The following is a 58,820-nucleotide window of genomic DNA, read 5'->3' as shown; positions in this document are numbered from 1 at the left end:
TACATTCCCAAGCTCAAGAGTAGCAATTTATCTTTTCCTTTTCTCATTCCCTCGTTATCTCGTGACCATCGTGTTGTACCTCTGTCGACATTTCCTTTATTGCTTACAGTATTTATCCTTCGACATATGCCAGGTTGATTAGCTCGACTCCATATTAATCCTACTTAAGAAATCTACTGACTTGATCATTTATAGCTACCCAGTCATCATTTCATGTTCTATAATCAAGAGCAAGATCCATATCAAGGGCATCACCTGTTGATTCACCATAGACACAGGGCGAAGGCGCATTCTTCAATTACAAAGCTCAATGACCACCATCCAGTGACGATGTGCGAGGATGGGTATACGCCTCTTGTCCAACCCCTCCGAAAGGTAAGCCCGGAATTGTCTAAGATTAACAAAATCATTTTTACAGCATATACAAGGGAAACGATTTAACACAAGGGGAATGATCAACTCTCAAGAAACTTCAAGCCCCATAGCAATGAGCACCAGAAACAGGGTTACCAACAATCAATGGATTACAACAATTAACTCTCAATCCACGACAAGAGCTATGGAAGAAGGCAAATGGAGAAATGCATACAATGCAAAACAGTGGAAAATGGCGCAGAGAGAGAGAGAGAGAGAGAGAGAGAGTCAATCCGCGAAAGAGCTGTGGAAGAGGCCAAATGAGAAACGGATACAATGGAAAACAGTGGAAAATGGCAGGGAGAGAGAGAGAGAGAGAGAGGTTCCCCCTTCTCACCGACAAAGACATATTCTGAGAGGGAAATGGAAGCCTTACTTCTCATCAGACCCTCATGTAGTGTGGAACACGGCTGCTGCGCAGGCGACTTCAGCGGCTGCTGCTGGTGAAACGAGAGACTGAAAGGAACGGAGATGATGAATGCCGTAGCGAGCAAGTCATGTATACCATTTCCCCTCTGGAAGAGAAGGCTGGTGTTAAGTTTTTCTAACACAAGACTTTTTTTTCCTTGATCAATTTCATCAAAAGTAATGAATCTGGAATTGAAGAACAAGTGTCAGTGACCTTACAATGAATGACAGACAGTGCAATTAGAATACGAGCACATTTGGATCCGTCAATAGTCGTATGGACTTTATTTTGAATATTGTTGTGTTCGGATCCATATTGATTTGATTTAAATCTCTGTCCTTTAGCATTTGGATTTGGATCTCATTATTATTTGATATTTACATTGAATTTGGACCTATATAAACCTGCTTATCTTATTTGTATTGGATCAATCATATTATGCTAGTTATTGATCTGTGGGATCCAAATCATTCTAGTACATTGCTCTCAATATTTGCTTGAGGTTCTCTTGAACATGGCAAGCACCTCTATAGCTCATGTAGAATAAGAGTTGCGAATTTGACAAGTGAATAACAAGTTTGTAAAATGTATGTGCATTGGGTATGCGGAATGATCAAAATAATCTAAATTGTTTTATGAAATTATGTGAATGCTTGACACTTGAGATGTGGAGTTTTTTGAACTCAACAGTGAATATGGTGATCTTGTTGCGGATCAATTTAAGCTGGAAAATAAGCTTTGGTTATTCAGATTAACAATTTGGCAAATAACCAACTGCAGGAGATTTTGTGGATGAGCTAGGCAAATAACCAACTGAGCCTAACTCTCTACTTCTCAAACCTTGGTAGATCATAAAGTTTAAAATAAATTTGTTGTAGGGACTATCTTCTCATGCCAAGAAGTGATTAATTCGCATGTGATGACCTGGATATTGACAATGGTGAGTTAACAGACACCTTTTTGTCATTGATTTATGTAAAAAAACTTGCTTTCGAGTTATTATTTCAAAGAAGAACAAAATTGCACGTGGGTTGATTTTGGCTTTTGGTTGAATTGGAGATCTTCAAAGAAACCAAGATAAAGAATTAGTCATTATTTGTATGTTTTTACTAAGTACAGCAGTCACTTATGTAAAGCTTGTTAAGTAATTTAAGCATGCGATTAGGACATTCCGTTGTTACTCATGATACGGTGGGAGAAGAAGCTGGCAAGTAAAAAACACATACATGGAGATGCTACTGCATGTGATGGTGAAGGGGCAGAATTTCCATAAGGAAGAGGAGGTGAAGGGTTGGAGATTGATCTCAGAGAAGAGAGCACTGCATTCTGAGTTATGCGAGTCCCGTTGCACAGGCAGTTTGAGACCACCATGGATCGGTAGATTTCCACAATGTCCTTGGAGGAGAATGAAGAAAGGTTGCAGTATCTAAGAGATGAATTCTCATGGCAGTTGCTTGTTACTATGGCGTTGAAATCAAGTGGGGGCTGTTGGTCTATATCATCTAAAAGATGAGAGCAAAACAGGGGTAGAAAGTATAGTGCATAACAGAAGAAGGAGAATTGAAGAATTTGCATTCATGGGGTGTGTATGTTTGTGTGTGAGAGAGAGAGAAAGAAAGAGAGGGAGAGAGAGAGAGGGAGAGAAAGACACGTTGCTGACGAGTCCAAAGAACTTGAAAGTTCAGTAAGTGGTGGTTTCAAACTGTTTCCATATGGAAACAAGTAGAATTGCGGTCCATAAGTATGTCAATAGATCTGATTTGGATTGGATATCCGATCGAACCATTTTGAAAAAATAGATATGGAAAAAAACTTTAATATGTGATTAAGACTTGGGATCCGAATGTAAGAAATGACCTCTGATCGGATTCAGATGTGTATATATATATATATCTTATCAGATTCAGATCAGATTAGCTTTAAAGAAATACCCAATATTGAACGCCCTTATGTTTTGAAAATTGGACGGATTTGGTTCAAAATTCAGACTTGGATTCAGATGTGAATGTAAAGATTAGATTCAAATTGTGAAATCAGATCTCATATTTAGTTTCAGATATGACTTCATTTCATTTCTATTTGAATCGAATTCAAATTCAAAAATTCAAATTCAAACATGTGAATATCTGAAAAAGTGAATATGGTTAAGATGATTTAGATCCAATACGTTGGCATCCTTAGGGATCCATCTACGAATGTAAATGGGTCAGCTTTAATTGGATGTCATGTTAAAAACAGACCATTATTTTCACATAGGGATCGTGAAGATAGAAGCCGGGCAGGCCTTGGATCGGATTTTTATGTGATAAGACAGATGTAAGTTGGAGTTGGCTTGGATTTGTATCATTCTTTAACTGGAGCTGGTTTGGTCTCTTGATCAAAATCCCATTAAAATGTGTTTTTCACATGTAGATGGCCTGCTTTTTCCACTCTTTATCATATCCTTTCTTCTCACACTATTTGGTTATATGAAACGCTTTTTGGGTACAATTTTGTGAGAGTTGAATATTTTTCTTTGGATTCACACTTGGATTTGGAGCAAGCAGATAGCAACTTGGATTTGGTTTCAGATATAGAAAGATCATATTCGATCAACCCAATTTGCGCTCTTAGAAAGTGTTTGATAAAAAAAAATCGCTGTCTTCTTCGTCCACACGTTTAAAGGATCTTCATCTAGTTTGCTGGCATATGTTGTAAATATTGGTTTCAGCACTGTATCATGATATGACATATCAACCGATGCACATCACTGTCCACTGACGTGTCACAATGTTTTATTTTATGAATTAAAAGATATCTTAAAATAAATGAAATTGAACTTGGAAATGGAATGTAAAAGTCTCTAGAATAAAGTTTAATTGTAAGGTAACAAATCGATGAATGTCGGCGATGTGCACCTTCTTTCAAATATAAAAGACCTCAAAATCAGCACTCTTAGCTTTTCAATAAAAAAAAGTCGTTTAAAAATTCATTCTTTATACTGAACTCGAACGCTTAGTTTGCTGGATTTTGACTCATCTTTTTAAGAACTTTAATTATGCGTTAAAAAGATTAAGAACTAAAACAACAAGTCATTTAAACCCCTCAAAAAATTTCAATTAATATTTTAATAAATGAAGGCTTTACATCTAGATCATACCATACAACACTTCAAATGTGTCTCTGTACTTGAGATTATCATTGAACTATTTTCAACTTACTGAATGAAGGCTTTGCATCTCATTTACATCATTACATACATAAGGTTACGACCCTGCAAGTGTAATTACATCTCGTTCACATTATTACATACGTGTGATTACAATTCTTCAAATGTGTGTGTACATATAAATATTAGTTAGTCTCATTTGAACGATCCATAGTTCGATGGTTGAAGGTTAAATACATGTTTTAAAGGCAATGTAACGAGGGTACAAGAGCTCTTTTGCAATATAACCCAATGGTAGGGCATTCATTTGTAAAAACCCAAAGAAAAAAAGAAAAATCAACCACATAAAGCATCTAGATAAATTTGAAGATTTTTTTTTTTTGTTTAGTTTGGCACCATTTCTTTTGACCCCGCAAGCCAAATGTAAAACCAGATTTTGGCTTTTACCGGAGCATAAATAATACTCTACTTAATCCCCAAAAAAGAAAAAAGTACAACAGGTTTCAGATTTTGAAGAGAAGTCAGGGTTGGTGATCAGTAATGAGAAGACTTTATTAGATTCCTTCTGTTTTGTAAGGATTCTATAATTCAAACATGAGTAGTTGAACAAAAGGAAGGTTTACCATCAGGTTTATATCTTAGTTTACCTTTATATATGCTGTGGGTACTTTTTTTTAATATGCATGTACATCTGTATGAGATTAAATTATATCAAAACACAGTAAAATGCCATAACATTGACTGCTTCCAAAGCCTAACCTTTGACTTGGAGCTTTGCGTATATTCTTGTTACACCTTGGAATTTCTTTTCTTAGTCGGTGTTTGTTTGCAGAAGAAACGACTGAGCATTCATTTTTCGTCTCTGTAACAGCCAAAGCAATCTGGTGAGAAGTCATGGAGTTTCCTCCGAAACTTTATCCAAGATAATCTTTACCGCCTTTGATGAAATCCTCTACTGTTACTTCCGCGGTGGGGTATCAGCTCTAACAGTAAAGTTTACTGTGCATTGGGGTATCAGCCAAATCAGATTGCTGAATATTGCACGTACAATTGTCATATTATTAAAAAGATACGCCATCATAGGAAAAGCAACAACTTCCCTTGGCCCCAGGGTTGAGGATTACTTCAAAACCTTGGTGGGCCTATGGTATACCTTTTAACTCGAGTGTTGTAGATCAGACTGCCCAATATTGCACATATAATCTGTCATATTGTTAAAAGATAAGCCATCACAATCAATTCGCGAGAAGGAAAACCTTCAACTTTCTGTGGCCCCAGTGTTGAAGATTACTTCAAAACCTTGGTGGGCTTATGATGGTATACCTTTTAACTCGAGTGTTGTGCATGTCATCTCATGCATAGAAGAATCAAACTGACAACCAAGCTCAACCACCCCTCATAATAACTTCTTTAAATGCTATGACTAGAATATATATTTGTTATTCTGTTAGTGAATTAACAAATTGGTAGAGATCTACCTAACCTCCTTGCCTATTTAAAAACAAACAAAAGTTTTTGCATTTGGTAAATTTTAAGTTCAAAGGAAAATGAAAATCTCTCTCTCTCTCTCTCTCTCTAGAGTGGGCATAACTCTAGTAGGTCAAAGTGAGACCCAATGTTTTCCATTCTCTATCTGTGTCTCTAGGGTGGACAGTGGAAGGCGTGCCCACTTAAGGCGATATTTTCTACTGAAGAATCATATAAGTTAAGGCGGACAAGTGGATAGCTAGGGAAAAATTTTCCGCCGGGGGGTTGTCTCTGATCCGACAAACACGGCTACAACCGTCATGGCTTAAGATCCAAAAAAAAAACGAAAAGGTCCATCCTGCAAGAGTTTGACTGTTTCTTTGATACGACGCACCATGACAAGTCCCCCACCAACATTCTCCTCTTTCTATTTCAAGGGGCGCCATTAGTACCACCAACCGAAAATTTCAAGAGATATAGTTGGATTCCCTGAGAGCGGACTTTTTTTTCCCTTGGAAGAATTTGCCAGTGCTTGGGCTCACGATGTACCAACTTTTGAAAAATAGAAATTTCAGGGATATCGTATGTGTTTGCTTGGCCACTTCCCAATCATTTGTCATGAAAATGTCTGCCAATCACTTAGTCAGGCCAAAAAATTTAGTTGGAAGAACACCAATTCAATAACTTTAATGTTTTGCATCTACACATATAAACAATCAAATATGTCGAATTATTAACGTGCAAAAATAAAGATGTTGGCAGTTGGGAACATATGCCAAAGTCCTTTTCAATCGACCGATCTCAGTGTTTAGCTTTGGATTTTTGCCATTGATCCACAAATTAGACACCTTTTTTTTTTCATGAACCCAACGGATCTTGTCCCGTTACTTTCATGGACTTTGGATCGGGTCAAGCGTGAGCCGAACATATATCCATTCCATTTGCAACTTCCGCCTGGATCTAATAACGATCCGACTCGCAGAACTAGAAGTCTGCAAGACCTCGGATCTGAAGCCTGCCTCCGGGTTCGATTGCAATGGACTGTCAGGCCGATCCGAAGCAACCCATACGCTCGAGTGGATCCGTCCAAGACCCGTGACCTGCGTCAGACGCTGACGTCCTTTTCGTCGACGCCCAAGTGCGGGCCCCACTCTTCCGTCGTGGAGCCTTTACAAAATCGCAAGCTTTTCTTACTGTGGTCCCCACCTTATCTAAGGCTATCCCGAACCCAGTGCGCCCGAATCGGATAAGTTTAGAACCGTATCGTCTCAAACCGGAGCGGAGGGAGGCTGCCGACCAATCGGCGGCAATCAGATGGCGATATTTTGAGGATATCGCCGAAACCATTTATTCGCGATGTCGTGGCCCATGGGTCTGATCGCAATGTCTCTACGATATCCTGTCAGCGTATTTTTTTAATGTAAATTTATAGTTTATTTTGACTTTTCTTAACGTCTTTGTCCACAAAAAAAACGTAGTTACGCTCTTATAAAAATGGGCCGAATCTATTGCAAATCGACCGATTTCATGGATCATAAAGAAGTGCCACTTGTTATAAATTATTTATTATTTACTAGTTTTTCATGCTTTTACATTATTTTATGCATTTTATCATTTGTTTCTAAAACGAATATAATAATACTTGTTCTAATTGATAATCAATCACCAACTCGGCAGCTTGCTCGATTCGATTCAATTTTTTAATTTCACGATACTTTTTCTCTTTAAAAAAATATTCCTAAACTTTTTTCATGGCGTCGAACTTCTCAGTCCTTTATTAGTTAACATTATTTAGTTTAACAAATTCACTTCAGTGGTATGGCATTTAACACACAACGGTAAAACAACATAACAAACAATCTCCTCAGTTTGTTGTTGAAATTTGACTTGGCATTTATTTTGGAATAAATGCGCCTTTCTCGACCTCTAATTTCTTCGGCACGAATGGTGTTCAGAAAGAGCCCGATCTTTTACATAATTTAATTTCGAAAAAGTGTTTCCCATTTCTTACAACTTCGGAAAATGACTTTCCAGATTGCATTAAATTGAGAGCTTCTCATCACTAATAAAATATTACATCCCAACGGCTACATTTGTGGCACATGATTGAGATGCAATAATGTTCTAGTTTCAAAATTTACCCAAAGGGTATTTTTATATTTTACAAAAAAAGCATGTTCCGATTTGATTTATCATATTTTTGTCATTTATAGGACGCTAACATGCCACGTCCTATTAGATCCCTAGCAGAAAGATCTATTCTGTATTTACTATATATTTGCTAAAAGGAAATTAACAATTAAAAATAAGTTTTTAAATTTTTTATCATTTAAAACCACGCTCTTCTTAACAATTGAAAAAATATTTTTTTTTATAAGAAAAAGAGAAAGTTTGAACGCTTATTTGATAGTGGAAAATAGCCAAAATGCCCTTTACTTCCCAACTGCTCCTTTGAGAACTTTTGAATGAAAGCCGACAGCTTATAAGAAAAGAAAAATGATTTTTTTGTCCAGAACGATATCCTATCGGGACCCACCCTTTTCACTTTGGTCTCGGATACAAACCCGGACCGATCCGAGTCTCTCTCGAGTCAAGATCACAAGGGAACGATGGACCGGATTATGGCCAACGGTGCCGCGCCACGTTTTAAATTCCTAAAGTGCAAGCATTTCGTGTGCATCGTGACTTTATTAGCTATTTACACGCGCAAGTCTCTATCTTAGAACTATTCGCAAATTTGTCCCTATTAGTACTTAACCATTTCAAATTAGTTTTTTAGGATAAATTTTGTTAGTGAAAACAATTTTTTGGTATAAAGCGATAATATGCATATGGAAGAATAAATATGTTAACATGCGAGGTTGGTCATTTAGGTTGAATTTGGAACAAATTTCATTTGAATTTCGTTTTCATTTCAACCGCGTCGTCATCGTCTCCGCCATCGTTACCCCGCACCATCAGGGGAGCTCTTGGTGTATAAATATCCGATCTACCTCGCCCTTCGCCCCGTTGTGCGGATCGGCGGAGGAGGAGGAAGTGGTGGTGGTGGTACTCGTGGTGGCGACGACGACGACGACGACGACGCGGGGCGCGTGGCTGTTGGCATCTTCCTTTTCCTTCTTCTTCGTTTCCTTTGCGCTTTTCTCCTTTCCCCCTTCTTATAGGGCCCCTTTTCCTTGATTCCGTAAGACAAAGCTCTTTTTTCCCCCCTTTCTTTGCCGCTCTCAGGGATACAGGCCCGATCGGTCGCCGGAGAAACATGTGAGTTTTTGTTCTCTGTTTCTCACTCTCTTCGCAGCGTGCTTTCCTTTTTTTCTGTTCCTTTTCCTGAGCTTTTTTTGTCTAATCTATCTCGGATTGTGCGTTTTGTGGCTTCATTTTGTGGGTTTTGTGGGTCTGAATCTCGTCTAACGGAAGGTACTGGCTCTCTGCTTGAGCTGATCGCGTTTTTGTTTTCTGCGGGTTTTCGTGTGTTCTTCCTCCGTCTCTGTCGTACTCTGTGGATTATAGTTCGATTTGTGTTAGTAGTGCGGGGTTCTGCACATTTTTCAAACGTAGACATTTTCTGGATCTGCCTTATTTTTATGTTATCCAATTTTCTTTTCCTGGAGTTTTCTTCTCTCCGTATTTTTTTTCCCTTTTCTTACTGGGATTTTGTTCGGACTCTCTCTCTCTTTCTCTCTCTCTCTACCTACCTACCTACTACCTCGTGGATTGTCTAGATACCTTGGAGGACGAATTTTAGTGCGGACATGCCAGCTTGGGGCCGATAATCTGGTTCTTGTTTCGAGATCATATCACATAGTATGACTTCTGCGTTATTATTGAGGATTGGTGCTTCTCTTGGCGGTAGAATTTGCTGGACATCTCACTGCTTCTAATTTCCGTGCTTGGATAGATGAAATGGAGTTGGAACTAAGCCCGGATACAGAAGTGGGTGGAGAGGACATCATGGGCATTTGTGTTAGCCCCTGTTCCTGATTTATCAGTATCATCTTCCTATTTAAGCAAGAAATATTATACCACAAATATCTTTAATGCTTTTGCAGATTGTTTCCCGCCATTTGATGCCCCTTTCCTTTTGTGGTACCGTTCTTTCTTCGAAATGTTGTGTATAGTTCTTGACCAGAATTGCGTCTCCACTAGAGCGACTTCCATCTCTTTCAGTATCAGAGAACCTTGCTAGCATTTGACTTTGTTCTCTCTCTATTTTGACATGCAGAACAGAGGCCTTTTAACCTAAGGTGTATACAAAACCGAAGGCTGCAGAGATGGAGGTATTTGGCAAAATGGTTGCCGAGCCAACCAATGTTATTTTTCTGTCGAGTATTCTCAACCGTGAAGATGGTCAACAAAGTCACAAGTGTGATGTGCACTGTCAAAACGAACGTGTGTGTGGAAACATTTATCGGTGCAAACTAACAGGGATTACCCATATCTGTGATAAAAATTGTAATCAGAGAATTTTGTATGACAACCACAGCTCTCTTTGCAGAGTGAGTGGGCAGGTTTTCCCTCTTACACCGGCGGAACAGCAGGCTGTTAGGGGAGTCCGGAGGAAGCTCGAAGCAGAGAACTCTGAGGGATGTGCTTTTAAGCGCAGGCGTGATGTGCGTCTGCATCCTTCACCTTTTGAGAGGTCATTCTCTGCGGTTGCTCCAATTTGCAGCCAAAATGGGGATGGCATGGATATGAGCTAGTGACATAACGTTTTTCTTTTGGGTTGTTCGAGGTTTTGGGTACTGTGTAGAAGAACTTAAGGCGCCTCTTGAACTTGATAAGGTGGCGAAATTGTTATTATATATGATCTTAGGAGAGACGATCTCTTTCTTTCTTAGTCTTTTTAACTTCTGCTGAACCATTAGCAATGTAACTGTTGACAATCATATAATCTCGGGAATAAGCTGATTCTATTATATGGTTGTGTTTATTGTGGTGAAGTTTCAGGTTTTAATTTGCTTGGGTTATGTGTTATTTGGATCAGGATTGTTATTCTTTGACATCGTTCACTTTTTCTCTAACATCATCGGACTTGGAATACAATCTCTGCTTTATATATGTCGGGTTGTTGATTAAAGTTGAAGTGTGGAGTGGAACAAGAACACATTCAGTTGTTTATTTGATCGATGGGTTGTACTGTATTTACATATACTGTGCCTGGTTGTCTTTCAAACTGGGGTTGCAGGTTTTAACAACACAGGTGAAGCTTGATAAATATGATACGCCCGGTAGTGCTTTTGCCTCCCCTTTCTCTGAGATAGAGAATTTTGGGTTGCTATCATTGTTTTCTAGACCATTGTTCATGCTGCAATTGTTTTCTGAACTTGCATATTATTTTGCAGGAGTTTCAGACGTGTGCAAGACAGGAGAGTTTGAAAAATGATATTGTTATTTATTCTTTATTTTGATTATTGTTCTTCTATCATTTTATTTTACTCTGTGAGCCTGATTTTGTTTTTTCTTCTTCTGCAGAGAAGAGTGTTGCGGCTTTTCTGATTCTTACCATGTGCTGATGATAACTGTGCTTTCTTCAAGTTGGTGAAGATTGGTGATACCCTTCTTGGCAGGCACAGGACGCGCATTCACCTACCATTCGCATATTTTCCACGCCTGGTTGACTCCCTGCTTGCTGCTTTCTCAAGTCTTTGCTTAATGGACGAGACATTTTACGAGTGGCGGTTGACTCAAACACCTGTTCTTGTCAATGGCGTTTCGATTTTGTTGTACACGCCAATTCTCTTAAAAGATTTCTCTCTGTCAACTGGGGAATTCTTTCCCTTTTCATGTGGTACGCATGTGATGTTAATAATGCAGATTTTGCAGTTCCATGAATGCTATTACCCTTTCTTCTTTGTCCTTCTCTTTTTCTTTTTCCGTTTACGTTTTAACTGCTAAAATGATAAAGAAATCTACCACCTTGCTATTTTTCATGGTAGTGGAGGGTCCAGTCATCGACCTGTCCAAATGTCTGAGTTGGTTTGTCTAAAGGCCTCTAGCCCAGGTCAATTTTATTTTCAGATATTCTAAAGTTTTACCAGCTTATAATTTTCAAACCTGGTCCCCGGTCGTTTACCTAAGTGGGGTCCATGCAAACTTTACATAGTAATGGTCGATGAAGGATCATAAGCAACCAACATAGAGTTATACCACTGAAGGTTCTTCAGCCAAGACTCCATCCAGTTCCTACTTTCAAGAATCACCATCAAAGTGGAAATCCGCAGGATTGGGGAAATCCGCAGGATTGGGTTGAATCTGACTGAAAATGAAGAAGACAAGGAAGCCTGTTCAGTATGGAACACAGGGATAACCACTGCAGAGCCAAAACTCTAGTGGAGAACTTTGACCACTATGTTGTTTCTCTGACATCACCCTCAACCGCTCCCATCTACGGGATGGTCTAGAAGCTAAAGAGAAAAAATTCCTATAACCTGCGCCACAAATACGAGCCAATGTCGAAAATCTTCGAACATTGTACGTTTCTTGAATAGCCATCAGGCCAAAAGGACTAAGGAGAAGAGTTTGAAGATCAACAGGAGAAAAATCTCGTTCATCAACATTGACCATCACTTCACCATAAAGAGATTCTAGATCACAGAAGGAATCAGAAGAGAAGAGAAAAAGAGATTCTAGGTCACAGAAATCAGAAGAAAAAAGAACGTAGTACACAATAAAAAAAAAAAAGGAGTAGGGATAGGATATGGCCATGCATCCCGGTCGCTTCTTCAAGTCCCCGGTCAGGCCTTACGCAATGACAAAATGTTGGATGTGGTATGGCCATGGAAAAGGAGAAGCCACTTACTGTGGGAATATGTTCTTTCTTTTTACCTAAAAAAAGGTGTTTTTGTAATTTTGAAGGGTAATTTTTTAGATTTCACTTTTACCCTTACAAGTTACAAGTAGGCCTCTTCACTTTTACCCTTACAAGTAGGCCTCTTGGGGTCGGGCCGGGCCGGGCCGGGCCGGGCCTGTTTAGATTAAAAAATTATTTTTTAATTATTTTGTTTTAATAATATATATTTATTATTAATAAATATATTTGATATTTAAAAAATATTTTATAATTAAAAATTTATTTTTTCATTTTAAATGGGTTGGGCTCCAGCCGAGACCCAGGCTCACGGGCTGGCTTACAAGGGAGGAATATTGCATGTCAAGTATATGAGTATTTTGGTGATTTCTAGCTCATAATAACAGGGATTGCAAATAACCAGCTTAGATCAGAGTATTTTCAGGTGCGGTAGAAAATTTTCTCCTGTCAACCATCCTCTTATCAAATTTATGGGAAAGAAAAGTTTATTTACCCGCTTTTTTTTAAAATCGTATTGGTAAAAGGAGGCTCCTTTTTGTGAAATATTGGGGTTTTGATTCATTTCTTATTACTTAATTAGATTGATAACGAGTTGTTGAATTATTTTATACAGAAAGCTAACATGAGAAAGTAGATATTGATTTCTTGCCAGCATGAGGAACTCATTTTTTATTTTTTCCTAACAGATAAAAAAGTGGAGCCGAATGATTTGAACGTACGTAAACTTTTAACGTATATTATAACTCAAAACAAAAGTGTTTTGTACAGTGTTACAAGTGCTATCAAAGTTGGCCGATTGGAAACTAATCATTGGCAAACCCATTTAATTCAGTGGCCGATTCAAAAATGTCAACTTTTCTGTCATTAGCCAGTAGGGGTAGGTTATAAGCCAGGGTTGACTTCTCCAAACTTAAAAAGAACCTTGATATTGTGTAGGTAAGGCTGCACACGTCGACGTTGAGCATGAGCTTAGCCAGCTGGTATTTGACTGACTCAAAAAACTAGAACTCGAGCTCGGTTCAAACTTGTCTCGAGCTCCTTATAGCAAACTCAAGCTCGACTACAGAAAATCGAGATTGAATTCGACTAGTTTAACCCATTTAACTTGTTTAGTGTTAGCTCGTGTAAGCATTAACTCATGTGACTTGTGAAAATAATATATATTGAGGCAAAAAAGTCATTAAAAATAATGATAACATTGATATCAATAAGTAGGCTCATCAATTTGCCATTACAAAAACAAAAATGAAAAATATTGAAGTTTCTTGCAAAGGGACAAAGTGTATCGATTCTCACTTTATCGATTCTTAAGGTCGATGGTAAACTTACCTCTTACTTACATCATTTGTTATGTTTTCTAGCATGACACCGAATTAAGATGATCTCTACATGGTGCATGCAAAATGAATTAATCTTAATCTTAAAGTGATTATGAAGTTAGGATGAAAAATGCAAGGATGGATACTGATAAACATTTGCTGAAGAAGATTTAGGGTTCAATGATGGCCTCTAAATGGGCAAGAGATGGCTTGTTCAACAATGTAATAGCTTGATCAATCTTCCCAAACTTTTCGAGGACAACTAAAACTTTCAAATACGTTGTCTAGTTTGAGGCAGGATGAGAATATAAGGCATTATGCAAAGTAATTAAAGTTACAAAACAAGATTTTCACTACAAAAGGGAGGTTATTATTATTAAAAATAACATTGTGGTCTACAAGGGAATGACATCTATGTAGGTAAAGAAGTCAAGAAAAATAATAATGGCATTGTTATCAACAAGGAGGGTCGTCAATTTGACACTGCAAAAAAAAAAGATTAGTTGAAAGTATCTCTTGGACTTTTCAAATGTCTTTAAGTTTGATTATGCGAAATATTTAACATTATCAAATAGGACCTTCCCAACAAAAGGAAAGTCATTATTGTTAACGATCATATTATGATCCACAAGGAAATTATATCCATGAAGGTAAAGACACTAAATAAAATAATAATAGTGTTGTTATTAACAAGGGGGCGTTGACTTGGGATTTGCAAAGAAAAAAAAAGTGAAATCTCTAGAGATTATGATAAACAAAGAGTATAAATATCAAATTTCATCCCATCGATCTTTAAGGTCGATGGTGGCCTTCCATGGTGAAAAACTACATTAAATCTCCTGCTTTTGTTATTCTTTAAGCAACATTCATGTGTACAGTAGATGGGATTTTTTTTTAATGTTTTTAAAGTAGAAAAGGGAACAAGTCACTAATGAAGGTGAAATTTCAACAAAACCGTGCGGATGACTTGTGCTCTTAGATTACAGGTGACCAACGAACATTGAGTGAATATATGCAAAGTGCAGAAATGTAAGAGCCAGAGATCCACCACCCAGTAAGAATTGCAACTGTCCAGGCGATCTAGGTTTGACCGGCCATGGTTTCATGGTGGTTGTTTTGGGGTTTACACTAGCCTTTTTTTTGTCTTTTATGGGTGTATATGAGAAAAAATCTAATGGAGGCTGATAGGATTGAAGTTTTCTTTATTATTTTCAATTAAATAAATGTCATACATTAGATAATTGATTAGATCTTCTAAGTAGTGAACTATGATATCTATTTTTATTTCATCTATGTTTTGACTTCAGGCAGCATCAGGGTATATTCTGTCAGATTAATTTTTCCTGCATATGAGAAAAACAGGCTTTTAATTTTTCCAAATTGTCTGGTCTCATACTGTCGGGTTCTTATTTAGTTCATAAGTTTTACGCCTTTGGATAGTTTTCTATAAGAATTCTAATTGGTTTGATAATTATTCACAGAGGCAAAGATTAATTTAAGTATACTACAAATTCATGACTACAATTTCCATTTTAATTTCTTTGATTGCTGTTTATACATTACCTTTGTGTTTTACTTGAATAACCGTGGCAACCATGAACAGCCCAAAAGGAAAAGGCCTGATCCATTTTGGTGGAAAAGGTAACCGCTCACATTTTGAATTATTTATTTCTTATTTTGTTTAATCATATAAAATTGTCACTAATAATACAACCGTAGCCAAAAAGAGAGTGTGTGTGCGTTCTAGCTAGGAAGAGTGTTTATACATACATATACATATTATATAACCTTCTAGCAAGTCTATGATGACTGAGCCTATTTTCGATTCTATTAAACATTTAACGAACATTCGAAGAAAGAAATACACAATAAATGCCGTCTTTAGGGTAAGTTAGAACATAGTTTCCCATATGTACACCATTTCACTTTATTAAAAATGCATTCCATGATAAATAGAGATACCATAGTATTCTTACTGATTATATATGTATACATAATCTCCATTCCATGAGAATGAATTCTAGAGAGAGAGAGAGAGAGAGAGACTAATTGGGTTGCATGTCACATGCCACGAGACATTGAAAATGAGGCGGGGGAGTGAGAGTAGGGCTTCTGGTGGGTCCAAGAGTTAGAGGCTGGCACACAAAGCAGAAGAAGAAAGGGGCCATCAGAAATAACACGAGGGCTTAGCTTTGTGAAGTGGGCGTGGTGCCCCACTTCCCTCCTCCTTTTGCTTTCTGGCCGTCTCTTTCCCCTATATTTATTGGGCAGCAGATATGCTGAAGTCCTGGAAACCCTCATGGCCTTCTATGCCCCAACTGGTTTTAGTTCCACATATGGATTTGAGTGGTCACTTGATGAGAAAATAAGAAAATTGCCATGGCTGCACCAACGCCTACTTGTCCCCTTTCTGGTTTATCTGCTTTGAAAAAACTGCCGATGTTCGTAGTAGGCTCAATTTTGTTATTCTGGCAGTTCCTTTTCTGCACAGAGCTTCCAGCATAGTGGGAAAAATCTTTGATCAACTGTGCCTATTCCTAAGCAGCCTATTGAGAATATTTTCGAGGAAGATGAGCGTGGCATTTGCAGGTCCTTGTCTATAAAGTTCCTGACGAGGAAAATTAGAGAACCAGGTGCGGATGAGCCCGATAAACCATCAGGTATGCAGGGAACCTTTGTGAAGTTGTAAATCTGCCCTGTTTAGTGGCAATTTGACAATTGTAAAGGCTTACTTTCAAGTAGCAAATTCATTGGCTTTTCTAGCGATGTATCTGGGTGCTTCAAAGAATAATGAAGATTTTGACTGGAACTGCACTAATTACTGCTGCCGAGCTTCTGTCTTGCTTCCTCTATATCATATGAGTAAGTGTGAATCAATTCAAACATAAAACCTACCAATGCATGTCCTGCTTCTCCATAATCTGAACAATAATATCAGGTTAATTTCTTCTCTTGTTTATTTTGCAAAAGGCCACGCCTCATCAAGCGTCACACTTTTGCAAGGCACGATCAACTTATTAATTTACTCTACAAAGCAAGCACGACCTATTGCTCCCTTTGAATATAATAAATACAAATATCATCTAACATTCTCTTCCTTGATTAATTATTGGGATAAGGTAAATAAGTGTCCAAGTTTGATATTTTCTCTACGTCATCCAATGGTTGGAACATTTCATCTACAGTGCGCTCGTTACAATTGCCGTTCATTGTATTTTGGGGTATAAGCCACTTGATATGTAATTAAATTCATACTGCGAAAAGGCTTCCTTTTTCACTTTCTTTCTAGAAAGGCTTGGTCAATGTCTGGCTATCTTTGACGTCTCCCTTCTAATCGCAGTATGAATTTAATTACATATCAAGTGGCTTATACCCTAAAATACAATGAACGGCAATTGTGACGAGCGCACTGTCGATGAAATGTTCCAACCATTAGATGACGTAGAGAAAATATCAAACTTGGACACTTATTTGCCTTATTCCAATAATTAATCAAGGAAGAGAATGTTAGATGATATTTGTATTTATTATATTCAAAGGGAGCAATAGGTCGTGCTTGCTTTGTAGAGTAAATTAATAAGTTGATCGTGCCTTGCAAAAGTGTGACGCTTGATGAGGCGTGGCCTTTTGCAAAATAAACAAGAGAAGAAATTAACCTGATATTATTGTTCAGATTATGGAGAAGCAGGACATGCATTGGTAGGTTTTATGTTTGAATTGATTCACACTTACTCATATGATATACAGGAAACAAGACAGAAGCTCGGCAGCAGTAATTAGTGCAGTTCCAGTCAAAAGGGTCAGCAATCTTCCGAGGACCTCCTTCTGCTGTGATGGGCTCGCCATATCCATTGGTTACTGAGGCTGCAGTGAGATGTCCATTAGTGACACTAAATATTAGTAAAGGTAGCAAGACCCAGAAACGGATACAGAGCAAGAGACTGTTGTTTAGAGGTGATCGATCATATATATATACTTGAAGATAATGTACCTGTAGTGACAATGGCAGACTTTATGGCTGCAGGACTCCAGTGGGGATGTAGGGATTTGAGCAATGCTGCTACTCCTGAGACATGAGGGCACGCCATGGACGTTCCAGAGGCGAAGAAATATGGAATGGAGTTTGACCATGCAGCTAAGATGTTGACTCCTGGTGCAGCTATATCAGGCTGAAGCAATAAAATTTGCAGCATATTGTTTTAGGAACATCGAAGACCATGGGCTTTCCTTGTCGAAAAGAAGTGGAAAACAAAACAAAAAAGTTAGTAACAGTTGGGCATCCGAATATACCTTTAAGACATCAAGTGACAGGGAGTTAGGTCCTCTCGAGGAGAAGTAAGCAACCTTTGGGGAGGCCACCTTTCCAATGGTGTCACGCGTTCGACTGATCCTTGCTTTTGGGAGTCTGCAATACATTCCGCATGTAATGAAAAGGCAACTCATTTGGACGCCATCGCTGTTCATTCAAGGCATGTCACATGTTCACACTTGAATGGATTCAAACACCCTCACCTTGTAGCCCTGATGTAGGCAAGGATTTCAGTGCCAATTTCATAGTCCACTTGAACGCAAGAGATAGGGCCGCATTGATCAAAGAGGTTGGTTGTGTGCATTGCGAAGATGATACCAGCTCCACCTGCTTCGGACACGGTGGCTACTGCTTTCGAGTATTGGTTTCTTGGATCTTTTGCATCTGTGAAGCAAAGGACTACTTTCCCCTTTGCTAGTGAGGAATTCAGAGATCCTGGATCGCAACTGAGAAAAGGACAAAAACAAAAAATAAGCACTAATCACAAACATAGTTTTCAAGAACGAAGAACCAGATTGATTCTATATATGTTTTTAATTTGTTCGCTAAAAATTCTGTAGAAGTGAAAATTACTTATCCGGAACTTAACTTCTCCCTACCTTAGAGATGTCAGGATATCGATTCCCTCAAAGAAAAATTCACTTGAAAAGGAAAAGTAGGAGAAACTTTTCTTGTATCGAGCGGCTCCATCTAATACACAGAAATAAATTAATGTTACCTCTCGCTAGAGATGGTACTGTTGCTGGCGATATCACCAGCAAAGACTAAGTCATTGAATCGATCATCCTCTCCTCCAAGGTAAATCGATTGCCCCTGCACCAGATAAAAGATTCAATTATCATCATATTTATATTGCATTAAAAAGCACTAAGCCGCTAAGTATTTCCAAGTGTTTTCACAAGGAGAGATTCCCACTAACTAACAGGAACTTTTTAGATCGAGTTAAAGTTTTCAGAACTTACTGTGAGTGTGCGGTTGTCGCCCAAGGTGATGGCAGTAGGTAAGGAGCGATCTATGGTGCTTGCTGCCACAGTCATGATCCATGGTGCTCCATCCGTGACCTTCTGCGGGAAAGGACCGGCATTGCCGCCGGAGCAAACAACCATGATCCCTCTAGCCACTGCGTGGAACGCACCGATGGACCAATCGTTCTGGTTGTCCAAGTAGCCAGGCTGAGGAGGTTGGTCCTTGCCCACAGAGACGGAGATGATGTGAACGCCGTCGCGGATTGCGCTGTCGAAGGCTGCCAACATGTCGGCCGCGTCGCAGACACCTTGTTGTGTCCAGCAGGCCTTGTAGATGGCCAAGCGAGCTCGAGGGGCGCCCCCTCTGGCCAGCCCCAAACCTAAGCCGCCGAAGCTTGCATTGCGCACAAAGGAGCCGGCCGCAGTTGAGGCCGTGTGCGTCCCGCGCCCGTTTGCATCTCTTGGAGATAGGTACTCTCCATCACTTCCAAGCGACGGTGGCACACCCCCATGTTGGGCAAATAGTCCCTTGGCAAAGAACCTGGCACCAACAATCTTGTTGTTGCAGTTTGAAGTGTTGAAGAGCTCTCCTCCCTCGCATCTGCCTCTCCATCTTGATGGAACCGCACCTAATCCTTCATCATTGAAGCTTTGTGACTCTGGCCAGATCCCTAATTAAGTGGTTGGCACAACCAGATCAGTCAAAACTGACACTAAGAGTGCGTTTGATTCCCCTTAACTTTGGATTTCCAATCCACTCTTTGATATAAAAAGTGTGAATTTGAAATTGGATTTTGGTAGGGGGTTTGGATTTGAAAACCACAGATTTCAAATCTGCAGTGATCTGAGATATCCACGGATCTTAGATCCACGGTAATCAAACGCAAACTATAATGCATAGAAATGTGGAGGTGAGATGAGTTCGCTAGCACAGGTCAAGACTGAGGTTATAAATGGGCCTGAATTGATTTGAGATTTTTGTCACTCTTGATGTATTAAATTGAATTCAATATTGAACTTTAAGCGAGAGGATTATCCTACCACTCGGATGAGCACAGAAGTCCCCGCTCCCCCCTCTTCGATAGTGTCAAGCAGCAAAATCACTATAATGCATGTCTTTATAGCACTTTTTTTCTAAGGCATTAATTTATGATTAAGCAAGCAATTTCATTATTAGGTTTAGAAACAAGCATTCATGCATGATCACACCATGTTTTACGTTACTTTCGAATAATGCATGTATTTAGAAAACATGAGTACAAAGAACAAATGCTAATGTATTTCATTCCAAACTCCCAAGAAAATGTTGTAGACGCATAGAGGACTTGCTTTTTTGACTTACCGGAGTCTATGACTCCAATTATGACGCCGTCTCCATAGTTGACGGTAGAAAGGAGTGAGTCGGGAGTTCCAGGACGAAGCCCCAGATAGTCCCAGCTTCTTGTTGTGTGCAGCTTGTGGGTTTGGCTGGGTATCACGTGAACAACTTCCGGAAGCTCTGCAAGATTTACAATTGAATGATGTGAATTCATAAACTGTAGCTAGGGTTTTTGAATCCATGCTTTTTAGCATACAAGGTGGATTTAAGATCCACGTCGTAGAAATCCTCAGTTTGTTTAAAATGTAAACTAAGAGTCCTGTGAAGTACATCTTTTAATGCAACCTCAGATTTAAGATCTGATCAAATGCGACCTTAAAGTATGGGGTTTTCATGATCATCATGTTTGGGTGTTCAAATATACAAAAACGACACTCTGGTGGAGCAAATTATTCGATCTTTTGACTCACTTTGCAGAAGTTTTCTTTAGCATCTGCACCATTAGTTTTTGAAGACCAAGGGTCAGTACTCTACATATATCATGAGAATGTCACTGTAGTGCCTGAAGGAGACGAGCCACCACTTGCTTTCGGAATTAATGGCAGGAATAGTGTTGTGTGTGTATCCATGAAATTTGATAATAATAATAATAATAATTGACAGGAGTCTGGTCGATGTAATAATGATAAAAAGTTGGATAATTTTCTTTAGAAGCTGCTCTTAATTGTTTTATTATGCTTGCAACCGCAATATAATTTGTACCAGCAACAACCCTTGCCTGTGATTCAGTAAGCCTTGCAGCAAAACCAGAAAACTCAGGCTTGTAACTGTATAAGATTGAATCCAATGCTTCTTTCTTGCTGCCCATTAAGCGATGGTCATTTGTGAAGTTTCATCTTAACCAATCAAAAACAAGGAAAGGAAGCAAGAACAAAATTTCCTTTTATACTTGAAAGCATATATACATATATACATGTGTGTGTACCTTCCAGAAATTGTAGTTAGTAAGTCATGGTGTGAATTCAAACGACTTGGGGATCTTCTTGTTGCCTCTCTCCCAAATACACGATGTACACCTGAATTATTCAAAAGAAGAAGAAAGCCATGGCCCATGAACTCAACTAATCCTCATCAGCGGAGGCGCTTTTGAAACTAAACCTGCGAAGATAACTTATATTTCAACATTGCATCAGGTCGAGGCACTCTCTCCTCTGCTTTCCGCTTCTGCATGTATTCCTAAACAGAGAAACAGGACGACGCAAAGAGAAAGCCCGACGATCAAGTTCCAACGTGAGGAAGCCATGTCTGGAGCTCGAGGCCAAGTGGGAGTTGGGAGGAACATCCATTTATACTGATAGTCCTTGTGGTCGGAGCTCCTTTTTTTTCTTTATTTTTTTCCATTTCAAACTCAATCGGTCGTGCCTGGAAACGCAAGGAAAGGTCATCCCATGTAATTCATTATTTCATAAACTACGTATTCTTTTAAAATAGATATGTCCAAATTAATCATAATCTGGATCCCCCTCATTTTCTTTTAAATTTAACATATAAATTTTAAAAACTTTTATGTGTTCTACATAAAAATTTTGCAAAGTACTTTTGACCTTGTCAAAATTTTAAAATTACTTACTCTGCCCTTCGATGCACCTGGTTTCTTATATTTTTCAAAAAAGCATGTTTCCGATTTGTTTATCATATTTTTTTGTCATTTATAGGACGCTAACAAGCCACGTCCTATTAGATCCCTAGCAGAAAGATCTATTCTGTATTTACTATATATTTGCTAAAAGGAAATTAACAATTAAAATAAGTGTTTAAATTTTTTATCATTTAAAACCACGCTCTTCTTAACAATTGAAAAAATATTTTTTTTTCTAAAGAAAAAGAGAAAGTTTGAACGCTTATTTGATAGTGGAAAATAGCCAAAATGCCCTTACTACCCAACTGCTCCTTTGAGAACTTTTGAATGAAAGCCAACAGCTTATAAGAAAAGAAAAATGATTATTTTGTCCAAGCACGAGATCGTATCGGGACCCACCCTGTTTTTACTTTGGTCTCGGATACAAACCCGGACCGATCCGAGTCCCTCTCGAGTCAAGATCACAAGGGAACGATGGACCGGATTATGGCCAACGGTGCCGCGCCACGTTTTAAATTCCTAAAGTGCAAACATTTCGTGTGCATCGTGACTTTATGAGCTAGTTACACTCGCAGGTCTCTATCTTAGAGATATTCGCAAATTTGTCCTTACTAGTACTTAACCATTTCAAATTAGTTTTTTAGGATAAATTTTGTTAGTGAAAACAATTTTTTGGTATAAAGCGATAATATGCATATGGAAGAATAAATATGTTAACAGATTGTCTATTTTTGTATTCTAACAACTTGAACTCATCAAACTTATTAAAATAATGATTGAAAATTATACTAAATTGTTAAAATGTGAGGAATGTGACCACAAATTAGGAGAATTCACCTTCCATGGATTGATAGGGACATGTACTATTAATTTTTGTTTTTGCGTTTTTATTAGTTATTTTAAATAGAAAAACTTGTTTTTTTGAAACATGATTCAATTAAAAGCTAAAACTGCTAGCGATTCCTTAATTAGAAATTTAGAATCTAAAAAACAAATTCATTTTAAAAGTGCAAATGTGATGAATCAATTAGATATTGACAATTAATTTGGGATGGAAATGACATTTTCTTGTAAATCGGGGGTTGCGTTTGAAACAACTCAAGTGGGAATGGAGGGGGCAGCTAGGGCTGCACACGAGCCGAGTCGAGCCCGAGCTTGCCCAGCTCGAGCTCGACTCGACTCAAAGAGCTCGAGCTCGAATAATATCCAGCAGCGTCTTGCCCATTGCAACTTACTAACTGACCTAAAAATGACTTCTGAGAATAAGCAAAAATAAACCAACTGAACAAGGACCTCTAAGAATAAGCAGAAAAACAACACATTTGCTCACGCCTTGCCCTGTGCCCATCTTCTTCTCTATCTTGGCCAGCATTTCGCGGAGAGCACCGGCCACGTCCTCCATTTCCTTAAGCCTTCTCTTCATCTGACCCAATTCCTAAACAAAGAAAAATCTAATTTCAACTGTGTTGTGAATCGGTGTTAAAAATCGCAAATGAAAGAAACCCTAGCTCTAACCTTGGAAAATGAAGTCTCGTCGTCTGCAGCTCCGACCATATCAGCGTCCATCTCGCCCTCCTCTTGCACGCCGTCCTCTTTGTAGACCCCATTTTGCCCCGACCTGCCTCTGCTTCAGCCTTCAGAAGAGAGATTGAGAGAGAGAGAGCGAGAGAGAGAGAAGTTGGGGAATTAGAAAGGGCGTAGGTGAACGACGAGCGTAAGGTCCCGCGTTAGCCGTTAGGTTGGTCATTTAGGTTGAATTTGGAACGCATTTCATTTGAATTTCATTTTCATTTCAACCGCGTCGTCATCGTCTCCGCCATCGTTACCCCGCACCATCCGGGGAGCTCTTGGTGTATAAATATCCGATCTACCTCGCCCTTCGCCCCGTTGTGCGGATCGGCGGAGGAGGAGGAAGTGGTGGTGGCGGTACTCGTGGTGGCGACGACGACGACGACGACGCGGGGCGCGTGGCTGTTGGCATCTTCCTTTTCCTTCTTCTTCGTTTCCTTTGCGCTTTTCTCCTTTCCCCCTTCTTATAGGGCCCCTTTTCCTTGATTCCGTAAGACAAAGCTCTTTTCCCCCCCCCTTTCTTTGCCGCTCTCAGGGATACAGGCCCGATCGGTCGCCGGAGAAACATGTGAGTTTTTGTTCTCTGTTTCTCACTCTCCTCGCAGCGTGCTTTCCTTTTTTTCTGTTCCTTTTCCTGAGCTTTTTTTGTCTAATCTATCTCGGATTGTGCGTTTTATGGCTTCATTTTGTGGGTCTGAATCTCGTCTAACGGAAGGTACTGGCTCTGGCTTGTCGTTCTAGCTGCTTGAGCTGATCGCGTTTTTGTTTTCTGCGGGTTTTCGTGTGTTCTTCCTCCGTCTCTGTCGTACTCTGTGGATTATAGTTCGATTTGTGTTAGTAGTGCGGGGTTCTGCACATTTTTCAAACGTAGACATTTTCTGGATCTAGGGATCTGCCTTATTTTTATGTTATCCAATTTTCTTTTCCTGGAGTTTTCTTCCCTCCGTATTTTTTTTCCCTTTTCTTACTGGGATTTTGTTCGGACTCTCTCTCTCTCTCTACCTACCTACCTACCTACCTACCTCGTGGATTGTCTAGATACCTTGGAGGACGAATTTTAGTGCGGACATGCCAGCTTGGGGCCGATAATCTGGTTCTTGTTTCGAGATCATATCACATAGTATGACTTCTGCGTTATTATTGAGGATTGGTGCTTCTCTTGGCGGTAGAATTTGCTGGACATCTCACTGCTTCTAATTTCCGTGCTTGGATAGATGAAATGGAGTTGGAACTAAGCCCGGATACAGAAGTGGGTGGAGAGGACATCATGGGCATTTGTGTTAGCCCCTGTTCCTGATTTATCAGTATCATCTTCCTATTTAAGCAAGAAATATTATACCACAAATATCTTTAATGCTTTTGCAGATTGTTTCCCGCCATTTGATGCCCCTTTCCTTTTGTACCACCGTTCTTTCTTCGAAATGTTGTGTAGAGTTCTTGACCAGAATTGCGTCTCCACTAGAGCGACTTCCATCTCTTTCAGTATCAGAGAACCTTGCTAGCATTTGACTTTGTTCTCTCTCTATTTTGACATGCAGAACAGAGGCCTTTTAACCTAAGGTGTATACAAAACCGAAGGCTGCAGAGATGGAGGTATTTGGCAAAATGGTTGCCGAGCCAACCAATGTTATTTTTCTGTCGAGTATTCTCAACCGTGAAGATGGTCAACAAAGTCACAAGTGTGATGTGCACTGTCAAAACGAACGTGTGTGTGGAAACATTTATCGGTGCAAACTAACAGGGATTACCCATATCTGTGATAAAAATTGTAATCAGAGAATTTTGTATGACAACCACAGCTCTCTTTGCAGAGTGAGTGGGCAGGTTTTCCCTCTTACACCGGCGGAACAGCAGGCTGTTAGGGGAGTCCGGAGGAAGCTCGAAGCAGAGAACTCTGAGGGATGTGCTTTTAAGCGCAGGCGTGATGTGCGTCTGCATCCTTCACCTTTTGAGAGGTCATTCTCTGCGGTTGCTCCAATTTGCAGCCAAAATGGGGATGGCATGGATATGAGCTAGTGACATAACGTTTTTCTTTTGGGTTGTTCGAGGTTTTGGGTACTGTGTAGAAGAACTTAAGGCGCCTCTTGAACTTGGTAAGGTGGCGAAATTGTTATTATATATGATCTTAGGAGAGACGATCTCTTTCTTTCTTAGTCTTTTTAACTTCTGCTGAACCATTAGCAATGTAACTGTTGACAATCATATAATCTCGGGAATAAGCTGATTCTATTATATTGTTGTGTTTATTGTGGTGAAGTTTCAGGTTTTTAATTTGCTTGGGTTATGATTGCTTGTGTTATTTGGATCAGGATTGTTATTCTTTGACATCGTTCACTTTTTCTCTAACATCATCGGACTTGGAATACAATCTCTGCTTTATATATGTCGGGTTGTTGATTAAAGTTGAAGTGTGGAGTGGAACAAGAACACATTCAGTTGTTTATTTGATCGATGGATTGTACTGTATTTATATTTACTGTGCCTGGTTGTCTTTCAAACTGGGGTTGCAGGTTTTAACAACACAGGTGAAGCTTGATAAATATGATACGCCCGGTAGTGCTTTTGCCTCCCCTTTCTCTGAGATGGAGAATTTTGGGTTGCTATCATTGTTTTCTAGACCATTGTTCATGCTGCAATTGTTTTCTGAACTTGCATATTATTTTGCAGGAGTTTCAGACGTGTGCAAGACAGGAGAGTTTGAAAAATGATATTGTTATTTATTCTTTATTTTGATTATTGTTCTTCTATCATTTTATTTTACTCTGTGAGCCTGATTTTGTTTTTTCTTCTTTTGCAGAGAAGAGTGTTGCGGCTTTTCTGATTCTTACCATGTGCTGATGATAACTGTGCTTTCTTCAAGTTGGTGAAGATTGGTGATACCCTTCTTGGCTGGCACAGGACGCGCATTCACCTACCATTCGCATATTTTCCATGCCTGGTTGACTCCCTGCTTGCTGCTTTCTCAAGGCTTTGCTTAATAGACGAGACATTTTACGACTGGCGGTTGACTCAAACACCTATTCTTGTCAATGGCGTTTCGATTTTGTTGTACACGTCAATTCTCTTAAAAGATTTCTCTCTGTCAACTGAGGAATCCTTTCCCTTTTCATGTGGGACGCATGTATGTGATGTAATAATGCAGATTTTGCAGTTCGATGAATGCTATTATCCTTTCTTCTTTGTCCTTCTCTTTTTCTTTTTCCGTTTACGTTTTAACTGCTAAAATGATAAAGAAATCTACCACCTTGCTATTTTTCATGGTAGTGGAGGGTCCAGTCATCGACCTGTCCATGTCTCATCTCAGTTAAAATGTCTGGGTTGGTTTGTCTAAAGGCCTCTAGCCCAGGTCAATTTTATTTTCAGATATTCTAAAGCTTTACCAGCTTATAATTTTCAAACCTGGTCCTTACCTAAGTGGGGTGCATGCAAACTTTACATTGTAACGGCCAGTTAAAAAATTATTTTTTTAATTTTTTTTGTTTTAATAATATATATTTATTACTAATAAATATATTTTATATTTTAAAAATTATTTTTTCATTTTAAATGGCAAGGCACCGGCCGAGACCCGAGCTATTGGGCCGGGCTCACCGGCCCAGCGCGAATGCCCACCCCTACTTACAAGGAAGGAATATTGCATTTCAAGTATACAAGGGAGGAATATTGCATTTCGAGTATATGAGTATTCATAACAGGGATTGCAAATAACCAGCTCAGATCAGAGTATTTTCAGTGCGGTAGAAAATTTTCTCTTGTCAACCATCCTCTTATCAAATTTATGGGAAAGAAAAGTTTATTCATCCGCTTCTTTTTTTAAATCGTATTGGTAAAAGGAGGCTCCTTTTTGTGAAATGTTGCGGTTTTGATTCATTTCTTATAACTTAATTAGATTGGTTACGAGTTGTTGAATTATTTTATACAGAAAGCTTGCATGAGAAAGTAGATATTGATTTCTTGCCATCATGTGTTGGAAGATAACGTTCACAAAGGAACTCATTTTTTTTCCCTAACATACAAAAAGTGGAGCCGAATGATTTGTACACATTGAACGTACGTAAACTTTTAACATATATTATAACTCAAAACAAAAGTGTTTATACAGTGTTACAAGTGTTATCAAAGTTGGCCGATTTGAATCTAATCATTGGCAAACTGGTTTAATTCAGTGGCTGATTAAAAAATGTCAACTTTTCTGTCATCCATTGTATTCAAAAACCTCATGAACAGACAAGAAGAACAAGGTACATGATAAAAATGGCTTACTTCTTCGCCTCCCTGGCCCTCGGAAATCTCACCCATGATTGCTATACGTTGCTGAATTTATCTGCCAAAAAAAATAATCCTGAAGGATTTGATGTATTAAAAATCAGCGGCTTAGTTTGTTCACGACATGAAATGGGACCTGTTTCTGCCCTTGAATCGGGCCCTCAATTGTGATTGAATGTATGGTTCTATTCTTGACATTGCTAAGACTTCAAGCTCATGAAAAAGGGCGGTTATGGACAAAATGTACTTTCATGCTTCATCTTATTCTAAATTTGCATTTGGAGATGGCCGTCTTTTCACTTCTCTTCAAGAACAAAATAAATTAATTGAATTGGCATAGTATAGTTGGTAGAAAGCTCTTATTTCAACTCTCACAAATGGATTCCCCATGAAAAGCTTATTTTACTTTTCCCCGGTATGGTGAGTTACTGCACTTGTTGAGAGAGGTCGATTCACCATGCACCAACTCCTTCTGCTGTTACAATTCAAGCTCAGAGTTTATTTGCTTAAGGTGATATTCCAAGTTGAAGGATCATGTCTGAGTATGTGATTCCTTTCCCTAGTTGAATGATGTACTGTAAACCTACTCAGTCGATGAAGTAAGCTAAAACTTTAGAGGTAATGCAGTTTTCTCCTAACTAAACATTAAAGTGACGGAGGTTTGAGATCAAGCTTGACACCATATAACACCATGCCGAGAGCTTGTGATTGCATCAAAATACAAAATCCTCCCCACCACAGATCTCGTTACTAAATCCATACATTTATATTCCGGAAATACCAAAACAAAAAAAATTTCAAGTCGATCTACCCAATATAATCTGTTTTCAGGATCCCAAATCTCTCTCTCTCTCTCTCTCTATATATATATATATATATATATAATAGTGTTGTTATCAACAGGGGGCATTGACTTAGAGTTTGCAAAAAAAATAAGTGAAATCTCTAGAGATGATGAAAAACAAAGAGTATAAATATCAAATCTTATCCCATTGATCCTTAAGGTCGATGGTGGCCTTCCATGGTGAAAAACTACATTAAATCTCTTGCTTTTGTTATTCTTTAAACAACATTCTTTAAACAACATTCATGTGTACAGTAGTTTGGGATTTTTTTTTAATGTTTTTGAAGTAGAAAAGGGAACATAAGTCACTAATGAAGGTGAAATGCCAAGAAAACCGTGCGAATGACTTCTGCTCTTAGATTACAGGTGACCAACTAACTCAAATTGAGTGAATATATGCAAACTGCAGAAATGTAAGAGCCAGAGATCCACCACCCAGTAAGAGTTGCAACTGTCCAGGCCATCTATGTTTGACCGGCCATGGTTTCATGGTGGTTGTTTTGGGGTTTACACTAACCTTTTTTTTCTTTCTTTTGTGGGTATATATGAGAAAAGATCTAATGGAGGCTAATAGGATTGAAGTTTTCTTTATTATTTTCAATTAAATAAATGTCATACATTAATCAGTACTGTCTAATTTTCACGTAAAAAAATGTCAAGTACTGACTTAAAGTAAAATTTTTGTTAGCAAACAAAAAATTGATAGGAACATAATTTAGTGGTAGAAGTAATCTTAAAAAAAAAATTGCTGCGTGAGCGCTTTTCGTCTTCAAGCCTTTGTAAGACAGTTTTAGTGAGATTCTTTAAAGAATTACAAACAATATTTTTTAAAAGCAAAAAAATTGTACTTTTACCATCTTTGCTGTCACCAATGTGACTTTATAATCAGGAACATTTCCTTGAAGAGGAATTGAGTGCATTTTTAGATGTTCTTCCTTGAAGGAGAAGCTGCTTTACACGCATTTCCATTGTTTGCATCTCTTTTACGGTAAGAGAACTGGAGCACCATTCCTATAGTTTTCCCTGTGGAATTATCGCCGTAGCTTTTGAACCCATTAAATTGTTGATGTTCTTCCTCGAGGGAGAAGCTGCTTTACACGCTGCTTTCTAAAAAATGACTGCTTTACATGCTGCTGGGCAGCTCAAGAAGCAAAGCAAAACCATTTTAGTCATTTTTTGGGCAGTTCAAGAAGAAGCAAAACCATTTTAGTCATTTCTCCCTCCATTCATTCTCTTCAGTCCTGCCGAAATAGCTGGGCTCCGCCTTTTTCCGGCGTCGGAGTCCGACGGACGTGTGGGGATATTGGACGGAATGATGAGGTGGATGCGTGGGCCCCGGCAAGAGGCAGGTTTTCTTTAACTGTACGCATTTTAGTAAGGTCATCCTGGATGTATGTTGTACCAAAAAATTCATATGAATTCAGATGGGAAAAGGGCATGAATTAAGAAAACAAAAAAATAATTTAGAAAAATGCGATCCGGGAAAAATAGGCTTAAAGAGATACTCTTTCAACGGAGTCAGATAGTGGCACCAGGGTGTGCGTGGAAAAGGCCCACCTGTTCGTCGGCTGCCACACCTCCACTTTCTTCCGTCTATAAAGCCGTCCACACTCTCACTATCTTCCAAATCTCGCTCTATCCCCTTTTGAGGAAGATGTCGTCACAAGACCCTCCGGCACAGAGGACCGCAACAGTCTATGGACTGAGATCACCGGATACGGTGGTGGCGATTCCACCACCATTAGCAGCGGCGGAGCTGTCCAAGGGCAAGGAGAAGACGCCCTTCGACTACTCCCAGCGAGCGCAGTGGCTCCGAGCCGCCGTCTTTGGTGCCAACGACGGCCTCGTCTCCGTCTCCTCCCTCATGCTTGGGGTTGGCGCAGTCAATCCCGCTGCTCCAGCCATGGTTGTCTCAGGCCTCGCCGACCTCGCCGCGGGAGCGTGCAGCATGGCCATGGCAGAATTTATCTCTGTGTAGTCGCTGCGAGAGAGGGAAAAGGGGGCGGACGAGGGTGAGGAGAAGCTGCCCAACCCGCTGCAAGTGGCCGGTCTGTCAGCGCTGGCTTTTGCTGTGGGCGGTGTGTTCCCGCTGCTCTCCGGTGGGTTCATAGGGCTGCACTGGGTGCGGATGGGAGTGGTGTTGGCCGTGTCGAGCTTGGAGCTGGCTGGGTTGCGGGTAGCAGAGGCAGTGCTGGGTGGTTGGCTGGTGGCCAGATCAACAGTTAGAGGGGTCGTTGGAGGCTGGGCGGCCATGATCGTGACTTTAGGAGTACTTTGAATCTTCAGCCTTGGCCTTTAAAACCTCTGTTGTTGGCTGAGATCTAACTTTTGTTGTATTGTATACCCAACATATTCATATATATACATAATTCCTCGTTTCATTTCTCTGGCTCTGCTCTGGCTATGTATATATGAATATGTTGGGTATACAACAGAAGTTAGATCTCAGCTAACAGAGGTTTTGAAGGCAAGGCTGAAGATTCGAAGTACTCCGACGATCATGGCCGCCCAGCCTCCGACGACCCCTCTAACTGTTGATCTGACCACCGGCGAACCACCCAGCACTGCCTCTGCTACCACAACCCAGCCAGCTCCAAGCTCGACACGGCCAACACCACTCCCATCGGCACCCAGTGGCAGCCCTACGAACCCACCGGCGAGCAGCTGGAGCACACCGCCCACAGCAAAAGCCAGCGCGGACACACCGGCCACTTGCAGCGGGTTCGGCAGCTTCTCCTCACCCTCGTCCGCCCCCTTTTCCCTCTCTCGCAGCGAGTACACAGAGATAAGTAAAATATACTATCTACTTTTTATAATGTATAAACAGCAATCAAAGAAACTAAAATGGAAATTGTAGTCATGAATTTGTAGTATACTTAAATTAATCTGTCTTTGTGAATGATTATCAAAGCAATTAGAATTCTTACAGAAAATTATCCAAAAGCGTAAAACATATGAACTAAATAAGAACCTGACAGTATGAGACCAGACCATTTGGAACTTTCACATTTTTGGAATTTGGACCTCTTGATTGTGATGTAGAAACTACCATTAAATCATCTATTCACAACACGTAAACACGCCAAAAGTTTTCCTTTTTGTTTCAAAAAATTGCCATACAAGAGTTTATTCATAGCGACAAAAACCCAATCATCTATTTATCTCAATTCTTCATATTTTTTGTTCAATACTTGCAATTCGAGGGTTTATTTTATTCATGACAAAAGCCTTGTATGAAAGGTTCGCGGAACCAATTTATTTTTCCTGATCACCCAGACCTTGCTCGTAAAAGATTTTGGCCTTTGAGTGCCTCTATGATCTTTTAGTCATTTGGACGATATGGATTCGTGGCAGAGTTGGTAAGGTCATGAATGCACACGACAGCATGTCCTATCAATGGATAATACTTCTTTCTTATCTATTCAAGTAAAAATGCCCTTTTGATTGTTAGCTACATCTGTTCAACATTTATTGACATTTGATCAAGTGAATAGATAGATAGAGGAGCTACATGGCTCCATTTATAAGCAAAAATTGAGATGATCTTTACATGGTAATTGTGGGGTCCATGAACGCGTAGGGGCTTACCTAAGTTAAAATTATTCTTAGATGGTTTCAGACTTTCAAATGTTTAAGATGGTCGACCGATTCGTTTGGTAAAGTTTGAATACGTGGTACTACGTGCCTTCTTTAGGTGGAACAAAAGTTCCACCTTGTATAATGATATTGGACTTTTGTTTCACGCATTTTTAGGCCTTGGCGTCGGGCCGGGCTGCCGTCGGCTCGACCCGGCCCGGGCTTGGGCCGGGAAATTCATGGCTCGGGGCCGGCCTAGCGGCAGCCCATTTAGATTTTTTTTTTAGTTTTAAAAATATATTTATTATTAATAAATATATTTTATATTTAAAAATTTATTTTATAATTAAAAAAATTATTATTTTTACTTTAAATGGGCTGGGGCTGAGACCCGGACTATCAGGCCGAGCGCCAAGTCCCGGACTATCGGGCCGGGCCCGGACCAGACTCACTGGCCCGACGGGCCAGATCGGGCAGGGGTTTAGAGGGCCTGGGCGGTCCGGTACCTACCTTTATAGGCATTTTAGTTTCATTTGTGCTTTAGTTCCATGTTTGTTTGTGTATGGAATTAAAATTTCACATTTTTATAAGACTGTTGAGCTTGTACGTGAGTGTGGTAACGGGTGAAATGCAAAAACATTTTACCCAGCCCTAAAGTTTCAACATATTTAATGCAGCACTAAACTTTCTAAAGCCACCCAAAAGCCGCTGGCACAATTGTTCCATGTATGTCATTTCTGCAGTAGAATATAACGTTCTCGAACGTGGCCTTAGGAAATTGATCGAACGACACATTGGTTTTTGTTCACTTAACCCCGAGATAACTCAACATTGGAAAATAACAATAAAGGGAGGACAATCTTACATTCATGGTTGTAAAGTTGAGACTTACCATTACAAAAAGCGATTTTGTTACCAGTTTGCATGCGAAGAACGTCAAGGGACTGATTTGATGCACAAGCCTCTTCTCTCAAACATTCCGGACATTAAGCATTTTAATGCTTTTGATGTTAAATACAAAACAGTCTCCACATTTTACATTATTTTCTCAAAATGTAGGGTTAAAATTTTAAGTTTTTACTTGAAGCCGTTTTAAGTTTGGAGATTACGAAAAAAAAGGGTAACTGATATCAAATAAGCTTACTCGAGTTTAATGAAGCTGAGTTTGTATAATTGTTTTATAAGCTCAAGTTTTCAGTTAAGCTGGAGCTCAACTCATTTAACAAATTAACCGACCAGACAAGTTTGCTCGAGTTTGAATCGGGCAGGAATTGGCTCAACTCGATGTACAGCCCTGCTTTAAGTCTTGTCGTGGGCTCCAACAAATGCTGGTTACGACTTGTTGCTTGCTTAAGTTGTCCAAAATGTGTTTCTGTGAGCTATTTTTACAAATCGAACTAAAATTATTCGTAATCGGTCCATCGTCTCTCGATAATGTATGTAGCGCCGTATTGAAACGGAGAGGCTAAAATTCGTAAAATATTTGGCTAAACACCTGTGTTCTTCAACCAAAGCCAACTCTCCGCCGTCCATTCAGAAGATGGATGGTCCACAGCAGGGTGTGCGGGATAATGTTTACTTTATTTGGCCTTTTATGGCCGCAAGGAGCACCATCAATCCCAAAATTAGCAGAAGTGTGAGACTGGATGGAGAAGAAAGGCCATCCATCTGCACAGCTGCAAATGGTGGGAATGCCCACTAACCTTTGATATCACGTAGCAAGAGCCACGTATCTGCACGGAACTTCCCGAGGGAGAAAGATATAATGGCGATGGCGTTTGGGAAATGCTTGTCACATGGTCTCTTTGATTCTCACAAGCGTGTATTTTCCCTTGCTTTGAGGAAGAAGACGCACACCAATCTCTTAATGCCCATGAAGAAAAGTTCTCAGTGTCTCGCCGCTGTCAGTACCACCATCAGTTCAGAGGCAATCTCTCTCTCCCTCTCTCCCACACACATACACACATCTCATTTCATTTTCTTGTGACCCAGGAACTGGAAAGAACAAAACTGGACTTGTTGAGAGCAGTGCAAGACACCCAAAGAGGGTTTGTAGCTACTCCTGATGAACGTGCCTCCATTGAGGAGATTCTGGTTGGTGTTGCTTCTTTTTCTGAATCACTGGCCTTTGTTGTTCGTCTTTCTTTAATGAACCATGCTGTGAGTGTCTGGGAGAAAGCCATATATTAGACATGGTGCGTTGTGGAATTCACGTAAAGTAAAATGGCAGGTAAAGTTGGAATGCTGCGATAGTGGTGCCGCCATTGATCTGCAGAAGCTGGATGGAACATGGCGTTTGCAGTACACATCGGCCTCTGATGTTCTTGTTCTGCTCGATTCTTCAGAAAGGTTTTCATTCTTTCAGGTCTCCAATACCGCCTATTGCTTTCTGCATTTGTAGACTAACGCTGTCCGGGATGTTTGTGCGGGAATTTGAAGAAGGTTGTGCATTTTCTTCTATCAACAGAAAATAAAAGTAAAGAAAGGAAGGGAAAATTTTTGGTTTGCCTAAATTTTATGGGGAGAAAAAATCTGTTTTTGCAATATTTTATTAATGAATTGTGATATACGTTTAGCCAGCTACACACTTTTGACCAAAGTTGCTATATAGCATTTTCGGGATTTCGGATGTACTGCGAGGTTTTTCACTTGGAATAGTGTAATAGGATTGTCAAGTAACTGATTCTTCCTCATTATCAGACTACTGGTGGCATTTAAGCAGAGCTTCAAAAATCACAATATACAAATTTAAGGTCATTCTGGAAATTAACAAAGCCAATCTAAAGATCTTTCTTGTATTGGATACAAAGAATAGGATACAGGGGAGCTGTTTTTTTAGGTTGTGTTTGTTTCACCACGGATCTGAGATCTATCGTTAGATCCATAAATTTAAGGTCAGACCTTAAATCCATGGTTTTTAACATGAAACATGGATTTAAATCCATGCTACTCTGATCTTCAGTTTGTTTAAACTGATGATCTCTCAAAACATACCTTTTTATTCCGAGGCTATCAAACGCAACCTAAGTATAGATAATTGGTTACCTGGTTGGGGAAACCCCTTGAATTGGCTCTGCTTGGAGGATACTATGTTACATGAACGACATTATTCATATATATTTTTTTCCTTTTTCTTTTTTTTTTCCCTTCATGATCTTCTCCCTTGTGTATTCTTTGCGTATATTCTCCATCTCCTTGATTACCATGATGAATCATTGTTATGAAATTGATCTATTATTAAGGATCATCCTCCTGCCATGGACTCTTGACGATTTCAAGCAAGACTAAGATTTTTTGGACCGATAAATTTTTTTCTATTGTTGACTATGTCAAATATTCTTGTTTTCTTTTCAACCAATTGCAAAGTCATGCGAAAAATTGTTTATGACACTGTTGTATAGAAAAAAAAATGCTGCTTATTACTGGAAAATTTAACTCAAATTCATAGGTGGGGGAACTTGGACAACCAGTTACTAGTTAAGAAATTATCTGAATGCCATCACATTGAAATCTTTAAGTCACCTGCCAGTTTCCAACATTGCAGTACATATGGATTGCCAGGTAGGTCAGATTTTTCAGAAGTTTGAATGTCGGGACCAGGTTGATGGAGGTATCGTTCAAAATGTTGTCCGTTGGAGCATTCCATCTATCTTGGAGGTAAACATTTATGTGTCTTTGTCGTGCTTGAACTCCACACTGGAATTTTACATCTATCTGAAAAATCATTACATTCCATTCAGTTTTTTCATGGAAGGTTTATGTAGGAAGAAGGATGCTGGTGAAGCAACGATATAGGTTCCTGAGATGCATAAGCTTCATTTAATTGCTTATAGAAGGGGTCACATTCATTCTGTTCTTTTCCATATTACAGCTCCCGCTTGATGCTGTGTGGTTTATGGACATCTATGGTTGAAATTCACAAGATTGGCAATCACAGATTACAACGCATGAATGCAATCCTAGGGATGGCCAAATTAGAGGTTTCTAGGTCATGCTATGGTTGAAATACAAGTTTGGCATTTGCACGCTTCACAGCTTTGAATTTAGAGATCGAAGGTGTAAATATTGATGCACTAGGGCTTTTTCAGTAGGCACGGTGATATCACCCACAATTTCTGTTGGGTGAAGTTCTAACAACTGAAGGCACTGGTTGAAATGAATGATAAAAGGTTGGAGACTTAGATTTATTATTGAAGTTTTTATTTTTATGATGAGAATGTGTTCTAGGTCGACTGAACTATTTAAGCATGACTATAGAGAAGTCTCATCTTATTGTTTGACAAGTGTAATGGTTGTCTATTTCACTGCTTATTAGTTATTTTTTTCAGAGATCCATGATTATTAGGTTGGTTCATTTGTGTCCTTTTGGCAAGGCTTACATTGTTTTCTTTCAATCCTTAAATGTCAAGCTTTTGCCTTGCGATAATGAAAATTTGATTGGTTTTATGTTTATATTTCAGGAAAATGAAGGAGCAACTCTACTTGTTACGGCTAAGTTTAAAGTTGTTTCGAAGCGTAACATATATTTACAATTTGAAGAGGTTTGTCTTCAAAAACATAATTGCTTCCATATTTTTGATATTGTGCAGCAGTGGGTGGAAATTGAATGCGTATGCATTTTGCAGCTACATGTAGAATTCTTTTATTTGACATTGATTTGGCATACGCTTAGCCATAAAATAATATTTCCACCTTCTCCAGTGTGCCAAATACTTAGATTCATACACAATCCTCAGGGAGGTTTGCAGATACTGTTCATAGATTCTTTGAGGACTCCTGGGGACTGGATAAGAAGATCTGCAAAGTCCTGATGATCAGTGTGCCTGATGGACATGCCTTGGCGTATTAGCCAGGGTAGTGATCCAGCTTTACCATGAAGTATGAACAACCCATGGATTAGGCAAAAGGCAACCCTGTGACTGTATCTTAATTAGGAAACGGACTCCAGGCAAAGCCTACATCTCTACCCACCTTCTTTTCCAGGAGTACACCTTTCCCTGTTGAGAACCTGAGATTTTTGTGGAAACAAATGCTTGCATAAAGAGTGCAGACCACGACAAATGGGGTACTGACACAGTTTATTCAAGCACAATTTTGTGTCCAAAGTGCATAAATTTTTGAAATACCTCTGTGTGGACTTGTGGGTGTGTGTATATTTGTGTATGGGTGCCTGTTTGTATGGATATGCACATCCACATGCTCATGCATGCACACATGTTTTCTATCCGCTAACTGTCAGTGATGGTAATTTCATAGGTTGGTCTTGGGCATGTGAAGATCAATGAAAATCTTCAAGCCTTGATAGCCCCTGCGATACTTCCTCGAACATTTTTGAGCCTGCAGGTACATAAATTCAGCTGAACTTTGAACAGTTATTTCTCCTCCCTTGTTCTATCACCTTACCCGTTTCTTGATGGGTGCATTTTCTGATAAATTATCACTTTGGTATATGGTAGATCTTGCAATTCATCCGAAGTTTCAAAACACAGATTTCATTGAGAAGTCCAGCAAGGTATTCCTGCATTTTGGGTTATCGAGTTTCGCCACTTGCTTAGTGGATGGCTTTCATAATATGTTTTCAATAATCCAATATGTTTATCTGTTGCTTAAGAGTTTATTTGTACTACCAAATAAAACATTTTCAAGTCCTTTGGTTATTGTTTGGTAAATACTGTTTTAAACGTTGCAGGCGATCAGTTGGTGGTTTATACTTTCTGTCATATTTAGACCGTGATATGCTTCTGGGCCGTGCACTTGGAGGTGGAGGAGTATTCGTCTTCACGAGAGCACAACCCCTATCCTTATAATGATTGATTGGTCGTGTCTCTTGCTGCATTTCTTTGATCCGTATAATCAGGACACATGAACATGAATCGGTGTATCATACAGCCAAACAACTAAAGCACCTTCTTAATCTGCGCGCGGCCTTGTTCAAAAGCCAAGGTTGGTGGTTACCCAGGGAACGAAGGCCATCCACAGGGTTTGCTGCTGCACGACTAAGTTTCACTGCTGCGATGCACGTTCCCAAGATATACCTGGAAATTTTGTTCCGTGAACTCAAATCAAGTCCTTGTTTGCCTTATTGATAATGAACTAGCTTTATGAAAATTATTCAAAAGTTATGAGCACAGGCACTTCTCTTCGACGCTCAGATTCTACGACTGCTGTAAAGATATTCCTTTTTCATCTCTTACGGCCTTGGCCTCAGCAGCCATAGTGTTGTATTACCACCTCTCTTCTGGTCCTCGGCCGTTTTGCCTCTTTTGACTTAAGAAAAGGTGCCCATAGTAGCTGATAAATGAACTAAATCGCAAGCCCATAATAGGGTTCTGGCCAGAGAGAAAGAGAGAGAGAGAACGCTGCCGTCGAGATCCGTCTTCATAATGCAGCAACCACGGGTTTTAAAAACTTTCGGTTTTTAAGATTCGAGGATCTCAGATCCTCGGCTCTTAAATCAACCCCAGATCTATCATACACTACCTAATGTAAAAAGACATGGATTTGAAATCCGATGAACAGATCTTGAGGTTTGCAGTAATCAAACGCGGCCTAAAGTTCATTCTCTACATTTGTCAGCATGGTTAACCATTTCCCAGCATTTAACCAACTCAAAGACACTTTATGGATTCATAAAAAGGTTCCTGAAAGATTTAAGAATAGCAAGTTACCAACAGAGACATTATCATCGTTAAAGGTCAATCAAAATGAGATAGCGGTATTTTCAGAATATTAAATTATCTATGGCATGGGTTTTATGACCGGAAAGCTAAGAGAACTGCTTAACATTTTACATGCACCATAAACAAATTTTTACTAAAACACAAATAGCAGTACAAGCATCAAACATCCTGCATTATGCTGCCTTAATTATTCCCCTTATCCAGACCGGAAACCCGTCGCTTTTCTAGGAAAAGAAATCTAGGGTGAAAACTCTTCAAACAGCATCACTTGAGAGAACTTTCAATGTCGATAACAAACCGGTACTTGATATCCCTCTTTATCATCCTGTCCAGTGCTTCATTGATATACTGAATCGGGATCACTTCAATATTTGGATATATTTCATGCGCAGCACAAAAATCAATCATGTCTTGTGTGTCTTTTGTTCCACCGGTGACACTGCCTGCAATGGTCCTCATTCCTGCCACAGCAACAAAAACATGAAGCAACCTTACGTACCATAATACGTAGGTAAATATTGATGCTATCTTTTAAGATAGCAAGCCTTGAACAGGAGGTACAAGATGACATATGCCTTACCTAGAAGAAGGTTATGAGGAAGAACTTTAATTTCACTTGGGAAGCCTACCAATACCAAAATCCCACAAGCCTTCAGAAGCGGCATGTACAAATCGAAGGAATGATCACCAGAAGCACAATCAACTATGAAGTCCAGGGACTTATTCATAGCCTACAACAGGACAGCACAGCTAAGTACAGCACCATTTAATAGAAGAGTAACCAGACATCCACAAAAACTTCGAAGGACAAGAGGCAACATTGTGGCCCAACCATGTTTCACATGGCTGGGCTGCTGGAGTGCAAGACCTAACCAGTGTCAATGGAGCAAAAGTGTCAGAGGACTTGATGATTTCAGGAAAAATGATCAAGTTGACCATTTTCAACCATAAGTTTGCAGTTTTGCAATCAGTGTCTTTTGAGTTTTGAGAGAGGTTTTGGATCAAAAGCAATGGAAAGATTTTATTTCTACCAGATAAACAGTATTCTTTATTCGAGGAAAAACAGGGGGTATGGTTCTATAAGCTAAAAGATCCCAGATATTAAGGTGCTTCAAATATGCAGCACCTTCATCAGTTGCGCATCTAAAGCAATCAACATGGAAATTAAACTTAATGATTCATACATGCAGAGTACTATATGTGGTAAAAGATCCCAGATGAAAAACTGCTTCAAATTAGTCTAGAAGCTTTATCAATTATCAATCCAAAGCACATAATATGGAGATGAAACTTAGTGGCGTATAAGGGCACCTTCATTTGCTCGTTATCTGAAGAGAGGACAAATCTGTCAGCCCCAAGTAAACTTAAAGCTTCATTTTCTTTTGATGCTGACGTACTAAAGACTGTCACATGAAGGCCAAAAGCCTTTCCAAATTTTACAGCCATATGACCAAGGCCACCAAGCCCAATAACTCCAAGAGTTTTTCCAGGCTGATTCATCTTATGACGTATCATGGGTGAATATACAGTGATACCTGCACATAGTAATGGTGCAGCTGAAGCTAATGGATAATTTTCTGGAATCCTGTAACAGTACCTGAAGATTTACCAAATTTAACACCATCATCAATGATAACATTCATGAAATGTTGAAGAAAACATACTTCAACAATCATTAAGTCATAATGCAGTGCTAGTGTAGCTTCAATCTTTGTTGCAACATGAAACATATGATGTCCATCAAAATAACTTACAAATATTACGCAGGAAGTGAACATCTTTGCTATTGTATGGAAGTAATGGGATCAGGGAACTATTTCAACATATCCACATCTGTAACTACTATTAACCCTTTCATCATGTCCACATCTGTAACTATAGTGTGGTCTATTAGTGGGGACAACACCCGAGTGATAGACTTGAAACTGGAAAAAGACTATGCAATGTCATGGCCATCAGGTACATAAGGAATTGAAAAAACGCTACATAAAAATCTAATCGAGCTTCATTCCTAAATGAGAACACTGATTTGTTATCCTTTAGCCACTTCAGTTTGATGCATTTCCTGAAAAACTTCAAAGAGTTGGTTAGAATGTACTGCATAGATCCTATGCACGTTCTTAATCATAATCACTTAACGCTGAACAGAGTTTACATGGACAAACTTTGATTTTCCTAATGTGTTGTCAAAGGAAATTATTTTCATGCACAAAAATTGCTTTCAGAAAGGAGATAATCACCTTTCATGAACAACAATGTAGCTCGAGTAGCCTCCTTTTGTTACGGTACCATCTTTGTCAACACCGTTAAATGTAAAAGTTCCACCTTTTACACAATTCACTTCCTGCCTGTCATTGCAGTATTCACATTCTCTGCAAGAGTCGATGTAAGTTCCCACACCAACATGGTCACCAACTTTATAATGAGTAACAGCTGATCCAACTTCAGTTACAATTCCAACAATTTCATGCCTGAAATAGAGAATAAAGCCACATTTTTGTGAGTAAAGGCTTAAACACTCAGACATTGAAAAAAGAAAAGGAAAAACAAAAAAAATCTAACCCAGGAACCAAGGGGTAGACTGAGTTCCCAAGTTTGTTCCTTGTCCAAGCAACATCAGCAAAGCAAACTCCACAATGGGTTATTCTAAGGGAAACATCATCACTTCCAGGGACTCTGCAAAGTTTCCCAAATCAGACGATGATCACATGAAAAATCAACTTTGTATTCATCCTGTCATTCATTGAATGCAAGCAATCAAAGGGAAAAGAAATTAAGAATACAGCATCTCCATGAGGACCAGGTGCATGTTGTTAAGGTGAGAAAGAACAAAGAAGTTAGAACAACCAGACTAATAACAACTTCCAGACTAATTTTGATTTTCATTAAGATTACATAAAGCACAAGCTGGTTGAGTAACTAAGAAAATTTCCAAGTTTCACTGAAAGAGAGAAGCCCCAAAAATTTCTTATATCAGATATTTCCATCAATAGACATCTTAGTTGTTTGCATTCCTGTCTTAAAATGACTATATACCATTACATCAAAAATAAAAAAGAAAAAAAAAACTTGATCCTGCAGTTCAAATCCATAGATCCAATCGGGTATCAGAGGTAGAAAGGCATTCATTAAAGAAATAAAAAAGGACAAGAACAGTTCGCAGGAACTTCGTTATGTTTGACTTGCCAAGTTAAACAAAACACGATGAACTGGAAGTACCACAATCCACAAAAAGCAGTTCAGCACATATATTTGGAAAGTTCTTCGAACAACCATCATTTTTTTCTGGCGACACAATTTTCAAACATGGAGTTTTAACAGTTACAAGTTAACGCTGCCCCAGTCCAACACATCAAATGTTCCAGTTCTATTCACATAGTGAAGGTTCAACATCAGTAAGCCTTCAGAATCGTCAAAGGCATCGAGTCGATCAATAAAGTGCTGCACCTAAAGAAGGCCTTCAATTTCTATACAACATAGAAGAAACTACGACGTTCTGCATAACTTGTTTGCTTCTTATTCACCAGAAAGTGGCTTGCATCTTATATGTGTCTTAAATTTGGCAGGACTATGTGGTCTCAGAGACCCTTCTAGATATGTTTCACTGCAAACCCAACTCTGATCTTCAGCCTTCTGTCACGAACGAGGGTGGACCCTAATTCAGTTGAGAAAGCCCAATAACCTCCGCTCCAAGAAAACACAATGAAAAATTGAGGACCCCGCAGTTTTTCTATACATAGCAAGAGGCTACTTAAACTCTCTGTGATAGTTTAACGAAATGTTGCTTGGAGGAAGACCAAATCCGAACGGACACCCTGAATTCGCCACAGTTAATTTTCAGGACGCAAACTCAATTGAAGACCCCATGCATTATGCCAAGCGCGGACATGGAATTGTAGTTGAAACAGTATGCTTTAAGCGGCTATCGCCTATTTGTATGAAACAGGGACGAACTTATAAATAAGCTTAACAAACCAACATTAACCCATAACTGTGAAACCAATATTTTTACACAAGGAAAGATGATGGGTAAATTCATGACCATGATTGCTTACTAAAACCATTTAAGGATAACATAAGCGGCTTTTTTACACACACACACACACAATAATAGAGAGAAAGCAACAAACAAGATAAAAGGAAAAGCGAGATTCAAAACCTGCGGCTGAAATGGAAGGGTGAAAGGAACCCTGATGCGTCTCTCGCTGCCCAACCTAGACAATTCTCTTTGGCGCTTGCAGAAGCAGACATCCTTCCAAACTACCCAACTAACACAGAAACAGACGACCTTGAAAAGAAACAACACTAGTTGGTGATCATATTGAGGTTTCTCCACAACCTTCAGCTTCGTTCCCAAAGGGCTGTTTGGAGCTGTGAGAAATCATAAATAGACTCCTAGATTACAAAAAAAAAATGGTCAGCTACCTTTCATCTACGAAGGTGGATCATATCCAACCGTCCAAATATATAATCGATATCCCGTGTCCGTATGCATTATTCAATTGGGATGCAAGCGGTGACAAGTCAATCTATAATTGAGCGGTGTACTGCTCTCCACGCCTCCCAAGTCCCTCAGAGGGAGATGCATGCATGAATCTATTTAAACTTCCATTTGTTATCCTGCGATGTAGGGATGCATGCATGAATCGATCTTTAAAGTTTCACCTACTAACTTGGCTATAGGGGAAAGGCCCCACCCCTGTCTCCTGCTACATAAAGATACACGTATGAATCGATCTTCATGTTCCATTTACTAACTTGACCAGCAAGGCAACCATTTACTAACTTGGCTAGCAAGGCAAGTAGAAAAGACAAGCGCTCAAGCGTTACGCCCTGTGGAGTCAAGTTACGAAGGTGGACCCTCGGGGGCTATAATTTTAATTGAATGGTGTACTACTTTCCACTTACATCTCTATACAAAACTTTAGAATAGGGAAAGAAGAAGAGCTTCGTCTCCAACCCCAAGAAATACGGGAATGACCATTCATATTTCTAAACGTCTCATAAGAGTAAACTGGAGTAAACTGAAAAAAAGTATTCCGCTGACATCTTATGTCAAATGAGACGGCTTAAAACAAGGTGTCACCTTCATTGGACGGGGCATTACATGCTAAAGAGTCACATTATATGAGGATGCAGTGTTACAGAAATTTGGTCCGTAAACGGAATCTAAAAAGACAAAAAAAAAATCATTTTAGAAAAAATATGAAAATATATATAAAAATAGTATGTTAATGAAGTAACTAAACTTAAACGGTCCACAAGATCGAATTACTTTGTCAAGCTGATTTTGATAGCATTGAAGTCGTGAATTTTTTTAGTTATAGGGACTTGAAATCAAAATAAAACTTTCTAAATTTTTTATGTGCATGAAACTAAAATTTTAAAAATTTACATTAAAGTTTCTAAATTTTTTGAAAATTTAAAGGGCGCTGACCCCCTTCTCTATCCCCTGCATAGACAGCTCAAACATGGTGGGCCCATTAATGAATAAAATTGACTGATATGTATAAAGAAATTTGAAAACAAAAAAACTAAATATATATAAGAAAATAAAAACTTGCACGCGGCACTCATGAATTGGCTGCAAGACCACATCGGTTGGTCACCCGTTCCAATCGAATCAACTGATTCAGGCCAATTTTAATAACATTGGGAAGCTCAAACATGGTAAATTTGGTCTACATTTACATGTTTCTTTGATAAATATAATTGAATCGTGTGCAAACATGCTACTGGGTCCAATTCAAGGCGAAGATTTGACAAATTTTAAGTACAGCAGATCGGGCCATTGTGTGGAGGATGACAAAAAAATAGGTTGGTATCCGTTTTTACCCTCTTTCAACAAAAAGGATTGTCAATATTGGCTAGAATTCTGGCCGATATAAACGTTAAAATTATCAATGATGATTTATATATTAAATTATTTTAAAACACGTATTAATTATTTTAAATTGAGATTGACAACAATTGTCTAAGGATTAAATAATTCAAACACCAACCCATTCAGCCACCCTTTTCATCTTATAATAAGACCTTTAAGTCGAACACTCCAAGCTAGGTTGGGGGAGTTATTTGGGGAGTCTGGACCGTTTACATCCATAATTGCATTTTCTCAACATGAAGAAATAAGAAGTAGGTGTTCCATTTGCCAAAATACTTAGCTGCAATAGTCTAGTTTGTTTAATGATCAAACTGGTTGGACCTGACCTAAGTTATTGTAAGGTAGAGTAAATTTGTTTGATTAAATACAAAGGTCAAATTTGTGTTGGTCACTTAGCAGCAGCACTGGGGACGGGCCTCCACAATAGGAGGTCAATTGACCTCTAGAATTGGTTGGTGCAGGTTCAGGCCTGCCTAAAAGGGGTCGGCTTCAGATCAAGGTGTTTAGATTTGAAGGGTCAACCACTAAAACAATTGCTCATGTGTTAGGGCATATGGGCTGAAGGACCGTCTTTGACAGACATTACCGTTTATATAGGGTGTAGGCCTACCAAAAGGTGGCAAAGTGATTGGTTGTTGTGGTTCTTAGGTTTTGTTGGAGCTGAAACTGAAACTGCTAGGATGCATATTGAGGTCCGGCAATCTACAGGACCAATAGCCGAAGCTCAGTGTGGGAGTGGTTGGATTGTGATAGTTGATATGAGAGCCAATTTAACGCTCAGACATGGGTTCCCAACCATGTGAATGTGTGTGCCTTAAGAGGGTAAATTGTAACACCTTAAAAGTTTAATCTTGTACTTAAAATTATATAGAATCTTTGAAGAGTTATAAAGAAAGGTATCAAGTGATTGATTATTCGGTTCCTAGTCTTTTTGGGGCCGAAACCAAAACTAGTAGGGAACATGTTAGGATCTGCTAGCTGAGCTTGGTATGGAGTGGGTCAGGTCGTGACAAGAGGTCATGAATCTTGAACTTGGTTTGTGTCATGACAACTTAATTGACTCTCTTAATCCCACATTGATGGTTCAAATTGGAAAAAAAAAAGTTAATTAGAACTTGATCTGAACTGCTTGATAAACCAATATCATGCATATATATGGAAGTGGATGGCTTTCATTAGTTTTTTTTTGCAAGAATTAGACGGTGCAGCTTCACAACTCAACATGCATGCACTTAATATCTGCCTTCTTATCTTGCAAACTTTCGTGACAAAAACTTTGAATCGAGTCTCAAGTTTGGAGGAATCGTTCGAGATTGGACGGTCATGGCTGAACCATGACATATTTTGCTAATAAGAGAAAAGAAAAGGAAAAAAGACAGCGTCCATGGCCTTCATAGAAGTTGTACGACAGATACTTCAACTGTAAGACAGTGAACACAATAAAGATGTCAATATACTGGGACAGGAGACGAGCGTGGATCAGTCCTTCCTGTCCCAAGGACAGCAATCTGAATTTTCATGACCCGTGAACCGTAAGGCTTATGGGAATGGAACTACATTAGTAACGACTAACTTTCATCGGTCCGCCAGTCCCCACCAGCTATACTATACCCCTCGAAAAAAAGAACTTTAAGTGAAATGTTACTTCAGTGGGCTTACAAGATTCATGGTGGTCTTGTGGCTTTGCTGTGACATAATTAGATTGTCCCAAAATAAGCAGATGGACTGCAACTTGCCTTCTGTACAATTTTTATGAGGACGGCTACCTGAAATCTGTAGCAGAAACAACAAACCATAAACTGTCCCACAGGGTTCTGTGAGAAACAACAGGAAACCCAGCAGATATTCTGCTTTTCCTTGGGATGACTTTGTTGTAAGGGTACTTCAATAAATTATGAAAAATAAGGTTGATTTGACTAGTTTTATTAGACTTCAGCTCCAAAAGGCTATAGCATGCTTGCACACAAAATCTTTTACCAAAAAAAGTCTCCTGCTGCAGCCTTAATGCGAATGATCGATTACACTTCATCCCAACCATTCAAGAACCACTCTCATTCCGAGGCCATCCGTGCATTTGGTATGATTATTTATCATGCTTAGTGATCGTCAATACAACGAAGACTCAATTTTTTTTGTCCAGAGAACCACACACCCCCGCCCGCCAAAAAAAAAAAAAAAAAAAGAAGAAACCAAACACCTACAATTCTTTAAGACAGTAGTTAGAAATTGATCAAAGATCATGTTATAAATTATAATCAAATTTAATTGACCAAAACAATAAACAAATTTTAGTTTTCTTTTTCTTAAGGTTTGAGTATGAAGATCAAAACATGGAGTACAAGTTATCGGGAAGGTTCACGGAAGAGTGCAGGAGCTGCAAGGAAGAGAGAATAATGGAGACCATTCATTTTGTTCTTCTCTCGCAAAAAGAACATGAATTAATTGCACACAATACTATAAAGTTCAATAATTTACATGCCTCTATCATATCTTCTCAATCAGAAATACTTCACTCCGAGAACAGAACTTCATTTTTTTGCCTTTTCATAAAATCTAATACAATCTGCAAACACTAATTGTATTGTTTCTATCAGAGCTAGAATCTATTTGCCAAGCTCATCAGTCAAACTCTCTTTCTGCCACAGAGTCTGAATGTCAATGGTGGAAAGATACGGGTCATCTAAGCGTTTCCATGTTTTGATTGATTGAACTCCTCCCCAACCATGACTCTGCTTGTTTTTCTCTAATGAGGCAAGTACCACCCTTGCCCTCCTGGGCCACCCTGCCTTCCCGTACGCATGATAGCCAAAGCCACCTGCATAACACAGCTCTATTCCTGAGAGCTTCCCACACAAGTCATTTATGTGATCATGCCCTGTGAACACTGCCTTCACATCCCCTGCTTCCACCATGGTTGTAAAGAAACCTGAATTTATTATTGGTGAACCGACACTCTCTTGCTTTACACCAGTATGGTTCTGGGCCTCGAGAAGGGCGAATTCTGGCAATGGGATATGAAAATACACCAGCCCTGGTGCTGGTTTCGTTTGTGCTTCTGGTTCACTTGTATAGTCATTCTGCAGGGATGCCCAATGCCTTCAATGAGATCAAGAGCATGGAACAACAGTTGATAGGACTTAGCTCGATTACATTACCTGGTCATGGCTAATAGAATCGAGAAAGCAATTCACAGAAAAAAATTGTACAGACAATCTCCTGGTCTGAAATTATATCGACAGGACTAAGAGGACTACTGTCAAGAAAATATAGACGCCTGACTTCTTCTCCATCGTAAAGAAGTTGTGAGTTCATTTTGGTCCTCTCCTTTTGGCGAAAATTGAGTAAAAGTAAGCAAGGCAGACTGTGAACCAAGTCCAGTATTTGGACACTACATCTAACTTCATGATAATGGAACATTCACTATGTAAGCAGAAAGCTTGCAAATCCGCATAGAATAAGTCTTGGAGACAACTGGGAGAATTGAGCCAAAGACAGTAACAAGTCGATGGAAGTATAACTAAAGACTTACCTGCAGAAGTGAGGATGTCGTTTGAAACCAAACTTGTTGAGAAGGTTTGATCCAATCAAAGCCAGGAATGAATGGGACAGTGGAGTAATCCCCACTGTCCAAGAAGTAGAGATTCAAAATAGACTTGTTCTCGAGTTTTGAACTAGCAACCCCCTGAACCTCAAGATTGTAGTTACCATACCCATCCATGGGTGCAGTAGTGGATGGGGGGTTGAGAAAAGAAATACTGTGATTCATGGCAACAATGTATTTCATTACTTCTTCCCTTGTAAGCGTCGATTCCTGATCATGGTTCCCCAAGACAGCTGCCCATGGTATTCCTGCTGCAACTGCTGGTGCAAATGCTGCTTCCATAGATCTCCCGGCGTCGCTGGCATCGAGACCAAAGATGTTGTCCCCTGCTAGTTACCAATTCAAAACTCTCATCAATAATGAAAGAAAGAAAAAAAGCTGTCCATTTCAAGTTGGTAACGCACACCAGTGAGAAAAAAACCTCGAGTTGTAACTCTGGTTTTGAGCTAGCAGACATGGTGAGTCTTTTCTTACCCGTGATTGTAATTAAGATTCAAACAGGAAGAAATATATATTTTTCAGAAAGAGAATGCATGACAACGATGCAGAAGAACGAAGTATATCTATTTAAAGCGCAACACAACAAGAGAACGAGTTAAAGACTTTTCTTGGGTAAATTCAAAAAGAAAAGGTTCTAGTAGGAAGCAAGAACTAATATTTTATGGAGACTTAGTAAAAGTATATTGTCCGACACCGTGTAGGCTTGTTCCTAGCCGAGACGTTACAGAGCCGATATTCACTTCCTTCAAAAATCGGCTGATTTTGCGTTTGAATCAACAACACTGGCCTGAAACCATAGATTGATGTAAATACTTTTATATAGAGGCCAACTCGTGTGTGTCTATATATATATATATATATATATATATATATTCTAATGTTGTCAACCTCGGTTTGATCAAATTCTAGGATCCCATGTCGATGGTCGAATGAAGGAAACCCAGATCCGTGATGAGGATGCTGCATACCTGATGCCTCCGTCTGTTTCTCATAACTTGGTGCTGCAGCAGCTGTTGATAAAGGCGGCTAGACATTGGGCGAATTTTCTCTTGAAGTCACGGTTTTTTTTTTTTTTGCTATAAAATTTTTCTGAATCTTACTGACATGAAAGTGTTTCATCATAGTTTGAATTTTCAAATAGTGGCCACTTCTTTCTGAGCCTTATATTGATGCACCCAACTTCTTAGAAATGGTTAATGGAATCTGAAGCCAGTTGAACTGACTTGCGTTCTTCCACAAACTTTTGAGTATTTATATCCTTCACAAAGTTTTCACTGATTCGGTGTGGCGATTTACGTATCGCACGCTAGAATGTCAAATCAATGAAAGTAAAAGCAAGAAAAAACATCCAAGAGAATACACGATGAACTCTATTTTAAGTACACTAAACACAGGACACAAGCTGCTCTCTGCTTGTCTGTTATATAAGCTCGGAACTTCTAACTTTTATGTGGTTCGGAGAGGGAGAGGATCGAGTTGAATTAGAGGTTAGCCTGCTATTTGTTTCATTTTGAGAGAGGGAGAGGGAGAGATTGCCTGTGAAGACGATGAGGTCGGGCTGCTCTGCTCGGATCACTCGCTCCAGGAAGGCAGTAGTGTTGAGGTCGGAGCAGCCGGCCATCTGAGCCGGCAACACGTCGAGGCAACCCGTCGTGCCCCCGTTCCCGTAGTGCATGTCCGCCACCTGCAGTATCTTGAACTCCCCTCTCCCCGGCGAGAACCGGAGACCCGACGCTTCTCCGGCGCAGAAAGCCGCCACCGCCACCAGTGCTGCCACCACCGTCCTCCCAAACGCCGCCCAGGAAGTCCGCTCCATATCTGAACTCTGAGACGGCTCCTTCTCCCGCCAACGCTTGTTGGCGGCTTCGTGCTTTTGAAGGGGCGCTCAGCCATCAAAAATGACTTTACTGCCCTTCCAGACAGCGGGACCTCTTACGTCTTAACATGAAAGCCCTTGTTTCCTTGGGAAATTGCAGTATTACCACTGAGTTAGTCTACGTGTAATTGAGTATGTTCTATCGTCATGCAAGACCGTCTTGTGTAAGTATTATTAGAGAAAATTTCGCCTTGGATTCCTCTTTTACTAATAATCTCAAAAACGAGCCTTATATTTCTAAGTTTTCAAAAATACAAGCTCAATCTTTTCTGATAACCGCCCTGCTTTTGGTTGCATAATTCTTTCAGCATTGTAGTTGCACTTAAAACTGACCTCTCTTAAGTTTCATTCCTAAAATCGTCTTGTATCCATACTGTGACTGACATTGATCATTACAGTGAAGGTCCTTTTATCTTGTACTTATGCATCTATATGACATCGACAAGTACATTTAATGTCTACTGTATCTTTCATCCCATGTTTAGCTAGAAACTAAGAAGCTTTCAAGGTATGCGCCCAACATTTTGAATTTGATGAGATGAATTGTTTAGTTCTACTCAATCAAGTTTTCTTCATTTCATCGAAGTTTTTGCATGGTAGTTACAGGAAAACAGTTATATACTTGAAAGAATCACAACATCAGCCTACTGAAGACAATATTTTTTATATCTTCCTGAACTTTATTTTTGAAATATACGCCAAGTTTCTACTGAAGCTACAAATTTGAAGCTTAAACTATGAAAAGGTTCCCATGCCAAGATATCTCTTGAACATGATCTGTAACTATATTTAAAAATGCAAATGATGGGTGTTCGGTCTACAACCAGCAGGAATGATTTCAGAGGAGAAACCAGAAAGAGGTGATGTGGACGGGTCGGGCCTCCTCCACCGGTCGATCCACCGCATCTCAGATCCAAGGGCGAAATGATCATACATTATTTGCCTAAGGGTCCATCTCTTTGTGAATATTATGGCCGAACAACAACAAATCAAGCTACCATTATCTATGGTTGTCAATGCTTACAGCATGTCCAATTATCGAGCAGAATCCGAAACCTTTCAAGAAAATCGGATCCAATTATTCGAATTCATCAGCTTCGTTCACAACTCAATCTCAACATGAGTCCTTGATGGGACTAGGATCCGATAAAGATCTCACTTGATTACACGTAGATGTCGGGTCTCATATTCCATTCAATTTGAAAAAATAAGGTCTGCATCTGAATCTGAATCCAAGTCCAATTGCGTTAGATCGGATTCAGGAAAGGATTTACTCGGGCCTAAAGCTGAACCGTTTTACATTCCTAATCTAAACTCATAAAAATAAGCTTGGCAGGCAGAGGAGTTCAAGGTGCTTGGCTCCGTCCACCATTTTATAATCTCAATGACTAAGAAATAATATCATTTAACCATATCGTATAATATAGTTAATGTACAAGAACTCGTTTAAGTGCTTGTTCTGAAACAAAGAAATTTAGAATTCAAATTAGTCTTTGAACACGACTATATTGAGTAGACGGAGCAACTTGAGGTAAAGAATCGCTAGACGGCCACAGTGTACAGCGGATTCTTATTTCATTCCGCTGTGATTCCACATATTGTTGTATCTCTTGAAAGACATGGATGAATGTCTAAGGGGTTGGTAAAATGCACAGGCCGGGGCCTATATTGGTGGCCAGGATCTCAGCTTGCATCCACGGATATGCAAGTAGAAACATAGTGGAAGTACCGTACCCAACAAACCGAAAGCATGTATATACCTTGTATAGGGTGAAATACTTCTCTTCAGCTGGATGAATGAGCTAGTGTATTTGATGACGTGAAGATTTGTTAGGAATTTTTGATCTTGGTAGATTTTTTTGCGTTGGTAAAAAGAATTTGGAATGAGTTATATGCTGGAAATGCTTTTGTCGCGGCGCGATCTAGCTTGAGGCGTGATGGAGTCGCGCCATTCAGATTATTACCAGTATTTGAGTATGGCTTGTTAGCTTTTAACGGCTGTCGAGAAGCCTGATTCTCCCTCCAACTTATTGATTGTTTCAGATGATGGCAGCGGCAAAAGCAAAAGTTCTCAAATGGTGGCCGCCATTAGAAAGCCCTGCTGCACAGTCGAAGGTGCAAAAGAATCATGAGCAGAATGTTTCAAATTCAACCGTTGTCCATTGAGCCCGCTCTGAACAATCCTCCTTTCGCCGGATTATTTATTACCGATATAATCATAAAAAGTTAGTTTATCGAAAATTTTAGATCAAGATTCTGGTAAACTATTCCCACTAATGTCACTTCCATTAGATGGGCAAATCTTCTTATCCACGGATTTATTCAATGCTGAAATCCGTCCAGCTATTAATGTGGCCATTATCCATCAACCAAATTGTATTCTCCGGCTAAGAGTCAAAACATGGTTCTTATGGGCGGTTTAACCAAATATATGTCATATGCTTAGAAATATTCAGACTCATGTTGTGCTACCGGTTGTCTCATGCCATAAATAAACCCGTATAATTAAGAAATCCATTGGACAAGCACCATCATGAGAATGTACATGCTGCAATAAAGTATGGGCTGGCGAGATTAGCTAGGTTGGAGTGGAAGAAGGGAGGAGATTCTTGAAAGGGAGGAGATTCTTGAAACGAGGAAAAGGATCCAATTCCTTCGGTAGGTACATACTAGGTACAGCTAGTTCGTGAATAGCCAACCATCTCACTGTGAAAATTGGATAGGTTCTATCTATGGTCATTAAGGCCTCCTAAAAGGATCTGATCTATCAAAGATCTATCAAATCAATTCATCGTCGAGAATTGTAAATAAGGCTCTAAATGAGGTATTTCATTAGTGATTCTTTCAGGTCCTTGGCTTGTCATATGCTGCTTTCTCCAAACCTCCGAGAAAAGCATGAAAAAATGGCTCGAATGGTACGAAGAAAACTTTCATGGAAAAGTTATGGATTCGTTGAAATGATAATTGAAGAAGCACAAGCTATCAATTCTTTTTTCAGATCAGAGATAGGAATGAAGAGGAACAAATAAGTTTTAGATAATCCGGCCACATCGTTCGGGTGAGCAAGGGGTATTAATCCCACCGCCCGAAAAAGGCCCGAAGGCCCCCCCATTCCCCCTGCCTCCGAGGTCCTGAGCTGCGTCGGTGTCAGCGATAGCAACGGTGCACCCTTCAGCTTAGATGCCGCGTCCTACCGCCTTAAGACACAGGAACATAGCGCCCACGGGAATCGAACTAGAGATCTGCCTTAGTACAGGCCCCTAGCTCAACCAGCTACGCTATGCCCCTTGAGGCAATCCGGCCACATCGTTGATATAGCAGTTTAGGTTTCTTTTTCGCCGAGTTATCACATGGGCATCTGTTGAATGGCTTCATGAACAAGTAGATGTGTACAAGTTGCCAACCTGTTTTGACACAACATCAGATGGAAGAACTAGTAATTTGGCAGGCATGGTCAGATGTTTCATCCAAAACATCATCCACATTCACAGCAAAGATGAGTTGAACTACTCTAACTGCCAGCTCCCAAACAGAGGATTCTCCAGATACAAACAAGTTATCAGTATGATGCAACTGTACTAAAGTTCGAGCCTTATCTACTGGGATTTACTGAGGAGAACAAGAGATCCATATACTTTGCTAGGTATCATACTTAAAATCCTTAAATGGGAGGTCAAGAGTTTGATGCAAGGGAAATGGAATAGAACTCACATGTATATGCCTGACACTTTAATTGAAAAAGTACACATCTGATACTACATCAGCAATCCGGCTGTGAATCAAGCGTACATTTCAGGAAAGCCGAGAATCTTTTTATTGTGTTCTTGCCGCAGTCTAAGACAATGCGGGAATTGCAGCTGAACCTGCGAGACGAGCTTCACAGGTTTGTTTTTTCAACTTAGTATGGTAGCATATCAGAGAGAAGGTGAAAAAAGAAAACTGTGGGCTTCGTTTTGTGTCTGAAACATGAATCCCATAAGATCCTCTGAGTAAAAAGTACATTACAGTGTTCTCTGATCTAATAGTGTGATTTTAACAATGATATCGACAACTTTAAGAACATGTCAGTATATATAACAGGTTTAAGTATCCACAACTAGCACATGTGGGAAGCAAGAGAGAGAGAGAGAGAGTTGTGCCTTGCATCAGTACAAGCGAATAACAAAATAATACTACGGATACAGCATAATGGAGGTCAGCCAATTCAAAATTAGTCTTTACACAAGGTTAAGCAGATTGCAGGAGCGTCCAATAGTAGCACTAGAATTAGAAGAAAAGAAAGTGGAGTGGAAATAAGGATCAAATGATGATTATAAATCGGCTCTTTTCCACTTCAACCTCATTTTTAGAATCAGTGACAACCCTTTCCGACTTATAACAGGGTCAGGCTGTGGTTTAAATTACTTTTAATCATTCGAGATTGTCTTCTGTTACACAAACAAACAGATGCAAGTTTGAATAGACATCCAAGGCCCCGACTTGTGCAATACATAACAGAGATGTTGGCCATCAACCTAGCAGTTAAATCTTGAAATTCATATTTTTTCTTCATTTTCTTCACTTAAAGAGAATTAGCCTTGATGTTTATGAACTGCACAGTGACATTGCACAAAATAAGCATGGCAAAGAAATCTGACGACTGCTGGACAGGATCCTTGATTGCAAGCTAAGCCAGGAAACTAGAACTTCGGTGTGCATGGAACAATCCAAGAAATAGAAAGCTTAACATTTTTCCATGTCTAGCAGATTGTCTCTAACAGTCAGGTCGTCCACTTGTAAGCCATCGAAGAATTTTGCAAACAAAGATTTTCTACTAAGGATGCTACCTTGTACTGGAAAAAGTCACACGCAGGATGCCGTACGGAGCAACCTCATGTTTTCTATGATCCCAGAAGGTAGAAGGCCTGGGTAGCTTAAGTTCATATGTTGGTTCGTAATTTTCAAAACAGAATGCAATCGAGGTTAGAGAGTTGAAACCTTCGTGATAGCAGCGTAATTCAAAAAGTCTCCGCCAGATGATATATCTGAATTCTAAAGAAGGAAGACAATGGTAAACCATGACATTCTAGGAATATGGAAAGATGAGGTTGTGAAGACTTTTACATTGGAAAAGGAATGGAAAGCACCTGCAGCATACATGCAGAAGAATCTTTAGGCAGTCTTCACATTCAAATGAACAGTAAGACTTTGACAGAGAGAACATATGGCTGGAGAAGCATTATGCATGTGCTGGGATCTGGTCCTAGACCCACATCATGTGAATCAACAACAAGAGTCGCTTGACTGAAATCTGCCCTCTGGGTAAATTGCTGGGGTACGTTACAACGTTCAGGAAATCAAACTGAGATAGGACTTGTGAAGCAAAAGACAAGCAGATGTACAAGGCAAGGTTACAAGTTAGTCCTATTCATTGCAACCTAGGTGCTTTTCTAAAGTCAGAGAGTCATTGTGTTGCTGATGCTCTACTTACGTCAGTAATTTTCATAAGCAGTCCTGAGCAAAAAGATTCACATGCCGCTTGCTACTAATGCTCTCACGTGTACAATCTGCAATCTGTTTTCCCTGTTTGTCTTGAGACAACACAGAAACCACAGGTACCGAATTAGTCGACAGATATACGATAGCTCGAAAGTTACACAATTAACCATGTACAGACAAAGACAAGGGATGTGGGACATACATTCGCATGTCCGTGACAGTGCATATCCATGCATATGGGATTGTTTTTCCTTTTCTTCTGTTTTTTCAACAAAGGTAAAAAAAACTGCTGGTAGTTTTTTTTCTCATTTTGCACACAAGAGCTTAAATTTACTAGCTTAAAGGATAACAAAGCAACAAATCCTATCAGTTTCAAAGCTACAAAGAAAAACAAGAAGCACGCAATAGCTGATACCTTGATTTCTCAAAAAGGTCCTTTCACTAGAAAATAATTGATCTTACAAATTAAAGCAGACAGTAGACCTACTAGGGTGAAAAGGAATGATAACATTTAGGTTCTTTTGTCCTCTGTCCTTGGAACATATTTAAACCAAGGCACCCAAACTGATGTTGTCTCTTTATATAGTTTGTACTTTTTTGCTCTAGATGCCTGAGACATCATCCTTTCTTCCACAAGGGCTGTTGAATATGCTAAACAAAGGCTATTCAGAAGGGATCCAATGAGTGTCCACCCTTTCCCAGTATTCCATCCAAAGATGACCAGTCCCCACCACCACAGCTGTTCGCCGAAGTAGTTTGGATGCCTAGAGTAGCGCCATAAGCCTGTTTCAAGAGTAGGTACCACGGGCACCCCAAGATCTCTGAATACTCTATTTCTCTTCACGAAGGCATGAAGCTGGGTGTCTGCAAAATAAGCAATAATGATACCAACGGCGCACACAAAAGTAGCAACGTTGTCCCATGTATTCCATTGGATATCACTGGTATGTACCGCATACATCGGCAGGCAAATGCCTATTAAGAATGCCTGAAAGCAATAAATGAACATAATTAGGTGCACAGAAACTGAGCTTGACAAATAGGCTTACTGACAAAGGGAGATTGATACAATGTTCATAACTACCCAAGCAGAATTTAATGTTGCAAATTTGCAGTTCAAGTTTGGAGAATGGAAACTACAATAATCTCCATAAGTAGCAATTCCTTGTGAACAGTATAAACCGGGGATCTTCGGATGTAAAATTTCAAGACACTACGTTCACGAGGATCTGAAGAAACCATTGCCCAAGCAAGAAGTTCTAAGACATTCAGATTTATAATCCAAAAAACTATGATTTCTTTTTTCTCATGTGTCATTATTCCAATCAAGAGAAGGAAAAAGTAACAACCTTCAGTCAGTCAATGACCACAGTAACAGTGTCATCAAAAGAATAATCAAGCATTGATTCCAAACTGATGAATTTGAAGACCTGAACTCCCATAACTGAGAGAGCAAGAGAAGAATACCTGCTGCGACACGTACACTGCGAAGAAAGAAACCCACCACCAATGTCCCCCAAGCTTCTTCCTAAGATCAGCAAACCTCCAATCCTCTCTATCTCCCCATGCCCACCCCTCCCTCCTGAAGTAATTATGCGTAAGCCTGATGCTCCAAACCCAAGTTAACCAAACAATCGTTCTCGATCTCTTAGAATCTGATCTTTGATAAGGATGAGACGCATAGTAGTGGACAAGCATCACCGGTATGACAGTCCAGTACAAGTCTATAAGCTGCAAACTCAGAACAAACATAAACCAACATCACAAACAGAAAGAAACTCGACAGCATCTTTCGTAATTGCGACAAATTGGTGGATTTGGAAGGAAGCAACGGATACCCAAGTGCTCTTCTGTAAAAGGCTTATGACCCAGAAAATGATATCCACATTGATGAAGAATAGGAGGTTTGCTAGCAAGATGGGATGATCGGCGCACCACTTCCAGATGGGGAGGGGATCAGGAGACAAGAAACCCTGGAGGAAGACGAGGTAGAACGCCAAGGACGGGAGAGGGACCAGAAAGGCGATAACCACGTTTCTGAGAGCACCCATTTTAGAGATTCTACTGTGCTTGACGAGTTCCTCGGTTCTGGGTCTCTCCTCCTTCCAACGAACTTCGAGTTCGCCGGTGGAAGTCGCCCCTTGGTTGGACTTCTTAGACAATGAAGTCGCACCTGCCCTGGAAATTGATTCCTTCGGAGCATAGCTCTCAAAAGTCGTGACTCACACTTGAAACGATCCGCTAATGACTGAGTCGCTGGATTAACCAGTTGACTTGTAGATTTGGTGAGCGGTTCGATCGAGTTTTAAAGCCTATTGCCTCAGCCCGTAGAAGATTCTTATTCAATATGTTAGAGTAGGCATTTATTTTATTTTATTCATTGAGTTGGATATTGAGGTGAGCTGAGAAGACCTATCTTCGATAAAGAGCCAAAACTTTCATTCAATTTTGTTTTCTTAGAATCAAGAATTTACTTTTGGTACCTTAAACTGCCATGTGCTCCACTTGTGCATTCCTCCCTTCTTTTGGGGCACAGGAGGTTGACACTAGGCCGCCTACCCTTTCTTGAGCACCATTTCGGACTATCCTTCCATGATAAAGTCATTCACTCATGCTTGGAACCTAGATGCTACTTTGCTATTAACCTGAAACATATCTTATGATGGAATAGATAAGTGAAAATTTTGACACTCCTTCTACATCTTGAAGTGAAAAATGTGCAGAACCAGAAAATGCCACCTGCGAAGGATTGTTAGAAAAAGAGAAAAGTTTAGCGTCTTCATTTGATCCACGTCTTGGTTTGAGTTGTCGTCGAGAAGACTTTAAAATCCCAAAATTTTAGCTTCCAGCCTCATGGTACGCAGCCGAAATTGCTGCCCTTATTGGACCCATGAGAGTAAGGGGCGGAGCCAAATACCAAAATAGTCAAATACATAATTATTCATTTACATACATATTAAGGATAGCCCTTTATTTATGCCCATTGAGCTAGACTTCTAGCTCTGCCAACAAGGGCATTTTGGTCTTTTAAAAAATCTTTTTTTTTTAATTTTTCATAAAAAGGGCAGATTTAACTTCCTATAAGTAAGGGCATTTGGGTCATTCTAGCATCAATGTATGGACCTCAATGCTCGGGCCCGATTGTGCAATTGAAATGCGAACGCGGAATGTTCACTGAATGGATCAAAGAGAAAACACTTTGTAACCTTCAGGTCCAACTATCATTAGTGATTCTCTTCACCACATGGGA

General features: G+C 39.5%; 6 protein-coding genes, 1 long non-coding RNA gene and 2 pseudogenes across 9 annotated transcripts; 4 read left to right on the top strand and 5 right to left on the bottom strand.

Annotated features, from left to right (window-relative positions):
- The first annotated feature begins 8,557 nt into the window (after positions 1–8,557).
- Positions 8,558–10,354, top strand: LOC116263362 (uncharacterized). The gene is made up of 2 exons (XM_031643070.2): positions 8,558–8,699; positions 9,661–10,354. Exon 2 carries the CDS (start codon positions 9,710–9,712, stop codon positions 10,136–10,138), a length of 429 nt encoding a protein of 142 aa, XP_031498930.1. The 5' UTR covers positions 8,558–8,699; positions 9,661–9,709; the 3' UTR covers positions 10,139–10,354.
- Positions 8,558–25,597, top strand: LOC116263363 (uncharacterized). Of its 2 annotated transcripts, none has more exons than XM_050080315.1 (2): positions 8,558–8,699; positions 24,904–25,597. In XM_050080315.1, the coding sequence occupies exon 2, from the start codon at positions 24,953–24,955 to the stop codon at positions 25,379–25,381; it is 429 nt and encodes a 142-aa protein (XP_049936272.1). In that variant the 5' UTR covers positions 8,558–8,699; positions 24,904–24,952; the 3' UTR covers positions 25,382–25,597. The 2 variants fall into 2 exon arrangements, with proteins under 2 accessions (XP_049936272.1, XP_031498931.1); XM_031643071.2 differs by lacking the exon at positions 8,558–8,699 and adding an exon at positions 23,705–23,933.
- LOC116262636 (subtilisin-like protease SBT3.9) lies at positions 17,272–21,387 on the bottom strand (annotated as a pseudogene).
- Positions 22,816–23,516, bottom strand: LOC126410493 (uncharacterized). Its single transcript, XR_007574557.1, has 2 exons — positions 23,312–23,516; positions 22,816–23,231 (listed from the first exon to the last, which is right to left on the bottom strand). It is a non-coding gene; the product is annotated as an uncharacterized LOC126410493 (long non-coding RNA).
- Positions 25,598–29,911: 4,314 nt separating the features above from the next.
- LOC116263097 (vacuolar iron transporter homolog 2-like) lies at positions 29,912–30,811 on the top strand (annotated as a pseudogene).
- A 2,839-nt stretch (positions 30,812–33,650) lies between these two features.
- Positions 33,651–38,179, top strand: LOC116263254 (probable plastid-lipid-associated protein 10, chloroplastic). 2 transcript variants are annotated; one of them, XM_031642917.2, is made up of 8 exons: positions 33,651–33,954; positions 34,044–34,145; positions 34,282–34,416; positions 35,613–35,708; positions 36,512–36,592; positions 37,308–37,394; positions 37,508–37,563; positions 37,741–38,179. In XM_031642917.2, exons 1-8 carry the CDS (start codon positions 33,817–33,819, stop codon positions 37,856–37,858), a joined length of 813 nt encoding a protein of 270 aa, XP_031498777.1. In that variant the 5' UTR covers positions 33,651–33,816; the 3' UTR covers positions 37,859–38,179. The 2 variants fall into 2 exon arrangements, with proteins under 2 accessions (XP_031498777.1, XP_031498776.1); XM_031642916.2 differs by having other exon boundaries at positions 33,652–33,978.
- A 534-nt stretch (positions 38,180–38,713) lies between these two features.
- LOC116263176 (probable cinnamyl alcohol dehydrogenase 1) lies at positions 38,714–43,289 on the bottom strand. Its single transcript, XM_031642797.2, has 6 exons — positions 42,891–43,289; positions 41,294–41,407; positions 40,972–41,202; positions 40,043–40,328; positions 39,312–39,462; positions 38,714–39,192 (listed from the first exon to the last, which is right to left on the bottom strand). The coding sequence occupies exons 1-6, from the start codon at positions 42,980–42,982 to the stop codon at positions 38,996–38,998; spliced, it is 1,071 nt and encodes a 356-aa protein (XP_031498657.1). The 5' UTR covers positions 42,983–43,289; the 3' UTR covers positions 38,714–38,995.
- A 3,764-nt stretch (positions 43,290–47,053) lies between these two features.
- On the bottom strand, positions 47,054–50,032 carry LOC116261751 (probable inactive purple acid phosphatase 29). Its single transcript, XM_031640596.2, has 3 exons — positions 49,753–50,032; positions 48,145–48,542; positions 47,054–47,692 (listed from the first exon to the last, which is right to left on the bottom strand). Exons 1-3 carry the CDS (start codon positions 50,030–50,032, stop codon positions 47,219–47,221), a joined length of 1,152 nt encoding a protein of 383 aa, XP_031496456.1. The 3' UTR covers positions 47,054–47,218.
- A 5,923-nt stretch (positions 50,033–55,955) lies between these two features.
- On the bottom strand, positions 55,956–57,771 carry LOC116261752 (uncharacterized protein C594.04c). Its single transcript, XM_031640598.2, has 3 exons — positions 57,409–57,771; positions 57,038–57,301; positions 55,956–56,558 (listed from the first exon to the last, which is right to left on the bottom strand). The coding sequence occupies exons 1-3, from the start codon at positions 57,619–57,621 to the stop codon at positions 56,082–56,084; spliced, it is 954 nt and encodes a 317-aa protein (XP_031496458.1). The 5' UTR covers positions 57,622–57,771; the 3' UTR covers positions 55,956–56,081.
- Between the last annotated feature and the right edge of the window lie 1,049 nt (positions 57,772–58,820).

The sequence above is a fragment of the Nymphaea colorata genome, chromosome 10 (genome assembly GCF_008831285.2).
Source record: "Nymphaea colorata isolate Beijing-Zhang1983 chromosome 10, ASM883128v2, whole genome shotgun sequence".
NCBI classification, from domain to species: domain Eukaryota; kingdom Viridiplantae; phylum Streptophyta; class Magnoliopsida; order Nymphaeales; family Nymphaeaceae; genus Nymphaea; species Nymphaea colorata.
Note: the sequence above shows the minus strand (reverse complement) of the source record. Positions and strands in the feature narration are given on the sequence as shown.

Excerpts from the sequence above, each read along its gene's own strand:
- LOC116261751 (XM_031640596.2), bottom strand. The coding sequence starts at position 50,032 with ATGGAGCGGACTTCCTGGGCGGCGTTTGGGAGGACGGTGGTGGCAGCA. Across the intron at positions 48,543-49,752 it reads CGACCTCATCGTCTTCACAG|GGGACAACATCTTTGGTCTC; the intron begins GCAATCTCTCCC and ends GGTAACTAGCAG. Across the intron at positions 47,693-48,144 it reads CGACATCCTCACTTCTGCAG|AATGACTATACAAGTGAACC; the intron begins GTAAGTCTTTAG and ends GCATCCCTGCAG.
- LOC116263362 (XM_031643070.2), top strand. The coding sequence starts at position 9,710 with ATGGAGGTATTTGGCAAAATGGTTGCCGAGCCAACCAATGTTATTTTT.
- LOC116263176 (XM_031642797.2), bottom strand. The coding sequence starts at position 42,982 with ATGTCTGCTTCTGCAAGCGCCAAAGAGAATTGTCTAGGTTGGGCAGCG. Across the intron at positions 41,408-42,890 it reads CCCTTCCATTTCAGCCGCAG|AGTCCCTGGAAGTGATGATG; the intron begins GTTTTGAATCTC and ends GAAACTTTGCAG. Across the intron at positions 39,463-40,042 it reads CAGATAACGAGCAAATGAAG|GCTATGAATAAGTCCCTGGA; the intron begins GTGCCCTTATAC and ends GTCCTGTTGTAG.
- LOC116261752 (XM_031640598.2), bottom strand. The coding sequence starts at position 57,621 with ATGGGTGCTCTCAGAAACGTGGTTATCGCCTTTCTGGTCCCTCTCCCG. Across the intron at positions 57,302-57,408 it reads TTTTACAGAAGAGCACTTGG|CTTATAGACTTGTACTGGAC; the intron begins GTATCCGTTGCT and ends CTGAGTTTGCAG. Across the intron at positions 56,559-57,037 it reads CAGTGTACGTGTCGCAGCAG|GCATTCTTAATAGGCATTTG; the intron begins GTATTCTTCTCT and ends TATTGCTTTCAG.
- LOC116263363 (XM_050080315.1), top strand. The coding sequence starts at position 24,953 with ATGGAGGTATTTGGCAAAATGGTTGCCGAGCCAACCAATGTTATTTTT.
- LOC116263254 (XM_031642916.2), top strand. The coding sequence starts at position 33,817 with ATGGCGATGGCGTTTGGGAAATGCTTGTCACATGGTCTCTTTGATTCT. Across the intron at positions 34,146-34,281 it reads CCTCCATTGAGGAGATTCTG|GTAAAGTTGGAATGCTGCGA; the intron begins GTTGGTGTTGCT and ends GTAAAATGGCAG. Across the intron at positions 37,395-37,507 it reads GAACATTTTTGAGCCTGCAG|ATCTTGCAATTCATCCGAAG; the intron begins GTACATAAATTC and ends GGTATATGGTAG.